The sequence below is a fragment of the Nomascus leucogenys genome, chromosome 12 (genome assembly GCF_006542625.1).
Source record: "Nomascus leucogenys isolate Asia chromosome 12, Asia_NLE_v1, whole genome shotgun sequence".
Lineage (NCBI taxonomy): Eukaryota > Metazoa > Chordata > Mammalia > Primates > Hylobatidae > Nomascus > Nomascus leucogenys.
Window position 1 is genome coordinate 98,715,622 of NC_044392.1, and position 72,089 is coordinate 98,787,710.

At 37.7% G+C, this 72,089-nt stretch overlaps 1 protein-coding gene and 1 long non-coding RNA gene across 3 annotated transcripts; one reads left to right on the forward strand and one right to left on the reverse strand.

The window, feature by feature from the left end:
- Window positions 1-4,511: 4,511 nt before the first annotated feature.
- On the reverse strand, window positions 4,512-37,291 carry LHX8 (LIM homeobox 8). Of its 2 annotated transcripts, XM_003260209.2 has the most exons (10): window positions 37,117-37,291; window positions 34,992-35,497; window positions 29,016-29,102; window positions 28,449-28,610; window positions 24,652-24,773; window positions 22,417-22,637; window positions 21,809-21,912; window positions 17,087-17,182; window positions 8,962-9,145; window positions 4,512-5,220 (listed from the first exon to the last, which is right to left on the reverse strand). In XM_003260209.2, the coding sequence occupies exons 2-10, from the start codon at window positions 35,007-35,009 to the stop codon at window positions 5,144-5,146; spliced, it is 1,071 nt and encodes a 356-aa protein (XP_003260257.1). In that variant the 5' UTR covers window positions 35,010-35,497; window positions 37,117-37,291; the 3' UTR covers window positions 4,512-5,143. The 2 variants fall into 2 exon arrangements, with proteins under 2 accessions (XP_003260257.1, XP_004090066.1); XM_004090018.2 differs by lacking the exons at window positions 34,992-35,497; window positions 37,117-37,291 and adding an exon at window positions 30,767-31,317 and having other exon boundaries at window positions 4,516-5,220.
- LOC105738394 lies at window positions 32,640-37,903 on the forward strand. The gene is made up of 2 exons (XR_001114196.1): window positions 32,640-32,885; window positions 37,482-37,903. It is a non-coding gene; the product is annotated as an uncharacterized LOC105738394 (long non-coding RNA).
- Window positions 37,904-72,089: the final 34,186 nt, after the last annotated feature.

Consider the following 72,089-nt stretch of genomic DNA (forward strand, 5'->3'; position numbering starts at 1 on the left):
TTATGTTTTTACTATGTCTTTTTTCCATTCATCTCACTTTTGCTTCATAAAATCTTTCTTTTTACTGTTGAGGAAATCAGCATGCAGGGAGGCTAAGTGTCCTTGGGATACAGTTAATTGGTGTCAGAGAAAGTGTCAAAATCCAGCTGTCTCACATTCCATGCTAAATGGTGTAAAAAGAATATAAATGGCCACAGGTATATAAGATATTTGCTAAAGGAAGGGTAGAATATTTTCCTTAAGGATTTGAGAAGATCTGTTTTGGAATTTGAAGTTATCCTAGGACGCTCAAACATAGAGCCTTATTCTGATTGTTTTTCTACCGCCCTCATTCAATCCCTGAGTGCTTACTTGGTGGCAGGAACTGTGGAATGTAATGGAAAGCAAGACAGATGTTGTTTCTACCTCCCCAGGACCCCTTCTATTCTTTATTTCTTAACATCTTTTTTTCTCCCATTGATACCCCCATACAAATGCCCATACACAGTCCATCCCTAAACTCCACTCTCAGCCCCCTAGCAAGTTCAGATCTATGGGGTAAGTACTGTACTTGATGACAATTTAGAAAAGGAGAAGCAGTTCCCTGCAGTGGTTTTCACATTCTCTAAGCCTGTGGCAGTCTATTTCTTATGAAACTCAAGGAACTGGGGGGAAATTTGTTAATTTATTCTCCTAAGATCTCTATACATTTATAAAAATAATCTGGTGCCCTGGAGAATTCTTGCATATTAAAACCAAAGGCCTAATTATGTTCATTGAAGCTTCCTAAATTTCAATTCCCTCATCTGTTGAATGAGAACATGATGATATACAGAAAAGCATTTAAAAAGTATGAAGGACCATGTAATAAAATTATCACCATAATCAGCAACAAAGAAAATAGAATATGATACAGTGCCAGGTACTAAAGTAAAACATTTGATATCAAGTGAATGAAACCTTAGCTGAAAAAATCCTAATGAATGCTCACTTTAGTCATATATGCAGAATAACTAAAGGGAAAAAAAAGTCACAAAAGTGGCAGCCTGTGCTTAAATTTAGCCCCTTTATAAGATACTAGTTTTTGGCTGGACATGGTGGCTCATGCCTATAATCTCAGCACTTTGGGAGGACAAGTGGGAGGATTGCTTGAACCCAGGAATTCGAGACCAGCCTGTGCATCATATTATGTAGCAAGACCTAGTCTCCACAAAAAAAATTTGTGTGGTGTGTGGTGGCATGCATCTGTAGTTCTGGCTACTTGGGAGGATCACTTGAGCCCAGTAGTTGGAACACAGCGAGGCTTTGCCTGAAACAAACAAACAAACAAAAAAAAGATGCTAGTTCTCCAAAATGCAAACTACAATTTTATATCAAGTAATAAATAAATATAGTTTTTTAAAATTGTATTTTTGAGTATAAGATTAAAAAATATTTAAGATATCAACTCCAATTTAGGCAGGATAGACGAGGGTTCCAAAAACACTTTTAAACACTGCTGGCGGAGATGTAATTTAGTGCAACATTTGGGGGGCAATCAATGCATTTCAAAAGCCTTTTAAACCTATGCATGCACATCCATTCCACTTTCAAGAATTCACACTGGGGAAATAAGAATATACATTAAAAGGTAGCAGGTAGCCACAAAGATGCCATCACAGTGTCATTTAAAATGGTAATAGTATAGCGTAATGGTTAAGATTATGGCATCTGGAATCACTGAGCTGCTAAATTCAAATACTGGCTTTCTTACTTGCCACCAAGATAGTGGACATATCAATTTTTTAATTTCTACGTTTGTAAAATAAGGGTGATAATAGAATCCATTTCATGAAGTTGCTGTGAATACATATCAAATTACCCCCGAGGCACTCAAACAGGACATCCTGAAAGTGCTCACAATGTTAGGCTCTATGCATCATAATAAAAAGTTAGATACAACCTATTTATCTAATAAAATTGTTTTATTCAAGCAACGTAATACTGTATGTTTTAGTCCATTCGGGCTGTTATAACAAAATATCAGAGTGGGTAATTTATGAACAACAGAAATGTATTGGTCACAGTTCTGGAGGCAGTGAACAAGATCGAGGCACCAGCAGATTCCGTCTGGTGAGGACCCGTTCCTCATAGATGGCACCTGCTGTGTGTCTTCACATGGCTGAAGGGCAAAGGGGCAAACAAGCCCCTTAGGTCTCTTTTATAAGGGCACTAATCCCATTTGCAAGGGTTCTTCCCTCATGACCTGGTTATCTCTCAAAAGCCCTACCTCTTAATACCACCACATTGAAGACTATGTTTTAATACAAGAAATTTGGGGGGACATAGTACCATATATCAATTAAAATGATACTGTAGGTAATATTTGACTTGGAAAGATATTTACTAAAGGGAAAATGTAAGCTACAAAATAGTACTTACTATCTGACTGAATCCAAGTAGATGTTTATGAGATGTCATCCAGTGTACCTGAACTAGTTTTGGACTCATATCCATCTAAATATTTAGTTGCATTTCAAAAGAGTAAAAATCATATAGTGCTAATGTCAGTTTCTTTACCTCCTCCGGTAGGAGCCATTGAGAATTTTTCCTACAGTAATATACTTTTGGTACTTAGTGTATTGCAATCTAAATTACTTCTGTTCTAAATAATAAAATAGAAACATTACTTTTGCTAACTGGTAAAGTCATCCATGCCATAACAAAAGTCCCAAGATGCCACCTAGTTTAATAATGCTACTAGAGTAATTATGCACATAATGTACCACATCGAGAAATACTACAACTATCAGCTTTCAGATGACTGTAACAAATTTTAAAAGCATGAGCTGTGATTCTATCTAACAATGTTTATTATGGGATATTCAAAACAGATGTACTTATAATTTACAATGAGTGATGTGGAATTTTAAAAATGACATTTGTCAAATGTAAAACTACTACTAAATACTACCTTGTCCAACTAAAAAGAATCACTTAAAGAGTATTGACTTAGTGTGACTTCCATTTCAATGTTTGAATAGGATTCTTGCTTTGAATTGCAAAAAAAAAAAAAAAGGTATCCTACCCTCTCACAGCTCATGAATGTCTTCACACCTAAGAGATAACTACTTGTTACCCCCGTCTTTGCTACTCCAACAATATAGAGTTTTCTTTTCCTAATCTTCACAAAAGCTGACCATACTCAATTTCAAGGAAGTATTGTGCTCACATACTTAAACACTGAATATTACTAGCATGGAAATACTTCAATTCTTTCCTAATTTTAGGTTTTAAAAATAAGATCTCTGGCTAGAGATAGCAAAGTCAGATGCTTCTATCACATATCATTTTTAGTACTTTCATTTCTATCTCTTTTTGTGATTAACAGTTTTATATGCAGGATATATAAATCTCATCTATTTTGATAGCTTTGAACCTCTTTGTTGTGAAGTTTTACTTCAACTTTGGGCATTCATCTTTGGAACTAAAAAGGATGGTGATAAATTTTGTAAAAACTCTCTGTACAGAGTCAGAGGATGATGAGCACAGGAAAAAGACAGCAAATAAAAATGAATACTCACAATCAGCCACCTCCCAAGCTAAGGGATGCCAATTATAGTCAGCTGGGAAATGCTGTAAATTGCTAACAGTGCAGACCTTGGCTATACTACAAAAGCTTTCCTTGACATCTGATAAAGGTAAAGCTGACCTCACCACTTCACGCCTGGGACAGGTAGACAAAAACCCACAGAGATTAGTATCAATCTCAAGATCGGATGGATTGACTTCTGGCTACAAAGGGATTTAAAATAGAGTAGCCGGTTTAAAAAAAAAAAAAATCCCTCTCCTTTCTCCCATAATGAAGCAGGTTTGTTGCTTCTGGTTTCAGGCGGGTAAGTTACTTATATCCATATGATTACTTTCTGGTTGTATTTATGATCACTAGAATAAAATTACAAATACTCTGCTATTATTTCCAGTCCTCAGCCTGAAGTAAATCTGCTCAGTTAAACAAAGACTCAAACCTAAGTTCCAAAAGTTTTTCTCATTACCTTTTTTCTTCCCCAACTGGCATATAAAAAGACAAAAAGTGAGTACTAAATTCTTTTCAAAAATTTGTAAGTCCACTGCCACATAAGATAAAGTCCTGAGGTTTAGATTTCAGCTCTCAGAATCACCATCCCTAAAGGGTATTTCGCCAAGAAGAAAATGAGAAGAGTTCTTGCTCTAGAAATGTTTAGTTCTCTTTTTTCACTCCTGAAGAAATATATTACGGCCCATATTTCATTTCTGGTTGTAATACCCTCCGAAGTCCATTCTGAAAAGTGTTCTGCCTTCTCTTTCACATTGATTTTATTAGCTGGCCTAAAAGACAATTTTTGCCAAATCAAATGTTTTACTGTGTTCTTTTTTTGAATAATATGATTCCTACTCAAATGTATTCATACAATGCAGCTCAAAACACCATACTTTTTAAACTTATTAGTTGTTAGATTTTAAAGAGACTAAAGTCAGCTTACTGCTGAAAACACACAAAAAGGACAAACTGGTTGAAATTTTCACAAGAATGGAAAATGTTTAATAAACTCAGAATGGTGGGCTTATTAAACTATAGTGTTATTTACAGCCATAATTCATCAACCACAAACACAATAATGTGTTTGCATGGCATGCTACAACAGAAGCTTTATTCAGTTCATTCAGAAAACATTGGCAAAATAAATTTCAGTTGCAAATTCACAGATACAAGCTTCAAAGTATAAAGTTGTATATAACAAAAAAATACAGGTAATATTTATAACAATAACTTACAGATACAAACTAATGAAACTACAATTTCACAAAAGGTTGTAAACATTTTGCACACTTGTCAGTCCTTTGTTTTAGGCAAAGTGCTCTTTTGATGACAAATAAATTAACAGATACACACTAGAGTGAACTATTTCCAGACAATACAAAAAATGTTTTGATTTCTTTTCTTCTTGTAAACATAAGTTTTACAAAAAATGAAGAATCAATAAAAGTGTCTTGCAGGCCAACTATAGATACATACCTGGGCAGCAAAGTGATGTTGGAAATGCTTTAGGTGTTAAATAAAAAATTAACAGTAATATCTTTTCAATATTATACATAATAAATGACAAATTTATATCCTTATTCAAGTCTATCCCTGAAAAAAGAATTAGGTATGACTTATTGGCAGTTGTGTCATTGAATGGGGTAACAAGGGCTGGAGTCCAAGAGTTGTTGGTGAATGAGCTACAAAATAGAAAGAAATTTGTGGATCAGTTTTGTAGGGTGCATAAAACTGATTTATAAACAAATAAAAACAATCCAAGGCAATGTTTTCATCACTCATTATAGCTGAGGGCACCAAGCTACACTCATTCCACTGACCTCAGCAGAAGCATTAACCTATTCAGCATAGTGAGAGTCCAGGAACAGTTTTACCCCCAAATCTTTATTTGGGGGCCACAAGATTTTGCCACTTTAATGTCCTCCATCCATACCCCATTCACTGCACTTTACCCTGAAGCTAGAAAGACATGGGTTCCTCTTCAGAGATGCTGCTAGCTTTCTCATGAAGGTGTTTGTATAGGATGATCTTCCCCAAGTTTCTTTTATTAATGTTGAATTACCTCCTCCCTAAGCATACATCAAAACACACTGGGCTCAGGCAACACTACTGTCTTTCATGTGAACACACACAATTTTAATGCTAGTATAAGTAAATGGGAACAATGGTACAGGCTCTGCTTTTTATTTAACCAAAACTTAAAATGAAGTTTCTGCTTTCAGCAAGGGCTATGTTGCTTCAAACCAAACCTTTCTCTGAGACCAACTAGGAAATCTGGACAAATTTTTAAAAATCTGTTTGAAGGCATCTGAAAGACACTTAAGTAATGAGGACTTACAAAGTCCCAGAGTGGAGGGAAAGAAAATGAGGATGCTTTTCCTCCCACAAGGATAGTGACAATTTAAAACAAAACAAATGTCTGATAGACCGAGAAGTTTAGCAGAGCATTCAGAAGTTAGACTTTGGCAGAGTGGTGAGAAACAAAAATTAAAGAGCAGAGCCACTGAAGAGGAGAAGCCCTAGTTAAAAACAACAACAGAAAACAAAACAAAACAAAACAGGGATTCATTTGTGAATCCAAAGGGCTAACTCCGAGAGTAGTAAAACAAAAATATACCAGCCCTCCTAAGGATTTGTGCCTGATTGGATTAAGTTGATTTCACCCTATCCTGACTACCTGGGGGGTAAAACTAATCTTCTCTAGTGGAAGATATCATCCAAAGCCTCAAATTATTTTTAGTTACACATACCCAACATCTGAAATGCAATACAAATAAGAAGACAAATAACAAGACATGACTTGAAAGAAAATAAAGAGGAAAATAAAGAAAACAGAATAGACCCACCAAAGATCCAGATATTGGAGTTATCACACATGAACTTTAGTATAACAATTTAAATAAGGATAAAGTGACAAAATGGATGATTTCAGCATATGAATGGAAATCTTAAAACTGAAAAACACAATAATGAAATTAAGAAGTCGGTGGATGATTTTTTTTTTTTACAGGATATTAGATATAGAGAGCATTAGTGAACTAGAAAAATAGTTCAGAAGAAAACATGAAAATTTTTTCATAGGAGTAAAAACAATATTTGAGGAGGCAAAAGCTGAGAATTTTCCATAACGAAAGACATCAAACTACATACTCAAGAAGCACACCTAGGCACAGTATGATAAAACTTTTTCAAGATAAAGACAAAGAAAAAAATTGAGGAAAAAAGACATTTATTTTCAAAGGAGCAAGAAGGTCAATAGCTGACTTTACCAATAAATGGGGCCAGGTTAATTAGCTATCCATATGCAAAACAAACAATGAAAATCAGAAGACAAGGTAATCATATCTTCAAAGTGCTGAAAGAAAATAACTACCAACCCAGATTTCTACTTACAGAGAAAATATCACTTACAACTGAATCAAAAGAAATACTTAGAGATAAACTTAACAGAAGATGTGCAAGATTACTAAACAGAAAACTCTAAATCATAAGCGATGATTTAAAGATGATCTAAATAAATGGAAAGACATACTAAAGTTCATGGTATGGAAGAAAATACTGTTAAGATGGCAGTTTCCTAAAATTGATCAATATATTTGCTGTAATAGATTGTATCAAAATCTTAATTGTTTTCCCTTTTGGGGTAGAAATTGACAAGTTGGTAAATTTTATGAAAACAAAGGGCCAAGAATGGGCAATACAAACTTGAATAACAACAAAATAGAAAGAAACGCATTATCAGATATTAAAAATTATAGACCTAACATGATTAGAATAAGTAGCAACACAAAAATAAATAGACCAATAAAACAGAACAGAAGGTACAGAAATTGACACAACATATGGACATTTGATTTATGGCGAATATGTCTCTACAGAGAAGCTGGAAATTTTCTATTTTCATCAACATAAGAAAAAAGCTTCACTTTCTACCTCACACCACACACAAAATTCAGTTCCAAATGAATTGTAAATCTACACATCAAAGGTCAAAGTTTCTAGATGATATCATAGAAGATATATCTTCATTATCTTTGAGTATAAACAATTTCTTGCACATCACCAAAAAAAGCATGGCTCATGAAGGAAAAATGATGAAATAAACTACATTAAAATTAGGAACTTGTGCTCAATGAGACATTCCATTAAGAGAGCAGAAAAAGCCAAGATACTGAGTAGGAGAAAATATTCTAAGCACACACAATTATCAAAAAGCTTTATATGCAGATTACACCAAGAACTTAAACAAACCCATTTAAATAAATAATAAAGACAAGCCAGTAGGCCAAAAGACAAAAAGACTTGTACAGCTCTTCACAAAAGAGAATATACAAATGCGTGATGAAAAAATGCTCAGTCATCCGAGAGAGGCAAATTAAAATAAGATTGCACTACACAATCATCAAATTTGCTAACATCAGGAAGTTACACCATACCAAGTGTTGGTGAGGATGTGAAGCACCTTGGACCTTGCCGCTGGTCAAGGTGTAAACTAGTTCAACCACTGTGAAAAACTGTTTGTCAGAATGACTGAAGTTGAGCATATGTGTAACCCATGACTCTGTCCCACTCCCAGGTACATATCTAGTAGAAATGTGAATTAATGTGCACAAAAAGCATGTACAATAAAGTCCATAGCAGCATATTCATAAAAGCACAAACTGGGAAAAAACACAAATATCTATTAACCAGGAAATGGATAAATTGTGGTACATTCCTACAGTGGATTTCTATATAACAATGAAAACAACTGATTCTCACAATAATATAGGTGAATCTCACAATGTAATTGAAAGAAGTGAGACACATAAACATTCTGTATGGTTCAAAAGGGGCAAAACTAAAGGGTGGTTTTAGAAATCAGGGCTATGTTACTTTGGGAGAAAAGGATAATAATTGGAAGGAGACATAAGATAGGCTTCTGAAATGCTAATTATGTCTGCTACTTTGGATCAGTATCTATATGGATACATTCGTTTTATTAATTCATCAAGCTGAATAGTTATTACGTATGCACTCTTCTAAATGTATGATTTGCTTCTATAAAAAACAATTCTTTAACCAAACTTATTAAACTCCCATCTAAAGATCTGAGTGAACACTTGCTCTGATCACAGGAAATAAAGTATTTAAACATTTACCGGTAAAAACAAACAAAAAAATTTCTAAGTAAAGATCAAGCAATGAGTCATTATTAATATTTGCATCTTAGCTGCAAAGTGAGTATTAAACTTCCTCCTTAAAATGTAATCACAGAAATAAAAATGTCTGGATAATTTTGCTCTCTACTGCACCTCCCCACAATATTTTTCAGCTACTACTGAGGTAATATTTCAAAATGTGAATTGTATCAATAATCTAATATTAGAAGTTACCAGTTGCTGATTGCCTGGGAGACAGCTATTAAATGTTGGGATACCTACCATCCATATAACTATGCAGCGCAGTTAACATCGTTCCATCTTGGGGCACGTAGGCAGAATAAGCCATTTCTTCTAACATGGGTGGAGACAGCCTGGAGGGTGGGACCGCTGTGACCGGGGTGGAGGACGAGTGATTAGGACTGACGTGTTTCTTGTGGCGTGCTCTACAATTCTGAAACCACACCTGAGCAGGGAGAAAAGCAACAGAAGTAGGTAGGTTACACACCAGCTTCTGAGCACGTTATCAACTCAGTTAAAAAATGAATGCAACCTCAATCACGCTACCACACAAGCACAGCATAAATGTAAATCAGCTTTTCTAAAAGTTCTATAGAAAGAAAAGAAACATTTTAGCCCAAATACCAGTGGTCATTTTTCTTGCTCAGTTGATCGCTCTCTGGTGATTTACCTAAAAGCCAATTCTATTTAAGTAGGAAAGGGGACCAATTGCTTTAGGGATTTTCATTTGTTGAATTTGAGTTGGTCAAACGTTAAGGTTACCCCTTGAATGCAATTATTAAACTCTATTGGATTTGACTGGGTGCTGTGGCTCATGTCTGTAATTCCAGCACTTTGGGAGGCTGAGGCAGGCAGATCACCTGAGGTGAGGGGTTCAATACCAGCCTGGCTAACATGGTAAAACCCCGTCTCTACTAAAAATACAGAAACTAGCTGGCCGTGGTGGTTGGTACCTGTAATCCTAGCTACTCGGAAGGCTGAGGCAGGAGAATCACTTGAGCCCAGGAGGCAGAGGTTGCAGTGAGCCGAGATCACGCCACTGCACTCCAGCCTGGGTGACACAGTGAGACTCTGTCTCAAAAAACAAAACAAAACAACAACAACAACGAAGCCAAAACAAAAATACCCCAAAAACTCTATTAGGTTTATTTAAAAAAAATAAAAATAAAAGCCAATTCTATGCTAAAACTGCATCTTCCCCAGAAAAGGTGGGGAAGGGCCCTCAAGAATTCCAGAGAACTCTCCTTGGTTTTACTACTGGCATTTAGGACAAAAAGAAAAGCACAAAAAGCTCTTTTAATCAGAACTTTAAATAAAAAAAAAAGACTACTAAATGTATTCTTAGGCACCTGCTGGACTTATTTCAAATCCTTGTTCAAATGACTAAAATCCCTACTGAGAACTTAAAGCTTTCTACAAACCTCTTGATTCAGTTATTCCAGTCAGATTTTAGCCTGCTGAGTTCAATTTCTCTTGGTGAATACATAGGCTATTCCCTAAGAAGCATGTTAAGGTCAGGTCTATAATAAGAAAAAACTCATAATATTTAAGTAGAATTAAATACAAACACATCCACTGGGGAGAGTTCACAAAATGTGAAGTGCTAATCACCCAGCTGTCCACTCTACTGCAGAAATAAAAGAAGCAAATTCAGGGCAAGTGGAGCTTTACATCCAGGTCAGGGCAAGTAAGTCTAGGCTGCCCAGAATGCTTCCAGTAGCTAATATGCCTGTGTTTGAATTCCCTGACAGGTGATAAAACTTGACCATAGAGAGTGTTTCTTCATTAAAATACTGTATCACTTTTTTTCCATCACTCCAAACAATTCTGTCATGAGAGGAAAGAGAGGTGAAGGGATAAAAACTTAGCATGAGAACATTTTGGGATCAGGGGATATGAGGCCAGGAAAACATCAGGAGCATAAGTCTGTTCAAGGCTGGTGGTAGGGCCTTGATGGCACAAGGCAATCAGGGCTGATTAATGTGGAATAAAAGGAAGCTGCGAAGAATTTGTAAGAAAAAGCTGGCCTTACTTCAGAACTACACCCTGCCCCTGGCATTCAAAAACAGAAGGTTGGCAAAGTATACTCTCAAGAGTGATTAAAACTAAAAGAATAAAAAATTAATAATCTAGTGGGGTATATAGCCTTGTGCAGGAGGCTGAAAAGTAGCAGCTAAGGAATGTTTCTGGGACAAGACTTAGGCATCCACCAGGAAGACAAGTGGGAAGTCACAGCCTCCTCCACATCCCTGTTCTCTGGGGTGTTAGTGAGACTCAGAGATACCTATAGACCACACCCCAAATCTCCACAGTTCTGCCCACAGGCTCTGGAACAATAGATGTCACTACTAACACTAGTCTCACCCAAACAGGATGACATTACTCAAACATTCTCGAACATGTAAGGGGGAACCGCTGCCACCGGCCTTTTTCCCTTATGGGACCCAGAAGACACATACGCCAGAGGACTACATATAACCTAAAACATGTTGCATTATGATTCCCAGAGTTTCTTCAAAGTATCTTTTTGTCTCCAATAAATTATATATTGAATGGAACCTATGCAGTTGTAAAACAAAAGAAACACCATCTTTTGATTGAAAAAAAAAACACCTCAAATTTCGTAAATAAACATGAAGAAGGTATAACATAAACAGCAGAATAACTATCTTGTTAAGCAGCTTCTTGGAAAGATCATCCACAGGTAATCAAGCAGAGGGAGGTTTGCAAACACAAAGTATCACGTAACTGGTAGAGCAAAATATAGTTTAAGATTCCAGACATCAGAAAATTCCTTCTGGCATGAATGCTACCCAGCTTCAGAATCAAATATAAGTCCTTTTGACTCTCCTCACTAACAAAATTTCCTCCTTCTTGTTTGCAAACCTCCAACAAGAGCTAACATTTTCTGAGTAACTACTTTAAAGTTTTTGAGTTCTAAACCATAAACTAAGCTAAAATCAGGCCATGTAGATATAATGGAAAAGCAGAATACTAATACTAATGCATAGAATGAAACCTTTAGAAAGCCCAGACAAAAAGTCAAATGTAATAATTTTGTATATGACAAAGATGAGATTTTATTTTATTGGGAAAGCATGTTTCACTGATTTAGGGAAAACTGATAGTTTATCATTTGAAAGAGAGAAAAAAATAGATAAAACCCTATCTCCTGTGAACCAAGCCAGATAAATTAAAGTTTAGGCGTAAATAATTGAAACAATAAAAGTTTAAGAAAACAAAAGGCAACATTGAAATACTCTCTAGATAGGGAAGCATAAGAAAGGCCAAAACTAGACTGGGCGCAGTGGCTCACACCTGTAGTCCCAGCACTTTGGGAGGCCGAGGTGGTAGATTACGAGGTCAGGAGTTCAAGACCAGCCTGGCCAACATGGTGAAACCCCATCTCTACTAAAAATACAAAAATTAGCCAGTCGTGGTGGCAGGTGCCTGTAGTTCCAGCTGCTTGAGAGGCTGAGGCAGGAGAATTGCTTGAGCCCAGGAGGCGGAGGTTGCAGTGAGCTGAGACTGCACCATTGCACTCCAGCCTGGGCAACAGAGCAAGACTCCATCTCAAAAAACAAAACAAAACAAAACAAAAAGGCCAGGCACGATGGCTCACGCCTGTAATCCCAGCACTTTGGGAGGCTGAGGCGGGTGGATCACGAGGTCAGGAGTTGAGACCAGCCTGGCCAATATGGTGAAACCCCGTCTCTACCAAAAAATACAAAAATTAGCTGAGTGTGGTAGCATGTGCCTGTAGTCCCAGCTACTCAGAAGGCTGAGGCAGGAGAATTGCTTGAGCCCGGAAGGCAGGGGTTGCAGTGAGCTGAGATTGCACCACTGCACTCCAGCCTAGGTGACAGAGTGAGACTCCATCTCAAAAAAAAAAAAAAAAAAAAAAAAAAAAAAAAAGAAAGAAAGGCCAAAACTATCAAAAGATTGGGAGATTTGAACATATAGAAATATAAATGTTCTGTATGGAAAAAATAAAAAGGAAATTGATGAACCGTGAAAGGTTAGCGTGACAGATAGGATTAATAAATATCAGTAAGTTATAGAGAAAATAACCCAACAGAAAAGTGAGCTAAAAACATAAGGTCTTAAAAATGAAAAAATAAACTAATGTGTCCAAGCTCATTGATAATATAATAGAAATAAAATCAATGAGATTCTCTATTAAATTGTAAAGGATGTAAAAGAATAACAGTATTCAGGATTCTTCTGAGTTGGGGAAAAGGAACACTCGTATGTAGTTCCTGGCAGAATAAAGTTGTATGAACTTTCTCGAAGGCAAAGAAATTTCATGTTTGTATAAAGGCCCTATGCATGTTTTATCTTTGGACTCAACAATCTCACTTCCAGAAATTTATCCTAAGGAAACTATTGAACAAGCACGCAAGGGAGATATACAATGTTGCTCATGGCAGCATTTTATAATAGTGAAAAATTGGAAACAAAATAAATTGTGCTATGCTCAATATATGTGGCAATAAATATGATGTTAATCTTAATATGGAAGGGTATTCCTAGTACACTGACTGGAAGAAATAGCAATAGTTTACTCTGTCTCTGCACAACCTAAAAGTCATAATTCACTTATCTGAAAGAGTATGTGAACAGTGATTGTATGCGGATGCAGTGTGTGGGGAAAAAAATCACTCATCTTTATTCTTTGACTTCAGTATAAGGACACTCTGCTTTATTACAAATGTCTTACTAAGCATATTTGTAACTAGGAAATGTGAAACTCTCCATGTATCAGACCAGTTTCCCCCTAATCTTTGGGTGACCTAGTTTGCATATTAGAAGAAGTCTAGTAATAAAAACTCTTTTTTCTTACCTTTCTAAAATATTGTGCCCAGTGCTAGGAAGGAGGCTGAGGGAAAGTATGATTACTATTTGAGATCACAGTAATTCTTACAAAATACTCTGAAGGGCTACAACATATAGTGAGTCTATGTATAGATACAAATAATAAATACATAAGCATGCTAGTACTCTTTCCTTTGGAATCATATAAAAAATATTTAATGTTCAACCTTAACATATTGAAAGCCAACATTCAAAATATATTCTCCAAATGGTAGGGCTTAGGACAAAGTTAACTTGCTCATAGTACTAGTAACCTAAATACCTGGAAATTACATGACAGATGTCTGCCTGTGTTCGTTAGTCCTTCAAATATGAAAAGCTCTAAGAAAACTCTCCTTCTTCTTTGCTTCCAACTTCAAAATGATGTAAGTCATGCATCTGACTTACCTGAAGCTATCATTGTTATGAATATACAGAGTCTTAAATTAGAAGGAACTTTTAGCCCATGGAGTCTGAACTACCTGCCAAAGAAAACTGTTCTCCCAGGCACAGGAAACTCACTACCTTCCTTGGTAGTCCATGCCATTTGTGTAGCCTTTCAATAATGAGAAAGTTCATTATGAGTAAACACCAGTGCCTTTTTCTACATTCCGTTGAAGGGAAGCCTTTCACAAATATTTAAAGACACCTACTCTGGATATTACTCTTTCCCTTACCATCTCCCGGCCTTATCTCCAGATAAATATCCCTGCTGCCTTTAATATTACGGCATGATCTAAATCTTTCACAACCCTGAGCCTTTAAGGTAGTATGTTTTTCAGATTGCTTATTAGACCCTTCTTAAAATTTGGCACTCTGAAATAAGCACAATAATCTGGATATCTGAAAAGTGCTGAAGTGGTAGAACTTGTCTCCTAAGACAGCCTCGCTACCTTGCAGTCAATTAAAACACTCGGAACCCTAGGTCTTTAGAGAAGCTGCAGTATCATCAGGTCTTTTCCATCTGCTTCTTCGTACAGGTGATTTGTTAATTATGAAAAATTTTAGGCTTACAGAAGAATAAGTACCCATGTATCAACCACCCAAATTAAGAAACAAAATATAATATGTGCGATGAAGACATTCACCTTTCCCCTCCCTAAGTTTCCTCTTGCCTTTTATGGTTACTTGCTTTCACTCCTTAAATTTTTTGAACTTCCAGTGTTATTTAAAATTATTTTCTGGCTAGGCATGGTGGCTCACCCCTGTAATCCCGTCACTTTGGAAGGCTGAGGCAGGTGGATCACAAGGTCAAGAGTTTGAGAACAGCCTGACCAACACGGTGAAACCCCGTCTCTACTAAAAATACAAAAATTAGCTAGGCACGGTGGCATGCATCTGTAATCCCAGCTACTCGGAAGGCTGAGGCAGGAGAATTGCTTGAACCCAGGAGGCAGAGGTTGCAGTGAGTCGAGATCGCGCCACTGCACTCCAGCCTTGGTGACAGAGACTCTGTCTCAGAAAAATAAATAAATAAATAAATAAAATTATTTTCCATTTCCCTGGTCTCTCTGATAATCTTGACACAGCTGGCCATCTGGTTCTTGAATTCACTCTTCTTCAGCCTCCATGCTGCTTCTCCAACCGACTCCTTCCTCAACTCTGGCTGTTACTACATCCCATTTAAATAGCACCTCTTACCCTGCTCTCTCTCTCTGAAACCCATTCTTCACCTTTTATACCCCATGATCTCTTTCTAAAGGATCTTATCCAATTTCATGGCATTAGATCTCTTTGCTTGAGTTCTGTTCATTCTTTCAAATACCTGTTTACATAGTTAACTGCCACCATCACTGCATAATTAGCACAGCTAAAAGGGTGTAACTTCCAATCCAGCTTTCTTTTGACTTTCACATTCCTGTCAATGGCACCATTCCCAAGATTACTTTGACTTGAAATTTATAAGTCACTGACTTTTTTGAGAGAGGATCTTACTCCATCACCAGGCTGGAATGCAGTGGTACTATCATGGCTGACTGCAGCTTCAACCTCCTGGACTTAGGTGACCCTCCCACCTCAGCCTCCCTAGTAGATGGGACTGCAGGTACACACTAGCATGCCTGGCTGTTTTTTTTCCTGTAGAGACGGGGTTTCACCATCTTGCCCAGACTGGTATCAAACTCCTGTACTCAAGTGACATATTTGCCTTGACCTCCCAAAATGCTGGGATTACAGGTGTGAGCAACCGAGCCTGGCAGAGTCATTTACTTTCTGACTCCTCTCTGCTTCCCCACTGCAGTTACCAAATCTTTCTTGTCTTTCTAGCATCCATCAACTGTCATCAGTTTTCAGTCAATAAAATGTTTCTCAGCTGGGCATGGTGGCTCATTGCCAATAATTCCAGCACTTTGGGAGGCCAAGGGAGGAGGATTACTTGAGTCTAGGAATTTGAGACCAGGCTGGGCAACATGGTGAGCCTCTGTTTCTACAAAAATTTAAAAATTAGCCAGGTGTGGTGGTGTGCAACTGTGGTCCCAGTTATTTGGGAGGCTGAGGTGGGAGGAACTCCTGAGCCCAGGAGGTCGCTGCAGTGAGCTGTGATTGCGCCAACTGCACTCCAGCCTAGGCCACCCATGACGCTGTTTCAAAAAGTTTCCCAAATGAATTCTAACCCAGTTAAGTGTCTCTTCAGAAACAAACAAAAAACAAATAACAATAAGAACAAAACCACACTACTTTGCTGGGCATTCTAGCTTTCCAACTAAGCTGCTTACCTCCATCTAGCCTCTCCCAACTCCAGTTCTTCCCACGTGCTGTGACTAGCCCTTTCTTCCTAAAATCTCATATCATGGCTTTTATCTGCTCATAAGAGAACTCTGCATTCACAGGCCTCTCCAACTTTAATTCCAACAATTTCATTTCCCACTATTTCCAAACATAAATTCTACATTCGAAAAAACTTGCCCTAATTCATCACTTTTCAGCTTTGTTCACACCAGTTCCTCTCCCTGGATCTTTGGCAAAGGCCATCAGCAGCCATCACACACACAATCATAGAAAAAGTAGGAAAAAACACTGACCTTAGAGCAAGATTTATCTTGGAACATTTTCAGCCTGAGGATCTTAGGGTTGCTGTGAGCACTGAATGAAGTAACGTGAGCAAAGACTCATTTTCCTGTAGAGATGGGGTTTCACCATCTTGCCCAGACTGGTATCAAACTCCTGTACTCAAGTGACATATCTGCCTTGAGGCAAGCCTAGCCCAAGCAGGATAATCATTACATTTTAAACATTTGATTTAGAATGTGAAGAGACTTAAAATGAGAAAGTAATGTTTTCACATTTCTTCACACACAAAAAAACTTCAATGCATACTTATAAATACCCAGAATTAGAACTTTTTGTTTCTTTTGATTGACCTTTAAGTTAATCACCTGTGGCCAGGTACAGTGGCTCATCCTGTAATCCCATTACTTTGGGAGGCTGAGGTGGGAGAATCACTTAAGCTCAAGAGTTCAAGATCAGTCTGGGCAACATAGGGAAACCCGGTATCTATTTTTAAAAACCTTAAAAAAAAAAAAGAAGTAATCACCTGTATCACACGTCTGCTCAAGCCTGTCCTTTCTGCCAATTTCTGGAGTGTCTGTGCATCTGGGTTGTTGTCCTGAGCAAACTGTGCTTGCATAACCTGTTGTTTAAAACATGTATGTAGTAAATAGCTAAAAACAAGAAGCTCAGTCTTCTTCCTGCATTTTTATCATAAGAGATAAGACATGCACAAGAACATGGGATACTTTTATTTTGTTACTTGAAAATCAGTATGGGGAAATATGTGTAAGTGAAAACGAATGCATATTTTGTAAATTGTACACAAGTTGCTATGCTGAGAACTTTAAATAATCCATTTCGACGTAAAACTCTCGCAACTATGCTGTTAAAAATAAGCTCACCTTTTCTTTTCTTTCAATCTTATAACCCACAAATCAAATAGCAAGAGTTTCATTTATTGTTTTTTTCCATTTTGTTAAAAATTGCCAGCATTTGAAACCTTAGTACAAAAATCATATCACATTTGTCTCCAACCTTTCCTGAGCTAAAGATGTTCAAAGCCCCTAATACCTAATAGTATACAGATCAACAGAAGGATTCCACTTAATTGTAACAACCCCATCATAGTTTTGAGCACTAGCTCTATGCAAAAAAAAAAAAAAGGTGTCTAAAAAGAGACATCACCAGTCCACTGAATAAGAATTTACCAGAGTCTAAACATGTATATATTTTAAAAGCTTACAGGTAATTCTGATGTAAGCCTTTGGATTGAAACCACTGTGCCAAGTGCTAAGAGATAGTGAAACATGAAACAAACTCTTTGGATTTAATTTCCTGGCAGAAAGATGCTGACATGCCAATGACTACCTACAATAAAAGGTAAAGGGAGAAGAGTAGTGTGGGAGAGAGTACCAGAATATAAGCACAAGCCAAAAACTTTGAATTCTTTCAGAAAAGAGAATCATTATGAGAATTAAATGAGATACTTGAATTTTATTACTAAAAGTCAGTCAACTGAGGGAAGCATTACAAAATGTAAAAAATGTATTATTATGAAGAATGAGAGAGAGGAGTTTGGCACCCAATGTGATTGTGCTTGTCTACAGGCCTAGGATGTGGGTAACCAGTCTATTAAAGACCTCAAGCACTGCTGGCCTTTACTCTTTCCAGCAGGCAAAATTAATTGCATTCTCCACTATGCTCCTCATATAATGCTATCTTCTGCCACTGCACTTGTCACAGGGTAGCTAAATCATTTATTTTCAAGTTTATCTCCATAGTGGAAAGTGAGTTCCTTGAGATCAAGGGAGAATGTCTTATTCTTCATATCCCTAGGAGTTAAACTCCCTTTCTGTCAGAGAGTATGTTAAGAGTTTGTGACAGAGTAAAACTTGGCAATGTAAGGAAAATCTGAAGATAGTGTAGAAAAAAAGGCCAATATTGTTCTGGGAAACCTTCTGAGGTTTACAAATTTACCCTTCTAGAATTAAGTATTCTTGGCTTCCTATCTAACTATATTGTATCTACAGACTCACTGTAAACAGAACATGGATTTTTGCTTTTAAAAAATGGCAGAATTGGCTTAAAAGTTTATTCTTGCTCAGTTCACTTTGCTCTTTCTTTCCTACTCCAAATGTGTTACTTTGATATCTTCCTGTGAAAAGATAGTTGTGTTTCTATGCAGTTGAACATGTAATAACCCCAAAGAGAAAAAGAACGAGCAAATTATGTCTTTTTTAATTTTTCAAATAGAAAAATGTTGAACAGATTTGGGGATTTTTTTGTAGCGTCATTATTAATAATTTACAAAACAGAAACTTCATGCTTTTCATAAATGCATTTTTAAATTCACAAATTTAACAATGCAACAAAATTATATTTAATTAAGTAATTTCTCATTAAAGAGTAAAGCAAAACAACTCTGATCATTTAGAACTGAAATATCCAAAGGAAAAGTAAAATGAGTTGATTGTTCTTCCTTTCAATAGTATCAATGATTAGTCTCACACACACAAAAAGAAAAAAGAGGTACTTTTAATTTCTACTTAGTTTCACTCTTCTCTAGGCACTAATGCTGCTGAAGCCTACTTCACTCCTTTTCCAAGTTCTTCTAACATGGACAAGGAGTGAGCCTCTGTAGACACTCATCATTTTTAGGCCAGGACATCTGCCAGAAAAGTCAGGAGGCTGCATAGCAGTAACTCGATCTGAAAACAGACTAAAGCAGGAGCTAACTTTGGCGTGTTTAATATTAATAATCACTAAGTGAGTGCTTCTAATTAGAATAAGCAAGTCATAATACTAGCAGGAAATTCTTAAATATCATTTCTACAAATGGGACGGTATTTGAAATATGTTTGCCAATACATCCTCTGAGTCAAACTATTTTTTCTCCCCATAAATTTCTATAGAATAATTTTGGAAAATTTTCTTATTTATCCCTTGCATTTTAACTCTCTTTTGTCCAAAGCAGGTACTGACTAGATAGTGTTGACTTACTCACTGGTCACATGTAATATTTTATTATCTTGCCAAATTCAAGCTCTACTTGAAAATATTCAGCATCCCTAAAGGTAGGACAGTTTGACAATAAGGATACTGATTTACTAGAGGGTCTGGCTAAAATAAATGATTCAAGGTTTTTTAAAATATCTATTTCAGATTCCTAAATTATAAAGAACCACTTTAGGACAAAGATTGTATCTCATTTGTTTCAGCCACCCCTTCCATAAGATAAATGCTAATAAATATTGAATGAGAATATACTTTGAAAGCATATTACCTGTGCTTTCATCGGTAATCTGAAAATGGTAACATGCTTTCATTTTTTAAAACCTATAATTCTGATATACAATTTCTAAAACTTATGATTTAGATCACATTTACATACCATAATGCATAGCTTAAATATTTTATGCATGTGTAACCATAAGGCTATCTACAAGATTCAAAATCTCACTCTTTTGTTTTAGCTGCTGCTGCTATTAAGTGGAGTTTTGATAAGACAGACTTCCATTCATGGTCTCCTGGAAGATCAAGCAAAATGAAGAGACCAGAGGTTTGAGGAGAAGGTTCCAAATCTCTTCTCAGCCATTCCCTTGGTGGTTTGCTTTGAGGAGTTCCTGCACTCTTGAATGAGGTTTGTTGTAAAAGTTAAAGGAGATAATGTGGATAAATGCCTGGTATAGGATTTGGCATAAAAAGACCTCCACAAATATCATTCCCATTTTATTTAATTAGTATTTATAATCATTTTCCCATAGAAAAGTGTCTACCTACAGTGGTTTCAAGTTTTCACAATTATAATTTTAATAATAAATTATTATATCAAGTAAAAGTGATCAACCTTGTAATTATTAAAATTACAGCTAGTCCTTCATGGGAACAGACCATTGTAAAAACAGATTTATATTAGAGATTCTATTTTAACTAGACAACTTCAGTGACTGAGTATTTTTCCAGGTCTCTCAGAAGTACTCATATCTTCTGACAGGGCATTGTGTGATCTTCATAATAATCCAATGAAGAACCCAGAAAACAAGGCTCCAACAGAGATATTTCTTTCAATTGGCTTATCTTTCATTTTTTACTTACTATGTACTTTATGCCTAAATTAAGGAATCTAATTTATGCCTTAATTAAGAAATCTAAAACAATCATCCATTTGGAAAATTCTTCTGAATGGATCTAAATTTTAATGCTAGAGTGCTTCCCACTGCCACGTTCCCTTGGAATATGTGTGTCACATCAAGGTTTCTTTCCTAAATCATTATCAAAATAAAAATTATCTCCTGAAACATTTGTATCCGTCTTAAATACTGGCAGGTCTTAGAATACTAAATGTGATTTTTGAAAAAGTTACTTTTTTCATTTGTTAACACTGCATAAATGTCCTTTAAAGTCTGAGCTAAGATGGATACTATGTATAAGGCACCCAGCAGTGTGGTAGGTGTTCAACAAATGTTACTTTTCCTTAACATGAAACAAATACCTCAGCCACATTAATCTTTCAGAAAATATGATTTCATTATCTGCAAAAATGCCAGAAGGAATCATTATATAGGTATATAAAGCAAAGAGTAATTTAATTATTTCGATAATTTGTATAAATCAAATTTATAACAATCATGTTTAGGGCAACTAAGCTAAAAAAAAATCCCTCCCTTTTCAGGGGACATAATAAACCTTTAACATCAAATTATAGAAGTACTCCCTTTACCACCTTCAGAAACATACAGGAATCTGCTCAATTGTAGTCAACCAGTAGTTTCCTGTTTACTTTAAGGCACTTTCAATTATTTCCTACTCAAAAACCATACAATTGTGTTCATTAAATGACTCATTGCAGTTTGTTAAAAAGACTAACACATTAGTGTCCCATAGACTCACATGGGACATGTATGTCTCTTTTCAGAGTCTCAAAATATTTCGTCTTCCATTGCAATTATGTGTAGTAATATAAATGCCTGGTTCAGAATGACGTAATCAGGAAGTCAGGACAAAATATTTTGTTTCCACTTTGATGTTGATACCAATAGACCCCAGGGAAACAAAACTTGAATGACTATTTCATATTATGATGCTAGAAATGCAAACACTTCAGGGCAATAAGTATGTTTTCATATATTCACCAAATTAGTTTTCATAAAACACATAGGCTAATTTTTTAGAAAACATAAAAATGATTTTGGGCAGCATGGAGATTGCTTTTTGTTTTTTTGGTTGGGAGGGGCTTCAAAAATCAAAAATTCGTTGTTATGCTTACCTGAAGCTGATCTGCTGTAAAGCTGGTCCGAGCTCTTTTTGCTGGTTTTGGATGGTTAACATCTTGCTCTGTGAGGAGGGCACCTTCCACACTAATCCCATTACCTGCATTTAAAAAACATACTATATATATGTTGGTAATTCAAATGGGTAAACCCATCTTGCAATAACAGGTTTCTTATATCTCTTGGCTTTTTGTGTAACTGTATATGTTTTCTAGACGGCAAAACGCCTTAAGTTTTAAAACATACTACAGACATACTGTACAAAAAATATTCCATTTGCAGACTTGTATATTTAGTGAAAAGTTCAAAAAGTTAGAAGTACATATCTAAGGCCCAGCAAATACAGGAAAACAACTGTTTACAAAAAGAAAAGCAAAACCCTAACTCAAAGCTGCTGCCTGAGAATATGGCACAGAATAAATACACCATGGCTTTCCTTGTAAATAAACAAATAGAGACCATCACAAACAGTAGACTACTTAATGAGTTTTACCACACTTATACATTGTACAAAATAATGCATTAAGATGACCTTAGGAAAAGTTATTTTTATTCCTGTATTCACTGTCTCTAAAGACTCAAAAGTATTTAAGTACATATTTACCATTTTCTACTTCTCTTTTTAAATTATCCAGCATGCAGTCATAATGCACTCTGCAGAGGACTTTCTCTTCCACCAAAGCAAACTCCTCTCCTGTGGAAAGTTGCCTTTTGCAGGAAAAGCAGGCAAAGCATGCCAAGTGATAAACATTCCCCTTGGCTCTCCGGACCCAGTCAGTAGAATGGATGTGTCTCCCACATCGAGAGCAGCGAGTTCCATACCTTCTACATTAAACAGAGGTGTGGACGGTAAATATTTTAATGCCTGGTGAGATATTCATCAGTCGAATATTAAACCAGCACATTATGTTACCCCACTGAAATAACCTAAGTACTTAAATATTGTGAGAATGAAATGAATCAATTATTTTTCTGAAAGTCAATATAATAAGCAATCAAGATGAGATAGGGTCACAACTCAAACCTGTTTATAAAAATAAGACCTTTTCTCTGTTCCTCTAAAAGAAGATTGAAGTTTTCTTTTAAAATGAGTTTTAAAATCCCTTTTGTTGTATCAAATATCAGTGCATTTATAAATTTACCTAAAGAATCAAGATAAACACACATACTCTCCAGACTGAAAATCTAAAAGTGCAAAAGTATGCTGAAGATATTTATACTGAAAAACTGAAGATATAAATAATGACTTCTTAAAACCAAGTTTAGATGATTAGAAAATGATTTGAATATCATTTTTAGGATGTTAAAATATGTAAATATTTAATGTTGAAATTATCAAAGAATGTATATAACAGAAATTCTTCACCCTGGTGGGTGAGAAAGGAAAAGTCAGAAATGTTTCCTTTGGTGAAAAAGCTATTGTATTGCTATCCATAGGAGGAAGGAAATATTTTCTAAATTTTCAGAGTCCTAACTGGACATTAAATGCAGGTCAATCTTAAAATACCAAAGCTATATGTAAATATTTCTTTTCGTCTTACAGCCTGAGTGACTGGAACTCTTTGTCATGTCTCCTATCACAATCACAGTCGTGGCCCTGCATGCCCAAATCACACTAGATTACTCAGTGTCTATTTATTGATAGAAACATCTTTAAAGCTATTACCACTTTGTTTTTTTAGTTACTCTGAAAAATAGAATCCTAAAGATAAATTTCAGAATATAATATAACATGAAGCAAGGAGTTAAAAAATCCTAAAGAACTAGACTTTCACTTGAATCTTTCAAAGCAAACCTTTCAAAGGGCTTTAAGTTACTACAAAAAATTAACATTAGCCTATCCCAAGTGAACGAGGAAGCAAATTATTAACACTATTGAAGTAATAAAAAGTAAACCTGCTGAGAAATATGCCTTTTTGGTAATTATAAAGTTCTGTGATTTTATAAAAGACTCTGGGTCTCATAAATTACCTTAAATTACCTAGCAATTTTTATTTAAATTAATCGCTAAACTCTTTAAAATCATTTTTTGAAATGGAGTATAAACATAATTAGTATTACAGCCTTTATTATATAGTATTAATTTCCCCATTTTACAATGAACATTTTTCTTCATTTAGAAAAGTAAATAAAGTATGTTGTAATTTTTAAAAGTCATTCTTGAGAATTATTTTAATTTCTACACAACTGTTCATACAGAATTACACCTTGGAAGAAACCTTAAATTTAAACTATACAGAGATCACACACAGAAAATGTGATATCTCATCTAATTTTAGAAACAGAAGATCAGACAAAAGAAATAGTTTGAGGCAGAATTAGATTTGGTGTATTTATAACAGAATGGTCAATTCTTCTGAATACCACGGTTTATCATGGTGTGCAAACCCTTAGAATTTTATAGGTTTATAAGTAGGAATCATTCTATGGTAAACTGGTAAAAGCATAACAAAATCTTGATTTTTCTCCCCCATAATGATTTTATTTCATCTAACCATTCTCACCAAACAGGGGCGTTGTCATAAGTCATCTTGTTTTTCATACTTTATACCTATGTACAGCAAAAAAGTTTTCCTGTTTGTAATACCTCAAACTTTCACTCCCCAAAGTGAAAGTATTATTTAAAATTAACTTTTGTCCACTGAATTCCCAAAAAGGATAAACATGCTTATTTATACACATTATATCTCAAACAGGAAAGCACCCTTATTTTGAAATCTCTGAAATAAGAAAAACTAGGCTTCATTAAATAAAACTGAACAAGAAAAAGCCAATTACAAAAGTCTCTTTGCATAATAATTTCTTCAAGTATCTACTAAGAAAAAGCTTCATAGCATACCTGAAATAATCAAGTTTGCAGAAAATGTCTTTGTCTTTAATATAACAGCTGGTGTGCCTTCCTAGGGAGGTTCTGCAAACACTGCAGGAGAGGCACCGGACATGCCAGCATAGGTCATTCACCTGTGAAGGGAAGAGAAGCCACTGTAATACCATATTTAAGAAAAGTATTCATTGGTTTTGTGTATTGGGCAATTTAAAAAACTGGCCCCTTTATATATTAACACATGCTCTGAATGTTTTCATCCAAAAGGCGTCATTTTTGTAAACATGTATCTGGATATATTATGTTTTAGACTTCAACCAAAAATTTATACTAACATATGCCACATTTTGTGTTTATAATATTTTCTATTCCTTTGAAGAATTCAGGTTGCTTTTTCTTTCTTTCTTAAATGGAACCCTTATGAACACAGGGAATAGTTTGGTTACTTTAAAGTCCTACATACAGGTTTTTTTGTTATATTTTACCAAGTTCTTCCCAGCATGAAACCTTGTGGTTAAAGAAGACAAAACACATACTCTCTCAACCTATTTTTTGGCTAAACAATTATAAACTGTATACCCCCTAAACAGAGCAATAAAGAAAGTGAAAATGCAGGTTTGTAAGATAGTTACCTATACAGGACAGAAATTGCTCAGATAAATTTAAATGTTGATGTAGCAGAAGCCCGGGCTCTCTTCTAATATTAAACAGCTGAACAGAAACAATAGCAATAAGTAGTAAAGTATACTGGTAAAACTGCTTACTGATTTGGCTACGGGAGAAAAAAATAAATCTAATCATAAGTGGTTCTAAAAAAGCACCCAAGCATTGTTTTCCACTTACACTTCAAGTAGTAAAACATAAGATGGTGTTTAATAAGGCCAGTATTTTATACTTTCTAAATAGGAACATGAAATATTGTCAATCCAGGGAACAAGTCATAATTACTCTCACTTTAAACTGTTGCCATTATATTATAAGCGCTACAACTTTAGCCCTGGAGTATGAAGATGTGTATTAGATAGAACTGGCTTGCATGCAATGCAGGCTCCCAAAGTTTGCTCTTGTTAAGTGGACACAAGAACCTGATTTATGCTTAATTGAATTTCATGTAAAAGAACAGTAACATACAAAAACACCAATTACACCCTAAAAATGGATCCAATGACTAAAATAGGAAAGTAAATGACTGTGAGATATGGCTTTTGCTCAACTATTCCATAATAAAGACTATGTGTCCATCAAATTAGAACTACTGTCCAACATGTTTTTCTGTGATATATGAAAGGTACTTCGAAGCTGAAAGTTTTACTGACTTCTAATTATAGTTATGTGTCTCTTTCCAAAGCATTAATGAGAGTGTCATTTTGATCACATTCAAAAAGTTTTGGTCTTTACAAGAACTTAGAACTTACATGCTTACTATAGACAATATTTAAAATAACAATGAAAACAGAAAGAAATCTGAGGAAATTAGAATAAATAATATTAACAATGTTTAATACTGTCTTGGAAATAAAAAAGCATTTTCCTTATATTTTTTTTCCTAAAATGGGACCAACCAGTATAAAGTTTAGAAGAACAGGCTTCCTCTAAAATTCCACTGTTTAGGGCCTTCTGTATTTCAATCTTACCCAGGATTTTGTTTTGTTTTGTTTTTAAAGCTAGGCTTTAGGGGAAGAGCCATGGCCTCTCTCTTACTCCCTCCTAAAGCCAGACCTGGTTGTCACCTTTTTTCAAAGTTCACTTCCCTCCTAAAACGTCTCTTTATCTTCCATTTCTTTGCCAGGGAGTAAAGTAAGGTGAAGAGAGATTTTGGAGACTATAAACCTGCTATTGATCTAATCTGTGTATGTCTAAACATATAACTTGGACCAAGCCAGAAAAACTACCCAAAGGACAGAGCACTGAAGTTATTGGACAAGGTAATCAATGCATCTAACTCCTGTCATTCTGTTCTAACTCCATTTTATTTGCCTCACAAAATAGTGTTTTTCTATATTAGTTACACCCTAAAATAATATTTCTATACTAGGTCTAACTTTTTTTTAAATCAGTGACTTAAGTTAAACTCAAACTTATCCGCAGGAAGTACTCAAAATGGAAAATAAAGGTTAATAATTCAGTTTTTGTCAATCATATAGTATCAAACTTTAGTCAGAACTTACACACTAAAGAATACAAGAAGCGGTACAATAATACTGTACATGGAAGACTTCATTGGGAGGACTCCTGCCCTATTACAAAGGAAAGCTTTATGTAACTCACTTAACTTAGATTTTTATGCAATACAAAGATATATAATATATAAATGTGTACAAGATTAACACTAGAAACTATTATCTATTTCAGAGGGTGTGTTAAATGTCACTTCATCATAACCCTTCTACATCATCTCTGTGAAGTGTTAGAGCCTTCATAGGTCTACTCAGAAACATTCTTAATGATTACGGTAATTACTGAGAGGGCTCATTAAAAATAAGATGCTAGTTTTAACCCAAAAGATGATTTTGCAATATCCAAAAGGCTGTTTTAGAAACACTGAAAGTGGAATCTTAAGAATGCAGATTTAAAGAGAAAGCCAATGTTAATTTGCCAGCTTTAAGAATCAACCACCAAGTAAGATTAATTTAGTCATTTTTAAATCTTTTTACCAAAACTTCTTTTGGCATTTTCTCTAGGTTTTATCTATAGGGTAGCATTCCCATTTTACAGATGAAGCTTTGTATGTTGAGGTAGAAACTGAAACCCACTAACACGAATTTTGAACACATACTCTCCATAATTAATCCTTTTGAAAACCTAAGCAGGGTGGGGAGAGAATAGAAAGTGAACTGGTTTGCTACTAATTCAGTGTAGGAGAGACCATTATTTTAAATAGTGGTTTTAAAAAGCTATTTAAGTTGAAACCCCATGATATTCTGATTAAGACACATGGGACCATGATCTGCACTGAGGTGGATAACTGTGGCCTGCCGAAATTTCTACAACAAAATTCCCCCACAATATTTTAGGAGAAAAGTAAAACAAATTAAGACAGTCAACTCTCAAACCACACTTGAAACACTTCTTCCCAGGCTGTGTGTGTCTAACTTTATATCAATTTCCATTTTCTCCCCAAGCACTCGAGATGACGTAACAACAGCATTGAGTGGCCTAGAAGTATTAAACCTTAATAAGAGCAGGAAGATATTGAAATGGTTTTTATTTAAATGCACCTATAAACTTTTACTTTGGAAGAGCCTCAGGTAACTGTAAAAAACATAGGACCGTATTTTTAAAATTTGTCCAGAAAAGATCCTTTAAGCTACTTTACAGTGGCTTTCACCAAAAGAGACGCTGCAAAGGGGAATCAGTTAATACATACCAACTTAAAATTCTTCTAAGCAGGCATGGGCGTGGGCGTCACTGGGGTGGAGAGACCACAGTCCGTTTAGAGGGAACAAAGATGTTTAAGAAAGGAATAATCCGGGGCTGGGTAAAAAATAACTAAGCAGGTTTCTATCTCAGAATGGATAAGGGTTTTTCCACTTCCCTTCCACCGACTCCAGGGCATCCACACACATCCGGCGCGTCCAGACCAGGGTGTGTCACACATTAGCTGTTTTGCAGCGACATAGAAGAGTCTGGGATTTCTTCTCACTTTATCCCACCGCATGAGTTGCCCTAAACTGGGCTGATTTTCTGCGAAAGCCTACAACCTCCATCCAGAACTTGAAAGGAAAGGTTGGTGGGAGCAACATTACTCTTTCCCCAGAGCTCCCACGCTACGCCCGCTCCCCTTGGGCCTCGCACCCGAGGCCCTATCCTACCTTGAGAAGGTATTTGTCCACGATCTCCAGGCCACAACTGTTGCACACACACTTGCCAGGAGGGCAGCCGGAGCCCGAGGCCATGGACCGGGGCGAGGACGACGGGGACAGCGGGGCCGAGGAGGAGCACGAGTCCTCGTCCCCCGCTCCCTCGGGGCTCACCTACAGGAAACCGCGAGGCGCAGGCGTTTCTAGACCCCTCCTCCCCTTCGCATCCCACCTACCCACAAGGGCGCCCCCACCGCCTCCCCTCCCTTCCCCCTGGCCACCCCACCCCCAGCTTCTTGAGGTCACCATTCTCGCCCTCTTCCCCGAGTCCAAGCTCTGGCCGCGCACCCGCCGGGGCTGCCGACCCCTGACCTATTCGGACCCCAGGAGTCTTGCCGCCCTGCCCTCCTCGCAGGCCAGCTAAGCTTTCCACCGCACCCAGACCCTCCCCGCCCCGTCCTCTGTCTGCTGCAGGAGGGGCCAGCTGGGCCCTGGAAGGAGCGCGGGGACAGCGGCCCTTCGTCCTGCGCCGCCTCCCCACGGCCAGTCTTGCCAACACGCGAGCCCCTCCGCACTCACCAGTCCCTCTTCCCCGGCGCCTTTCCGAGTCCTCCCGGCCGCCAGGGCTGTAGTCCGCCCGCACTCCTCTGACATGAGCCCCTGGCACTGCAGAGTAGGAGGGGGAGAAAGTATGGAGAAACAGAGCAGAAGTTCCGAGCGTGCTGCGCGCCCCAGCCTTGGCGCAGGGAGCGAGCTAATGAAGGCCCTCAGAGTGCGGGGCAGCGCGTGCAGCCGTCACGGCGCCTGAGCCCGGGCGCCGCGGGCGGGCGGGCGGGCGGGCGGGCTGGCGCGCAGCCTCCTTCGCCGGCCGCTGGCGGCCGCCACCCGAGCGCCGGTAGCTCGTCCCGCGCTCACCGGGCTCCGGGTCCCCGGCGCTCACCCGGGCACGTCGGTTCCCCGCCCCCCCGCCGGGGATAACAAGTTAATAACAATCATCCCCTCACAAAGCGCTTTCTTTCCAGACGTCAATCATAGCGGAGCGGGGAACACCGGGCTAAAGGGGGTGCGGGGCAGTGGGAGGTGGAGTGCGAGAGAAGAAAAGAGGATTGAGGAGGGGGTGGGAGAAGAAACTTGATTTCTTTAATAACCTCAATTAAAAGAGCAAGACACACATATATTTTTAAAAGGGGGCTTTTTGAATAGGATAGCCCGAAAGGTGAAGAGGTTTAATAGGATACTTGAAAGCTAATTACAGCGGGATTTAAGAAGCCTGGTGTTTGTTCCGATGACAATTTGAATGAAAATGCTTCAGATTAAACCGAGCCAGCAGCTCTTTCGTAAACTTACAGCAATTAGAGTCGCGAGTGATTTACACTCGTTTCTTTAAGGTGTAAATTGCCACTTATTGCTCAGTAAGTCAACATTTGAGCTACCAAAGGATTATTTTTAACCAGCGCAAAAAGCGGGTAGAATAATGGAAAATATCCAGCTGAATTTAATTTGTGCCATTAAAAGAACTCACCCAACCTCTGACAAAATGTTTTAAAGAAACAACGCGCGTTACCCAAGTGTTTCCAAGTATTTGCTGGAGTTTTGTTCTTAAACGAAAACGCAGCGTCTCTGGGCTTAGACCGCTTTCGTTTCCAAAAACTCTAGCTCGGGGGCGGGTGGGTCCCCCGAACTCGAGCGGCTCGCACTTCTGCATTTCTGACTGTTCGCCTCCCCTTCTCCCTCCCTGTGGAAGCACCAGGCAAGATACCAACCTGGGGGCCTCCCGGACCCTCGGCCGAGACCCTCCCTTTCTGGGGTGCGCTCCCTACGCGGGACCCAGAGTAGCTGCACTGAGGCCGCGTCCTCACACACAAAAGGAGTTTAAGTAGAACAGCTCCGCGTTCGCCTGGTGTCCCAAACCGGCTTCGGAGCAAAGAAATAGTCAGGGGCGCCCCGCGCGCGTCCTGCTGAGGCCCTCGGACAGGCTGCAGATGATTTCAAACTTAAAACACCAAATACCCACAGGTCCTGCCTCCCGAGTGAGGTGAGAGCTTGTCAGCTTCCCCAATCTACTCAGACAAACCGCGTGACTCGTTTTGTGCCCTGCGGTTTTCTTTTGGCATTTTAGGTAAAATGGCTCTCCCGGCAAGCCCTGGGATCCCGGAGGCCTTTCTGGAGCCCCGCAGAGGGAGGGGTGCCTCAGGGCAGGCAAGTGTCCGCGGGCAGCCGAGCGAAACGAGCCGGGTCTCCGGTTCCAGCCGACAGCCGCCCAGTCCTCCCGACCCACTCTCCCGGACCGCCACGATCACCACAGCAAATAGAACAAAAGCACAACTCACATGGACCTGAGAGCGCCTTAGGCTCGAGGCTTCATCTCCCAAATTACAGTCTCCATGTCTCAGGTTAAGTGAGCTTTTGGGGGGGAGTGCAATGATTACTGACTAACGCTACTACGTAATAAAAAAAAAAAATTGCCAGGTCTGAAGATGAGGCCGTTACAGGTAGTTTCTGAACCTTGTTTAGGAGCCCAAACAACTCGAGTTTCAAGGACACTGCGATTCAGCTGGTCTGGCCAGACGTCGGCTCGCTCACCTTCTCAGGGGGAACTGCCAGCTCCGGCACGTCCTTTGCTACTAGTTTACACACAAACATCCGATCGTTCTTCCAATACATGGCACTGCTAGGGCTGCTTATCACATACCAACTCCAGAGGGTCAGAGGCTGTCCGTGTCTGCCGATCTCCCCCCTCCCCCGCCCCGATCCACTAATAAAAGCTGATGCCGAGAAGGATAATGCTACAAGTGTGTCTTCGTCCAAAGAGGCCGCTGTGGCCTGACCACTTTCTGATGAACCGTTCTTAAAATTCCTTTCCCAGCTTCACTGAGCTCTGTCCCTCCAGGAAAAGAAAAAAAAAAAGTTTTGTTTTCCAGAGGGTGGAACCTAATATAAAGGAAGGGGGCGTGTGGGGGAAAGTCTTTTCCTGGAGAAATTGCTTCACCTCTTTCAGGAAAACCCGCCTTCTCTACATGTTAAAATCTTTATCAGAACACGCCAACTGACTTCAGGTTTAGTACTAAAGAGAAAAAATTGGGGGATGTCCTGTTAACTTGACTTTAAAAAATCTGCTGTCTGCATTTGCCATAACTTTTAAATTCTCGCTCCCCAACCCAAACCTAAACAAAGATTCAGGTTACATCTCTTTCTGCAGCAAGCAGAAGGGGAAGTGGAGGTCTGGGTGACTTGAAAGTTTTAGTCATTCTCTTGAAACTCGCAGCTCTCCGGTGTAGCCGAGGAATGCCACCGCTCCTGGCAGCCTGGGGGCTGACTTATCTAGCAGTTCGCGCTCCCTTTCAGAAAAGTTTTCTCATTAAGATAAAGAAGGAACATCTGAGCAACACAAAAGCTTATGATTTGCGACTAGATTTGAAATCAAGGCTACAAGAAAGACAAAAGTATGTTGCTAATGAGTATTGCTCTTTCATCTCCTAGACAAAATATAAGCCCGAGCAGCCTTGTCTGCTGCCTCAAGTTCTGACTGCGGGGCGGGGGAGCGGCGGAGGGAGGTACTCAGGGTACCATAGTTTTGATTAAGATTGGAAGGTGTGTTTGTTTAAACAGACTCTTTGTGGTATAAACTTTATTTCATTATTTAGTGTATAAAGACAAATTTGGTTAAAAGATTCTTTTTAATGATTTTTGTTTCCATTTAAAAAAACTAAGCAAACTTCTGAAACTAAGAAGATCTAGGAGTCTATTTCTTAAAGGCCTTTAACAGAATCTAGGATTTTGCTTTAATTAGATGGAAATATATATGTAAAACACACACACGCACACACACACACACGTATCTTATCTCCTTGCCTTATTTGTATAGAGGAAAAAGATCGAAATGATCTTGCCCAGACCCCAGCTCGGTCAGCAGCCGGCTAGCGGAGGAGATAGATAGCCTTTCCTGCGATGAAGTGAGCCTGTGTAAGAGTCTGGGACCGAGCTACCACTACAAATTTAGTTTTTCCTCCATTGCATTTTTCTCCCATAAACACTAGAGTCTTCAGAGCATTTTCCTATCGCCATTGTTTTTCTTTTCGCGCAGCTGCGCACAAGTAATATTAGCCATCCCCCTGCCGGTCCTCTCTGGGAGATCTCGTTTAAATTTACTGAGCGAAGGGAGGAGGACGCTATAATTAATCTGTGCCCTCTTAGAAAATTGAAAGATTGGGGTGGACTGACTTTTCAAAAAGCTAACTTGTGCGTGGGAACCAGAAAGACTTGTGTTTTTCATCAAATGCAGAAATCGGTATTGGGGGTGGTGGAGAAATTCACATAATGCATTTTCCATGAAATAGCATCGTTCTGGAGACCGCTCTTCCGAATGGAAAGTCAGAGTCGTGCAGAACATTGGCGCCATCAGCTCGTGTATAGAGCAGGATTTCGTTGAAAGTGGAATTAAACATAAAGGTCCAGTTTGGATATTTAATTACAGTTTGTGTGTGTGTGTGTGTGTGTGTGTGTGTGTGTGTGTGTGTGTGTGTTAGGGTTTAAAGTGAATCTGGGGTACTGTCTGGCTACTATCGAGGAGAATTTATCGCGCGGGTCATTTGGAGATCCAGAGAGAGCTAGAGCTGTGTTAGGGAAGCAGGGCGGGGGTGCGGGCATTTATGCGGTCTTTCCACCCACCCTCGCCTAATCAGGCGGCTCTCAATCAGGTTTTCAAAATACTAACCTTGATCTAAGAGCATCTATCTCTGCATAAGTGGAGAAAATGATTCATTTTTAGAGGTTTCTGGGCTTGGGGAAGAAGAACGGTCGTCAGACAGGAGCAGAAGACCTGAAAGATTGGTCTGGCCTGGCTTTACTGCAGGCGCCCTGTGGGATGCTGACCTGTCCCGGGGTGCAGCTGCGCGCACCCCTCCTTGAGCTGTAAGCCTCTGGGCGGTGAGTCCATTTCTATGTCCTAGGCGGTATAAGCCTTTGGCTGGGGGTCGAGTGTGCAAGAAGAGGGGAATGTGTTTGCTATGAATCCCAGGGCTGATCGTACTGTCGGTCTGGGGTCCAACGACCTTCTGACCTTTTGTCAGGGGTGGGCGTACGAAGGTATAGCTTCTTCATGGTGGCCCGGTTCCCTGGAGCTTGCGTCACGCCTCTTACCCACGCTCGTCCTCGGCTGGGGCAATGGAAAAGTTATCTTGCTACTTTACAAGGGTGCTTGCGCTAAAAATCAAAAGAGCTTTTTGTTTGTTTGTTTGTTTGGTCTTAGTAATGAGGGTTTTTAGCCCAAACTCCAATTGATTCCAATTTTGAACGAAGACTCTGATCAAAAAAACATCATCTTGTGTGTCCACAGGTGGAAAAGCAATCGCCTGCGTCGTGACAGTTCCTACCTACTAAATTGAAAATTTGAAAATCAGAGACCGCAGGCCCACCCAAGGTGTCTACCAACATCCGCGACCACAGGGCTTTTTGCAAGCCCATGGGAAAGACAGCCTGAGAGACTTCGGAGTGCGTCCTGTCCCAGGCTGTGCCTCTCCTGCTCAAGGGAAGCCTTGAGTGTATCTCCCTAAAAACCGATTTGGGCAGGGAAGGGGTCTGGATCCCGTGGAGCCAGGCCTTGATTGGAGGTCCGGGGCTGGAGAGAGGGAACACCAACCCGCCCTGACCCCCACAGCTTCCACTCACCCGAAGAGCTGCCTAATTGGGCTGCGAGCAGCTGCGAAATTTGTAATCGTCTAATAAGCCTTCTGCCTCGGTAATTCTTATCAAAAGGCATAAAATGGATATTTTCACACTCAGCTCGCACTGCAGGCGCCGTTTATAAACATCCTTCATCAGTGGGATGAAATTAAGCCTCCTTTGACAGAGGTCTCTGGAACTCGATATTTAAAAGCAATAGATCCGAATTAGCAAATTATAACTTTAAGTAGGGAAAGTCCCCACCAACTTGACTATTGAACACTTTGCCCCTGAGCTCCTCGGGGTGAGTAACCACACGTTTGTGAGAACTTAACCTGGAGGTTCTGCGGTGCTCAGGCAATCTCCGGAAACTCGGATTCCCGAAACTACGCTTGCTACGGCTCCTCCCGCCCACCTTCTAGGGACTCGCTTGGGTCAGACCTGTGGAGACCGGGGCGAGGCACAGTTGGAGCCTGGGAGAAAACGTGGTCAAAGGAGGCGCATCCAGGACTCCCGGGCGGCCTGCAGGGGCAGTAACAGAGCCCCGCTCTTGCGGACCCAAGATTTCCCCGGCCCGCCGTCCTCACCGCCCACATCCAGGGCACCAGCGCCAAGGGTACAGTGGGCCATAGGACTGTAGGAGGTGGTGGAGGATGGGGAGACTTTCGCGATCATAAGAAGGTGCAGATTCTGGCAGAATTCTGGTGGCGACTCCTTCGATCCCTGAAGGTGAAATCTCAGCTAAAACCACTCTGAAACTGCGGATGTCACACTTGGTTCAGGGTTAGGAGGCCGTGTCTTTGGATTTTTTCCCATCCTGTGTAACCATTATAAATATTAGTCTGGAAAAAGACTTTAGGAGATTGCTTCTAGAGGTTCTTTCCACAAGCTTGCGCTGCTCAGAATCTGCATAAACCCTCAGAGATAGCAGAGTGTATACGGGCTCACCTTGGGACTTACCGGTCCCAGACTCCGTTTTAGACCTTGCTACCCACAGTTTCTGAGGGTAAGAGAGGGGTGCGTTTATTCACGCCAGTGGAGGTCGCCAAAAGCGGGCGAGGGCCTCCGTTTGGGACTCACTGGTCTCTCTCCCACTGTGGGCCAAGACTGAGGTTTGATGGGCTTCCCAGCTGGGCAAGCCTGCTCCACGCGGGACACCGGGGAATCCACTGGCGGGCAAACCCGGCCTTCGCCACCCGCCCCGCGGCATTCCTCACTGCGGTCTGATGCGCCAGCTGGGGCCAGTTGTCTCAAGCGGTTCTGGAGGACCAATAGCGGAAAGCCAAGTTCTGCGACCAAGAGTCTGTACAAGTGACTGGGTGTTTCTTTTCAGCCGGTTCGCAGAGCGCCAGTAAGCTTTCCCGGTCCGCTACGGAAGAAATAGGTGAAGGGTTTCCAGTCTAAGAGAGAGGATGGGAGAGAGAAAGTTAGGAACCACACGGAGCCGGAAATTGAGCAGGGAAGCCTGGAAAGCTTCCCGCTAAACGCTGTGGCGCGAAACGCTAAAGTCCATTACACCATTTATTCATTGTGACATTTCCAAGCCGACAATCGCGCCTTAAGCACGCCTGTGGTTTGGAGGTGCCGGTTTTATATGCATTTTACTGTTCAGAATGATAAACAAATCAGGACCAATGGAAACCTGATTCTAACCTCTTTCTACAGAACTCTGCCTGCGTAATTCTGTAAAAGCCGAAATCCAAGGTGCCGAGAGAGAAAGAGAGAGAGAGAGAGAATCCAACTCTCTAACCGCCTCCCTTTACCGCGTTTCCCTACAAGTCCTAGGCAAACCGGGCAGATATAGCCTGGAGTTCGCTGATCAAGAAAGAGGATGGAACCGAGACCCTAGAGGCTTCTCCTTCCCTTCCACATCCCCGTTTTCCCACTTCCCCGGGGATGTCTGAAAGCCCAACTCGGCCAGTGTGGCAGCAAAGCCAAACTTTATCGAAGTGCAAAAACCAGATGTTTTCTCGGTTTCTGGGGATGGGTGAGAGGCAGAAGTGGGGCTGTGTGAGCCTCCTATTTGCAGGCTTGGATGAGATTTTGATAAGGGAACCCTCAGCTCCAGTTGTTAGCCAGGGTGAATGAGCCCCACATAAGCCTGTGCCGTCGGCCCACAACTTTGGTGTCTAAGGTTCTCCCCAGCAACACTTCCACCTCAGGTGTAACTCATAAAACTATGCTTTTACCAAAAAAGTTGGCCCAAGAATCTTGAGCCATGAATTTTAAAAACTTAAACAACTTCTATATGCATTTCTGCTACAGGTTCTTGTAACTGTGGCAAGGTTTTCTTCCTTTCCTTCCTGTCCTCCTCCTCTCCCTTCCTCCTTCCCTGCTTGCCTTCCTTCCTTCATGGGAGTTCAGGGTTTAAGAGGTAGGCAACGTGTTATTATAGTAAGAGCACAGGTTTGAAGTTAGGCAAATGTGTAATGGAATTTTGAGCAATTTAAATTTTTAACACTTGAGCTTCCTCATTTGTAAAATGAAGATGGCATCACTTGGAAATTGTCATAAAAAATCACAATGTTGAATTAAGTGTTCATCCACACAGGAGGTTCTCAGTGAATAGAATGTTTCTCCTACCACATCCTCCTTCACCTCTCTAGAGAGGTCTGGATGTTGAGGAGCCACCAAAGGCCCAATTTCCCCAGTGAAGAGTAGCTCAATGTTCTTTGGCGAGTTGACCATTTCTAGGGGTTCAGACGGTCACGAGGTTAGACGCACCTCCCTGGGCTGCAGAGGCTCCAGAGATGAGTGCAGCTGCCTGCAGCCACTTCTGTCGTGGCAACTAGGCCCAAGGATGCACAATGAACACCTTTTTTATCTCCTTTGTCGCTGGTTTATTTGAGAGTTACTCTAGCACATTTAAAAATGCTTGGCACCCTTCTGTCAGTTTGCACAACCTTCTGAATATTGTGAAAATGGCAGTAATCATAGCTGTTGATTATTATTTGTCAAACGCCCCCACTGACGTTATGGCACACAACCCTACTTTAATTTGTCCAAAGCCATATTTTACCAAGCCAGGGCAGAATTCAAACCCAGACGTCCGACGCGAATGCCTGACTTTTAACTACTTTGCGATGTTTGTCCTCTTTAGGGTGAGTTCAGAAATTGACACTTTCAGTAAATGGATTCATGATAGTTCTTTACCAATCCAGCACAAGCGGTCCAGCCGCTAGCCTCTTGCCTCTGCCCACTTCCGCTGAGCAGCTGGGGGGCGTCTGGTGTCCTGTGGGGAAGAGCGCCACCTTCCCACGCCTACTCTTGCTGAGGTTAAACAGCATTGAATGAACATGAAGTGCCGAATAAAACGGCCACGAAGCGGAAAAAGGAGAACGCTTAAATCTGCGGTAAAATCGTTCTCTCTCCTTTTCCTTGCAGATTACATAATTCGATGTCTAATCATCAGCAAGTGGACCAAAACCTGGATTGAATAGATGGTAACTCGATCTCCGTACAGACTGAGGTCCAAAGGTCTGTGCTCACTTCTGGAACTTTCCTTTTGGGCCTTGACCAAAACTCCTGTTATCGTGTGCAATAGCAGAGGCTGCACTGCCTGGTTCAGTTTGTGCAAAGGCTATTTATTGTTTCTCATTCACTGACCACTCGGGAGAAGTCTTTAGCAATAGTTTTTCCCGACACAAATGTGAATAAAGTCGACCACTGCAGTTCTTCCTGAGGCTCTGCAAGCTTCCTGGATGCAGGAACCATGTGCTGTTCCGACGACGCTCTGAAACCTAGTTCAGTGCCTGGCACTAGGCAATAAAAAATTGCTTTCTGAATGAAAGTACATGCTGGTAGGCGCAGGGGGTTTCATGTCTTTCTCTGCCTTCTTAATTCTAGTGCTTCCTACCTCTTTGCATAGGTACCTTCTTGCCCAATTCCTGCATCTTTCCCTCCCTTGAAGAGCTAGGTAAGAAAGGGCATGAAAATTCTGACATAATAATTAGCAAGTGGCTTGTTATTTGTCAAACGCCCCACTGATGTTGTGGCATATACAACCTCACTTCTTTGATTTGCCCAAAGTCATATTTTACCAAGCCAGGTCAGAATTCAAACCCAGACATCCGACACGGAGGCCTGACTTTTAATTACTTTGCTATTTTGTCTTATAACAGAGGCTTATAAGCTTATAACCTCCAAGGGATCCTCAGGCATTATGGTTCATTTGAGTTCTTCCCTCCTGCGAGTCCTTCAGACCTCAGCGTTTGCAATTAAATTGGGAAACCTACTCTGAGTGCATAAGAGACCAACTGAGTCAGAGCCTCTGTTTATACAGGAGGCTCTGGGGGGGGGGAGGGGGCGGCCAGTAGGAACGTGTTGGATAGGAGAAGCCACGCCTGGGGCAAGTCCCCATAGGCAGACTCTGGACGCACTTGGAAATGCTGTGTGTGATGGCCAGACATTGATGTAGGTTTTGACATGCTTCAGGGTAAAAAGAGGACCCAAGGTGGACAGTCAGAATGGGAGCTGAGGTCATCTGGAGCCAGGCGCTGCTGCACACCGTCCTCTCTGGCCTGGAAAGGAGATACACCTTCGTTTACAGTCCACAAAGAGGAGGAAGAACACGGAGGAGACGCGAGGGCAGTAGATGGAGTCTTCATTCTTGAGTACGACAGGTCCCGCTCTACAGAGGATCACAGTAGTGTGTCCTGGGTGCCTTGGTGGCTGGGCCTAGTCTCTCCCCAGTCACAGTCCATCCAAGCAGAAACAGGCCCTTGTCTAGGAATTGGCTGGGATTCCAAAGTCCTGAAAAAGAGCTGGAAGAGACCATGCAACCTGGAATGGTTTTACCAGCGCTTGCGATATTGAGATTACTCAGCGCTAAGTGAGAAACCACTAGGTTTCTTAAGACTTGGTGTGTCTTCTTGGCAGACACACCAAGAAGATTTGTGAACACAGCTATAGCTGCTGTAGGCTTAGAAACACGGCAAAAATTGTTTCACAAGTGGTTAATCCCACTTATTTCCCTCAAATACCACCGCCCTTCCTCAGAAGGGCCTCTGACAGGTGTTTATTATTATTAATTTTAAATGGAGTCTTTAGGTTGTTCCAACTCTCAGTAATAACATCCTGATCTGGCTAAGCTCTTTACAGTTTGCATCATTATTGTTTTTGCATCTCAAAGTTTTGGGAAGAAATAAATAGGCAGCAGTTTCTTTTGAAGATTTTAACACATACGATGCCTTTTTAAGGTTTCTTTCCCCTCCTCTCCTTCAGAATACTTCTGCCCTGCTTCGGTAGTTCCGGGGTATTGTGTGTGGGGAGGAAGCTCTTGCATTTAAAAAAATAACCTGGATTAATCCATGTAAATCTGTCTTTTAAAGGTCAGGATGCAGAAAAAAAGTAGGCAGTAAACTAAGCCAGAATTTCTGCTTCTCTCAACCACCCTTCCCCCCAGGCTGAGATAACTTTTTTCCTAAAAAGACTTTGTATTTTTAGAGATGAATTTGCATCCTTTTATAAGAAGTGCCATGTATTGTTTAGGTTTGCCCAGCTTTTACATATATTGTCATATGTATTCCTCACAATCTTCTGTGAAGTAGGTATTATTATGCCTGACTCACAGATGGGGAACCTGAAGCTCAGAGAGGTGTCCCACATTCTCACGACAAACTAGCGACAGAGGCTGAACCTAAACTCATTACAAGGTCTTAACCATTGTGCTACATGCAAAGAATATTTTGTGCCCTTGCAGGTTGGCTGTGTGGCTCCTCCCAGTCTCCTGAAGTATTATAATAGAAGTGAGAATTCTCTTAGAAGACCTTGAGGATGGCGGGACTGGGGGTGGGGTAGGAGCGGCGAGTCTTGAGGGACCTGAGCGCTGCGCCCGGTCTGTTAGGTGGAAATGGAGTTAGGCGGAAATGGAGTTAGGCACGTGTGGAGCCTGGGCCTGGGATGGGGCGGGGACGGGGGGTGGTTGGATGGGCTCCAGGATGGCAATCAGCCAGGGGAGGGAGATGGATCGCGTGATGGGCGAACACTTTCTCATCGCCTGCTGGTCAAAAATATTGTTGCTTTTCCTTGGTAACACCCCAACGCCGAGGCGAGGCGGAGACCCGCAGGGCGCGTCCACTGGGAGTTGAGGCCCTTTCTCTCTCCCGGAGGCCTGGGCTGGCGCCTGCCTTCGAAAGCGACCTCGAGAGAAACGCCCTGGAGTCAGGCAGGTCCCCACGGCTTTCAGGCCCCAGTTCTCCAGCCCCAGTGCAGGCTGGGAGCAGCCCTACCGCGCGGTGCACTCCGGGAGGTACTGAGGCATTTGGGCGCAGGGCTGGGCGACGAGAGCGGGTGCCCCGGAAACAAGCTCTGTTCAGAAAGCAGATGGAGGACCCTGTGTGATCCTCTCCCGCGCCCTTCCTCATCACTAATCCAAAGTCGGTGTGGGTGGCCGCGGCTCCGAGAACCTGGACGCCTACCCGAGGCCAGGCCCTGAGACAGGCTCCTCGCGTCGCCCTGGTGGGTTTGACCGCCGCCCTCCTCGCATCCTTTTCCGTGGGAAACCCCAGGGCAGAGGCTTGGGTTTCACATGGGGAACATTCTTCTCCTGGAATCAGATCGGTCTTCCGAGGATAAGACCTTTCTTTCCTGAGAAGGAGAGCCTGAAGGAGACTCAAGGCCCAAGCCCTCCTTCCCCTCAGCCGTATCTACTGGTAAATAGGTAGGTAATTCTTGCCCAACACTTCAAAAGCCCCGCTGTGCACATTCGAGCACCCCACAGAACGCTGTGAAAATAAGAGAAAAAACCACAACAGAAGCCAGCAACAAACAAGGCCACGGGGGCAAGGCTTCACTAGGTCAGAACAGACATGTGCCTGAGCTGTCCCGTGAGCTGGACAGGCTCCGGATGCCCGAGTGGGGAGGAAAGGCTGGAGGGAGCGATATGGCCGGGGGAGGCCGCTGTCGTTTCGGGGTGGCTTCGCCGCTTGCCTTCCTCGGGCGCGGCTTCTAGGCGGGCAGGCAGTAGCCCTGGAGGGCTAGGGCCCTTGGGCCTGACCGTCACCCCGGAGGCCCGCGATTTCAGCCTCTGGAAGGGCTTCCTTGGGGATTCGAGTTTCTTCTACTTGGCTTTAGTTCCTGTGCCAGCCATAGCCTTTGGTCCTTAGAACTTTTAATACTATGGTGTAATGCTTGGGCAAATACATGTAACTGACCACGCACGAGTATACAGCCCTTTTAAAAGGTAAAGGGGTGTGTGTGTGTGTGTGTGTGTGTGTGTGTGTGTGTGTCTACCTATGCGCGCGCCTGTGAAATTCTTCTGGGCTGAGAATGTTTTCCCTTCCAAATGTTGGATAGAAGGCCTTAGATCCTCTGAATTTCTTAGGTTAAATCAAGGACTTATTTCCTTTTCCTGTGATTAGTTTCTTTTAACATGTATTAATAATTATATCATTAATTTTGGCCACCCTCATGGAAGTTTAATGCCAAGTATAAGAGAATGCAAAAGGGAAAATATTTGTATGCCAAGTTTAGTCTGGAAAAATATCAGTAGCATTTCTTATTTGACAAAGACATGCATTTAAATTTTTTTTTCCCAGTTGGCAAGGGTATTGTTTTTAAATGTATATTCCATGATTATTGTTTCTGTTTGGTACTTTGGTCATTTGGAACACATCTGTTTCTGATATTGTTCCTGTGTTAAGCACACACTATTGTGTTAGCAAGATTTTACACCATCTGTTTAAGAAAATTCTTGCCAGTGCTATTTGATGCCCTGTTGAACTTTAGCCAACCTTCATTTTATAATGTTCTCTCAGTCCTGAGCATATATATTTTAATGAAATTACGCTTCTGTATTGACTGACAGACATCAGAAACACATTCACATAGGTCAAAAGCAGTTGAGCTAAGTGTTGGATGGGAGGAACTATTAAAATAGTACAGGAAAAGTATTTGGAAACGAAACAAAACTTTAAAATAAAATAACCCAAATAAACGATTCTCTCTCACGCGCATGCACACACACACACACACACACACACACACACACACACACACAGAGCTTGGATGTGGCTGTTGGGAGTTAACGTATAATTCTGATAATTTGTGTATTTCTTCATTATATTAAACTTGGAATTTATATTTTTGACATTATTCCAAAGGTGTAATAATTGACTTTTAAAATAATAAAATAGAATAACATTGTAATGGGATCATATTAAGTATATATTAAATGTAACACAGATAAGCATTGAGTCTACCTAAAGTGGTATTTTTTTTAATTTTGTGGCTACTCATAAGGGTTTTGCATTATATTATCAAAAGCTAACAAACATAAGGTCATTTGTGACAATTCAAAAAATATTCAAGCATCTATGCTTGATGGCTAAGCTTATATCTAACAGTGGAATAACTGCAAGGCAGGAATTGGCTTGAAAAAGCAAATATTGGCTGTGTATTTCAAATATCTTTTCTAGAATGGAACACTTTGGTTGATAGATTGACCTATTTTGTTTACATCCAATATGTGTACTCCAGTATAAAACTTTAAAAATGGCAATTTCTGGTGATATTTTAGTTATAAGTCTAGAAATATCAACCTTGACATTTGGTTTAATAAGCTTCTGCCACTTATTCCTAGATCAGTATTTTCCAATTGACAAATAAGTTTCCTTCGTGATCTACTGAAACCAGGTTGTCACATTCTTTTAGTTGTTACCTGGACAGACTGCTTTTATTGCTCATTAATCAGATGCTGTGGTTAAGGTGTGTCTATTAAATAACTACTTAGGGATGTATCGTCTTTCTGTTTGTTTGTTTAAGAAAACAAATTTTTGTTTTGGTGTAATTTCTAAATAAAATATATTCATGGTAATGTGGATAATTGACATTATTTATACAAATCATTTGGAATTGAGTACCTTGTTAACTGTGTAATAGGTATGGTTATAGAAAGAGAATGAGTATAATAACATTTTTGCCTATATATACTTTTAAATATTTATCAGGATCTACATTTTTCTTAAACGGTTAATTTGGATGTGTTGAAATGTAGCCTATAAATTTCTTTTTAAATAATTGTTACTAAAAAACCTTATGGATCTTCACATGTCTGGTTCCAATTAATCTGCTTAGACTAATGGATAAAATAACAAACTTGATTTAGTCAATCTGGACTTCTATACGAGTTTTCTGTGTGCCTCTTTAAGGTCTAATGCCTTCTCTTACACATATTTAGTTCTTAGTTATACTCTTATAAAACCTGGGATTGGAAGAATAATTAATTTGATTCATTTACTTAAAAAAGTTTTGCAGTTACATCAGTACAAAAAGGCATCTTCAAATGAGTGTCAATGATTATCAAAAGAAAACTATATACATCTTTGTGAATTTAATTAATCAAGTATGTATTGAGCACCTACTACATACCAGGAACTGGGGATACAAAGAATAAGACATGGGTGGTCCTTGTTCTCAGAAAATTCTCAATCTTTTAAGGAGACTGACAAAAATACAACTAGCTCATCCCTGTAATTCTTTAATGATTTGTATCTACCCCCTGGACTTTGAATTAGTAAAGTATCAGATGATCCCAATACTTCGTATATATTTTAAAAATATTAGAGGCATTAAAATAGTAAAGTATCAGATGATCACAATACTTTATATATGAATTAGTAGAGTATATATATCACAACACTTTGTAATGTATCACAATACTTTGTATATGAATTAGTAAAGTATCAGATGATCACAATACCTGGTGTATGTTATAAAAATCTTAAAGTTAAATCTTAAAGTCATTTGTGTGGAACGAAAGCAAATTACCCCCACAAGGCTATCGGGAATTAATTTATGGCTTTTGAGATAACCTATACCTTCTGTACTTTTTCAGGTATGAGGAGAGGATGGGTTTAACTTGGTGTTCCTAAAACATCTGCTGGATTGTTTTGAGTTTTGCATCATAATTATTCCTTTGGTCTGTTGTAGAATCTGTTGAAAGAGTAGTGATTGGGTACAGTATTGGGGCTAGTTTTCTAGTTTGTTGGATTTTAAAACCTGAACGGCTCTTTTCCTCTAACCTTTCCCTCTCACTTTCCTACATAATAATTTTATATTTTTATTATGGAAAACTTTTAGATAATTAGGGGAGGAAGGAGGATTCTGTAGATACTATCTTTCAAGGCAATATATTACTGAAGTCAGTATTTGCTGTTTTTCCACCATGTATTTGCTAGCTTTGGGGATTAATCATCCCCAAACTGCAAAGCTGAGTTTGTTTTTCATACAGACAAATTGGGGATAAACTGTTTAGCAGACTTTCTTGTTAAAAAGTTGAAAGTTTTTGTCTGTGGAAAGTTTTGGGAATTTAGAGTAAAAAATTTAGATGTTAAGATGTTTTAGCACTTATAAGAATTACCATAAAGTTAAATTTAGTTACTATCTCTAATAATTTTAGAGATCAAAGTATAATTTTCTTCCTTTATACATTGCTGGAAAATATCAGGAGAGAAAGGATAAATTATTTGATTGAATTAATTTAATGCTTTTTACCCCTGAGGAAACATTGCTGTTTTAATTGTTTTCTGTTTAATCTTGGGTTTTGGACTAAGTCTGTGTTGTGCTTTTCTTATAGAGAAGATTGCTCCTCATTTTGCCTCACCATAATCACAGACCTGTTTATATGAGCTATTGATTTCTACTGGCATTTGTCACATATTTTATTTCTGATTTCCTCAATTTTTCTCAACTTCTTGTTTCTTAGAAAGGCAGAATGCTGAAGTGAAAGGTCTTAGAGTTGGAATCTACTGACCTGTGTTTTCATTTCAGCCCCTTTGGTTTTTAGCTCTGTGACCGTGGGGAAATCACATAACTTTCTGAGCCTCAGTTTCCCCATCTTTTGGGGAGATAAGGGTCATAAAAGTAAAATATCATTACCCTTTGAAAATCTTTCTGGCTTTTAGGAGTAAACCTCTGTTGACAGATTTTCAAGAGTTTTTCTCAAGCCAGCTTTGAAATCTTAGTTCTGACAGACTTCCAGAGAAGTTTTTCTTCAGGTTATATTCCTGTTGGAGTACCATCATGTCATAGTTTATTTGTGAAAATGAAGTTGTAGCTGAATTCTGGTCTCTAGATTAGCAGGAGTTCCTTTTTCAAAGCTAATCAATATTGTCTTCTGAGAAGTTAACTGACTCCAGCTCAGAGTATGAATCCAAGTCTAACAAAATAAGACATATATTTAATGTTATTTTTCAAAGCTTGGAAAATAAGAGCAAAACAATGACACTCATCTCCTAAAGCAAAACTACTCCACAAAATTGTTGAAATTACAAAGATCAAGTGTTACTGTTTTAAATCTTCCAATTTTGAATTTTTCAAACATTTGTTAACAGTTGGCTAATTGCTACTATTGATAATCTGCTTACTCCAACCAATAAAAATATTTGCAAATTCCCAAACCTGTCTCCTTAATTCTTCTACTTATCTTCCTTCAACCTTTAAAGCCTACCTTCAGTGCTGCCTTCCATATGAGCATTTTCACTTAAGCTGGAGGTGATTTCCTTGAGAACTCATATTTACTGAATCGGGCAGTTACTTGGTGATTTAGTTCGTGCCCACTGCAGGACACACTGAATGTGATTCTTCTAATACCCTATCTCTGGGATCTTATTTTTAGTAATTTAGCCTTACAGTTTGGTGTTAAGTAAACCCCACTACTGATTCTGGTGAGGCAGAGCTAAAAACAAGTAATGTGATAGGTCATTTGTAAACATAATATACTCTATCTTTTATTTCAGAGACTTCTCACTATAAATATGACATGCATTTTTTTTTTCTGGTTGTTTTAATGGACTTAGACTGAAATGGCCATCCCCATTCAGGTCTCCTTAGTGGATATCTGCAGGACTAAATTCACAGATGAAGGCAGTGTCCATGGAAGAGACTAATGGGAACTAGGACATTCTGTAGTCTTGGTATGGAGTGTGATGATATTTTACTTTCCAAAAACATATTGTTATAAAAAAGTTTTTTAAACATATTTCCTGGTATTAATTATGGTGGCAAAAACATTGGCATGGCTAATTTTTGTTAGGTGGTTGGCATTTCAGTAGCCTCTGGGTAGCACAGAAGTCTCATCATGCTGAATGTGGCTGGGATCTGTGGCCCACTTTACAACTGCAAGGCATTACTTCCACTCTCCCCAAAGTATAGTTTATCTCCATAGAAAACACTTCTGTATGCATATCTTTTCACAACTCATATAGAGCTGTGTATGAATTAATCTAACTGATTATCAATACCCATCACCAAAATATTTATAGATAAGAGTAGTAAACATTGCTGTTGCCACATGAACATTCATTCTATTCTTTGCAGTATTGTGTAGTAGCCATGTGGTTTGACTGGGGTTGACTCTAATCCTAGGCCCAGGAGGTAAATCAATGGAGGTAAATCAATCCTGTCTCACTGATTGATTAACGAATGGTTACAAGAACTCAAGCTCCATAAGGATAGAGACTCTGTTTTGTTCATGTCTGTATTCCCAGTGCCAAAAATGTACTTGACACAGAGTAGGTGATCGATAATACTTGTTGAAAGAATGAATGAAGCAAGATTGTCTAGTCAAAATAATCCTTAGGAGTTTTGTTTGATTCTCAGGATGTTGGATAGTCCCTATTTTCCCTAGACATAAACTAGGGAGAACGTAGCAAATGTAGCCATCTTGTGTCCAGGAAGGATAGGCCCAAGGATAAAACTGACACATGGGGGAAAGGAGAGGGCAAAACTGAGAAAATGAATGAGAATCAGAGCCTCTGTGTTAAAACTATATCTCAACATTACTTCTATGATTTAAACTATCCTGAATTAGATTTTTTTTTGATTCAGCCAAAAGTATCTTAACTGATATACTGAGAACAGCTCAAGGTGTATAACAGAACAATTACCACCTTCATTACGTGTTCTTTTCCTATACATGCTGATTGGTGAGGCTAGGAGTTTAAAGACGAATACAAAACTAGTACAGTTTTGTTTTTGACAGTTTTGACAGTCTTGGACTGGATTAGGGTTTTTGTTAGAAACTCCGAGATGTCAAATCCAAACTTTTTTTTATGTTGTGGTTGAGCCAGAGCCCCTTTAACAAATCAACAAATAGTTAAAAAATATAATTCAGTTTTTTTATATTCAGAGGCTTAGTGAGTATTAGGCTATATATAGAAAACTTGATGTGTTCCCCTTGGGTACATTTTGGTTATGTGGCTTTTCACATTCACTGAGTTTGATACAATAAGACTATATATACTTAGAAACAGCGGTCCATGTGGTGTTAAAACATTTGAAGTGGCTATAATCTTGCTATAAAATAGAATATAATTTTCTTAGTTGATCAGAAATAAGGCATCTCTCTTGTCTACCTTTTTTGTTATATATTGAATATCTGTTTAAAAAATTTAAAATTTATGGTAGAATTATAGCCTTAAGGTTTCCTCCAAAACATAGTTACCAGTGCTTAACATGAATCTGCAATGAATTGAGATTAATCTGAAGTGAAATCTAAACTTATCATTCCGTATGATGGAATGTTAATAAGGACACGGAATTTAAATTTTGAAAGCTGCACTCTGGAATGCCATTTGAAAACCAAAGTGAGAGAGGTAATGGAGACATACTAGCCATATAGATTACCTTCCATGATCTGATCCTCACATACTGATTTAAATATTTGACCTTTATACTTGGCTGGCATTTTGTGTGTTCCTCTATTTGTTACCCTTTTTGTCCAAATGGGCTTATGTGATTCCCTTACTAGCCTAAAAACTTTGAGGTCAGTGAGTATGTCTTAGGAACTTAAGATTGATTCCTAGTGCCTCAGATAGTGACTAGAACTGTGTTTCGTGAACAAATGGATGGATGAATGAATGAATGACTGTTCTATTTGATGGGATTGCAGTGCAAACAATTTTAATGATCAGATAGTAATATGAATGTGGGAAGGGTCCAGTAAAATACCCTACGGTATGGGGGCCTATGACGTAGCTTGCTTACGCACATTTAAATTAATTTTGGTTTATAAAAGAACTGTGTTGAGACACTTAAGAAGGTTACTAGTTTGTGATTCGTACATTAAGTCATCTTTTTTAAAACATCTTAACTTAGAGATAAAAGACTCAGCTCTGATACTTACTAGACTTGTGACCTTTCTATGCCTACTTTTAATTTTGAAAACTGGGAAAATAACTTTTTTGACTAAGTACTGAGGTCATTGTGATGATCAAAGGAGATACTGTATCAAGATTTTTTAAAAATGTAGAGCAATAAGCAAATGTTAGGTAAGTTGTGAATCTCTAGCGAATGAATTGTGAAAGACATTCTAAATGCGAATAAACAAAGTCACAGTGATAAGGGCTCATTGGCGCTTAGGGACCACAATGAGGAAGTCTGGTAGTGGTTTCTATTGTAATTCCTATCTAAATTCAGGGGATTTGATTTTGGTAGATAGTGTGGAACCCAGGGATTGGAACTGTTTGGGACTTTCTAAAGACTTTATAAGGTCCCAAAAGACTTCCTACATAGAGAAAACACATTGGAAATTCCTGGTTGAATAACAAATGGGTCAGAGACTGCCTAACCTAGAAGGTTATGCACCTGCAGAGGTTAACTATATATCTCCCAATGAATTTGTGCTGATTCTTGGTCTTCCCTTCACACCAAGCCTTTACGAAAAGGAAGTTTAAAACCCTTCTGTGGGGAAAGATTTTTAGAGCTATGGCACTAAAGCTCTTTTTCCCCGAGGAGGGGGGTACATAGACAGAACTGTTTTTGTTGTTGTTGTTGTTGTTTGTTTGTTTTTTTTACACAGAAAGAGACAGACAACTTGAGTGATTAGCAGAGCAGCAGTAGACCCTTTCTTCTGATAGCAAGAGAATGGAAAAGATGGCCTATGGATATTCATTCAATGCATATTTATTGAGCACCTGCTATGTGCCAAGCACTGTGGCAAGCGCTCGGGAAACACTCTGATAAACAGAACAGACCAGTCCTGTCCTTCCTCATCCCTTGATGCTTACAGGCAGATGGCTGGCTGAGATAGACATTAAACAACTTACTCTACAACTGGTTTTTCCCACAGATGGGAATAGATGACAATATAAAAATATTTATGAAGCAATTATCTGATGTAGAATAATATCATTTTTCATCTTTTCTCTCCGAACTAATTTTATGCATTCTTTAAAAGAATTTTAAAATGCTTCTTTATTTCTATTTTTCAAGGTTACCGCTACAGCTGATTATTTAAGAGTGTATTATAGAATTTAATTCAACCCTGAAAATAGGGATAGGTAAATTCTCGAATATTTATTTACTTTGAGATCAAAGTAAATAAATAATAAAAAGCAAAAGAAATGAGAACAAAAGATCTGATAAATATTTCAACCATATATCTTTTTAAACCTTTTGAGATACACTTTAGTGATTTCTTATTAGGTGAAACCCTGTTAAAACATATTTCTTCTTACTTATCTCTTATTTTTCTTATCTCATTTGTTGTAGGTGCTCAATAAATATTTGTTCATAATTAAATAAATTCATGGTCAGATCTTGAAAGTAAAAATATAGTGATGGAACAAAGAGATTATACTTTCCTCCTATAGGCTATGACCCGATGGAACTGGTGACTGTAGTTTTAATTGAAACAAAAAAATAAAAAAATAAAAAGCCTGATAGTTTACAGGACAGAAAGAATTTAAAACCAAAACACCTCAAAGGAAAATAAACACTATTTAGAAGTTGCTAGCTTCAGAGTCAGTTGCACATCTCAGAATGCTTAATCTTAAGTATTTATTACCTATTTCAGTTTCAGCACAGATATGTTATTTAGAAAACTGTTTTATAAAGAAGTTTTCACATCTGTCAATTATTTCCAGCTAGTAGCTAATCTGGTAGTTTAGATCAGAGAAAAATAAATAAACTTACTTGCTTGTCATGATATAGTTGAAGCTTTCATGTATAGGCAAGTATTTTGTATTACTAAGTAACTATCAAATCACTAATTCTACCATTTCATATTCTTTCAAAATATTTTTGGGTAATTGAGTCTTTAATTCAGAGTGTCTGATAAAGGGCTTAGACGTTCTTTTTTGCTAAACTTTACACTGTCTTCTAAATATTTTTGAGAATTTGCTTTCTCAAAAAGGGTATTGCCTATTTTTCTCTATATTGAGTTACTATTCACTTGTTTTGCTTATAATATTTTCCGGTTTGTGGATTTACATGGGGCAAATACTCCTCATGGATTACTTTTCCATGGCTCTTAAGAAATAAAGTACTTAAAAGTAATGTTGACATATTGATAAATTTTGATATTGTAAAGAGAGAAAAAATTATGGAAATTTGGGTTTTAAAGTAAAGCATAGTTATCTCTTATTTCTGTGAAGTGTCTTAAAATGTTCATTTACCCTAACGATAACCAACAGGCAACTTAAAACTCCAACTTGAAAGCTATTGAAAATCATGAAATTCAGGGGATAACCATATACTGCAGCTATTTGCCAGCCAGAAATTCAGAACTAGTCATGTTTCAGCCTTGCTGGTTGAGACTTTCTAAGTCTTACGTATTCCATTCATCAAGATGTTGTTCACTATTTTAATTGTTGGTGGGAGGTGCATTTAAGAAACTATACAATAAATGTCATATCTTCAGGTGTTTGCTTCTCTTTGGCTTAGACACTGGTTTTGAAAAGTCTTCAATGGAGAGGTTAGGTGGGAAAGTCTATTTTCCTTTTTTTTTTATTATACTTTAGGTTTTAGGGTACATGTGCACAATGTGCAGGTTTGAATGAGCTCTCTAGGGCACACAGTTAGGGTAGAGATCTTTCCTGGACTTACATGGCACCTTTTTTCTGGGGCTCAGTTTCTTTTCACAGTTTGCTCATATAAAGCTTACCAGTTGGTATCCTCTTCTGATCAGGCTCTCTGATGGTCAGTTGTTGTGGCAATAGATAATTGACCAAAGGCGTATGTATTAGTGATTCTAGAGACTTTCCAGACTTTTAGAAATGGAATCTCACTGTGTTGCTCAGGCTGGACTTGAGCTCCTGGGCCCAGGTGATCCTCCTGAGTAGCTATGACTACAGGTGCATGTGTTACAGCACTGGCTTTGGTGGTTTTTAAAGTAAATTGTTACAGGCCAGTACATGCAGTTTTAAACATTTTCACTGCTGATCCTTTTAGGGTAGAGCTCTAGTATCTCTTTTTCCCTCTAAGTAAGTTTAAAATTTAAGCATAGGAAAATGCTTTATTTCAAATCAAGCAATTTACAAGTCAATATTGTATTTGATGTATTTAAAATACGCACAGGTAGCTACTTAAATATATATATATATATATATATATATTTTTTTTTTTTTTTTTTTTTTTTTTTTTTTTGAGACAGAGTCCACTCTGTCACCAGGCTGGAGTGCGATGGCGCAATCCCGGCTCTCTGCAACCTCCGCCTCCCGGGTTCAAGCAATTGCCCCGCCTCAGCCTCCCAAAGTGCTGGGATTATCATATCTTTAAAGTTTAAATAAAATGTAATGGGTCAAGCGCAATAAGTGCAATTATTATTTGTATTAGATCTTCTGTTAGATCTACCTGAGATATTACAGTGTAATCAGAATTTTATCTTTAGAAATGATTTCTAGAGATCTCAGGGTAAGGGGAAATAAAGTAAAACACCACACCCTTAATATTCAAGTCTAACTTTTTTTTGGCCGCTTTGCTATTATATCCATTGTTAAAGGGGCTTTTTTTTTTTTCTTTTGAGGACACCAAGCCAAAATCTCAGCAAGATTTAAATTACAAGTAAAACATCTTTAATTTTAGGACTTTTTTTTCCTCCTCTTTTCCCTGGAAAAAAAATTTTAAATAATATTGTTGATAAAATATCTTAAATTACCAAAGAGAAATGCTAAGTAGAGATTTATGAATGTCTAAAATTACAGTGAAAGTAACCAAAATTTCATTTATATTATATGAATGAAAGGTTGATAGTCATTCCATTTGGATTTAAAAAAAAAACTGTGTTGTGGAAAATGTTATTACAGTGTTTTGAGAAAATTGGTTAGCAATGTATCCTGAATTTATGAGTTGATAAAAGTAATTGATGAGGATTAGAGCATAAAGAAGATATATTTCAATAGTTTGTTCCCAGTACATTTTAATTTTTTATTTTTGACAAAAGATTTTTAAAGTGAGTCTTTATGCAGGGGAAAATAGCAAGTAGAGTCAGTGGTTTTGTTTTTTGCCAACATCTTAATTCTCCATGTCAAACTATTATGATAGAGAAAAATACAGTATTTAGGTAGTGAAGATTTACCTCTGTTACTGAGATAACAAAGTACATATTTTCTGGGGACAACAAAATAACCACTTTCTAAAAGTTGTGATTTTGGGGGTGATATTTTTATTGTGAAAATGAAATTTAAAAAATAATTAAAGACATAGAGACTTTGTCAATATTATGAGTTTATTTGTTTTGTGATAATTACATATAAAACAGTCTTGTATTAAGGAATTTATGTCTTTAAATTTAGGCTTTTTAAAAAGTAATAAAAATTGAAATGCTAGTTTATGTTTTAAAAGGCATTAGATTATAGTTTTATTCCTCATAACCAAATATGTATAAATAATCATAATTAAGTTTGATAATGTTATGCAGTAACATTATATAATATTGTATATAATATTTTATAATGTTTAACATGAGATAAATATAAATGTAGTTAGCATTTATAATTGTTTGCTAATTATACTTATGTCTGTCTAATAGGATATAATACTATAATATTATAATTAGTAAATAGAGTATTTATTAAGATTATGTTATTATAAACACCTGGGCATTAAAATTTAGAATTAGAGTCCAGGCATTAATTTGATATAAATTCCTCTGTGTGAACACAAATAAGAAAATGAACGTGTTCCAAGATGTTTAAAGCCAATGTCAAGACCCCCCACCCCAAAAAAAAACCTAAAAATCTTGAGAAAGGCATTTTGAAATAGTTGATGTGTTCAATGAAACTAAAAAGACACTACAATGAAGAGCATAGGCTATTTTGGGTTTTTTGTTTGTTTGTTTTTTGCACTTTATAAGCTATGCCAACACTAGATATATTTTCACATTTTATAATGTGAAATAATGAGCTATGTTTATACAAAGTAAAAGTGCATTCAGAGTTGGAAGCTTGAGTTTTATTTTCTTAGCTACATTCCATTTGGTTCATCAAAGACATGGTGCCAGTGCCAGCTGTTTCATGATGTCCATATCATTAGGCACAAAGCCTTTGTATGTGAATCAAGGTAGATTTGTTTTATGTTTGACTTACTTTGAATGGAGAAAAAACCAAGAATGATCATGAGCTACGTAGATGGTGCAGAAATGCTTGAAAAGAAAGCCATACATGGATTGCTAGTTATTACAATTGGTTTTTTTTTGTTTTTGTTTTTGTTTTTGTTTTGAGACGGAGTCTTGCTCTGTGGCGCGATCTCGGCTCACTGCAAGCTCCGCCCCCCAGGTTCACGCCATTCTCCTGCCTCAGCCTCCCAAATAGCCGGGACTACAGTCGCCGCCACCACGCCCGGCTAATTTTTTGTATTTTTAGTAGAGACAGGGTTTTACCATGTTAGCCAGGATGGTCTCGATCTCCTGACCTCGTGATCCACCCGCCTCGGCCTCCCAAAGTGCTGGGATTACAGGCGTGAGCCACAACGCCTGGCCTACATTGTTTAAAAAAGTATAATTTTGAGCCCAAAACAGTTGTTATATGTGAACTGTTTGATTTGATTAATTATAATAGTAGATATGATGACTTAAAGGCTTAATTTTTTGGACTACTAACTTTTTTTTTTTTTTTTTTTAATACCATGAAGACAAACTAGAAAAATGTTTTGGGGCCAATTAAAAATCATTCTGTGTCATTTGTTCTAACTATAAATATGGTATATATACTTACTAAAAGTTAAAATATTAAACATTCAAACAAAAACCACCCAAAATCTCACATGCAGGATGGGTTACATTTTTAAATGATAAAAGATTGTTTCTTCACTTTGTTGGATCCTGTAGAAAAAAAATGTAGATTTTTAAAATGAAGAAAACAACTAATTTTGTTTATTTTTTTGTGGAGATGAGGTCTTACTCTGTTGCCCAGGCTCGTCTCCAACTCCTGGACTCAAGTGATCCTCCAGCCTTGGCCTCCCAAAATGCTGGGATTACAGGCGTGAGCCACCATAACCAACCTGGATTTCTTAAATGAATGTTTTTACTCAGAATTTGTTAACCCCTCAAAGCATCAAAATATAAAGGCATGAATGATAATTGTATTAGCTTTCTATAACTTACAAAATAATTTAAAGCTATGTAATATAATTAAGTATTTAAAAGGCTTTGTGGAGCTAGAAAGACAATTCGTCATTTGAGTTTTGTTTAATCACGATAAATACATATATATATATATATATATATATATAGAGAGAGAGAGAGAGAGAGAGAGAGAGAGAGAGAGAGAGAGAGACAGAGTCTTGCTCTGTTGCCCAGGATGGAGTGCAGTGATGCAGTCTCGGCTCACTGCAACTTCTGATTCTGGGGCTCAAATGATCCTCCCAACTCAGCCTCAGCCACGCCCCCATCCTTCCAGTAGCCGGGACTACAGGTGCATGGTGCTATGCTGGGCTAATTTTTAGAAGAGATGGGGGTCTCACTTTGTTGCCAGTGCTGGTCTCCAACTCCTGGGCTCAAGCTATCTGCCTGCCTCAGGCATCCAAAGTGCTGGGATTACAGGCATGAGCCACTGCACCAGGCCCCTTTTATCATTTTGAGTGAATTAAAATGAAATAGTATTTTTTATGAAATCTATTTTCTATTATTAATGTAGTGAAAGGAAGAGTTTTTGCCATATTGGTTTAATTTTTTCCACTTTAAAAAATACGTTCATTATATTATCACTAGTTTGCTTATTGTACTTGTTCATAATTAATGATGTCGTAGGGGACCTGAAGTTGATTGTTTCTTATCTTCTGGAAATGTTTTTGTACTCAATAGGCTGCAAAACTAGAAATTCCTACAGGAGTGTCTGAATCTGGAAGATCTCTGCATGTGCACATGCTTTCCTATGTGGAAAAAAAATGTGAATGTCATTATCATTTTATAATCATCTCTAGTCTTTAAAGTGACAAAAGAGAGGTAATGTGTCTAATCTACCTTCAGAGAATCTTTATTAATTCAAACTCCACTAATTTAGAGTTGGTGATCATATAAATGGAGTCTTCCTTTCTTTAGAGAGAATACTCATGAATAATTTATGCAATATTATTTTAGTAACATTCAGAATATTTCAGGGACTTTTAATCTTTTATCTTTTATTTATTTATTTATTTATTTATTTATTTATTTATTTATTTTCAAGACAGGATCTCCCCCTGTTTCCCAGCCTGGAGTGCAGTGGCACAATCAGGGTTCACTGCAGCCTCAACCTCCCAGGCTCAAGCAATCCTCTCACCTCAGCCTTCGAGTCGCTCAGACTACAGGTGCATGCCATCATGCCTGGCTAATTTTTTTGTATTGTCTGTAGAGACAGAGTTTTGCCATGTAGTGCAGGCTGGTCTCAAACACCTGGGCTCAAGTCATCTGCCCACCCCAGCCTCCCAAAGTTTTGGGATTATTACAGATGTGAGCTACCATGCCCAGCCTCAGGGACTTTTTTGAGATAGCATTTCTGTATGAACTATGATTATGTTAAATAACATATCTTGTATATTTTACAAAATATGGTCTTGTGTATTATTTAAACAATAAATGTTCTAAGGTGTAATACATTTGCAGCAAATGTGACCAAGAATTGATAACCTTGTTGTATAAAATGTTCATACAAGTCATTAAGCAATAAGTCCCATAGATAAATGGACAAAAGATATGACCATTCTATAAAAGAAGAATTACAAATGGCTATGAAATATATATTAAAAAATTAACCTCATTGTATCTGGTAAAATACAAATAGTAGAGTAATTAAATTATCTTTTTCACAAATCAGATTAGCAAAGCCTAAAAGATAATGCTGGTGTTGGTGAAAGTAACTTACATTCTTGCTGGGAGTAAAAACTGGTATAGCTTAAAACAATATAGCAAAAAAACCTTTAAGAGGTTTATAATGCTGTATTCCCTTTTTAAGAAATATATGCAAAGAAAATAATATAAAATGCTTATTAAGATTTACACTCAAAGAGATTTGGCACAGCCGTATTTATAATAAGAAAAAATTGTAAACTGTCTAAATGCCTAGAGATGTGGTTGGGTAAATTATACTTTACTCAAGTGATGAAACCTAATGTAGTTATTAATAAGTCACTAAAACAACAATAAATACTATAAATAATTTTAATGTCATGAAAGTGCTTCAGATATGTTAGGCAAGAAAAGCTGGATACAAAATTCTGTATGCAAAATAATTTCAAATGTGTTAAAATGAAAGAAAAAAGACTGGAAGGAAATGCGACAATATAGTTGCACAAGAAGAAAGTCACGGGTATTTTCTTCTCTGCTGCTTTTTGTTCACTACTACTAACTACAGAGCATTAGTTTATTTTTAAATATGAAAGGAGGGAGCTTTAAAAAAGTTTGTGCTAGTTGCCTCTAATTTTGTGCAAAAGGAGTATGTACAGCTTTTTTGTTGTCATTAATAGGAAGTTATTTGTAGCAAGCAAGATATTCATATTAGGTACATGATTAAGATATAGTTCTAGGATAGAGTATTATATAGTTATAAAAATAATTTTTCTGAAGAGTGAGATAATTATGATATAATTAAAAACATGTCGGGAGGGTGGAGGGATAGCATTAGGAGATATACCTAATGTTAAATTACGAGTTAGTGGGTGCAGCAGACCAACATGGCACATGTATACATATGTAACAAACCTGCACATTGTGCACATGTACCCTAAAAAAGTATAATTAAAAAAAACAACATGTCATGTAAAGTATGATCTCAATATATGCAAAATAATATATGGAAAACAAGAATAGAATGAAATGTGTCAAAATGTTGGTGATCAGTGATTTTTATTTTCTTCTTTAAATGTTTTTGCATTTCACATTTTTTGTAATGCAACCCTAATTACTTTCATAATCAGAAAAACATAAGTGTTAAAATTTTAAATAAGCAAGTTTTCTAAAGATGTCTCCCAGGCAAAATGTATTAGTCCCAAAAGTATGACTTAAATAATAATATAGAATGTATATTACTTGTAATTTAAGTAATAATCTGAAAAATAATAACTTGAAAATGATAACAGCTTTTAAGTTTCAAATGAGACTTTTCCTAGTTTGTAATTACTCTTTTCTCTTAGCCTGAATTACAGCGATTTTACTGTAGAAGTATGTAATTTCATTAGTAATAAATAACTAATGGTTATTAGAATTTTGATACCTGAGTCACACTGTTCAATAGCATATTTAAAGAAAAACAGGAGACCAAATTAGGGTTGGTAATTGGGGCTGTTGATATGGTTTTATGCTTCTCACCTAATCAAAGTTCCAGAATATAATGGACAACTTTTAAAAATAGTCATGTCTATCACATATGAGTCTTATTTTACAGAAAACTGCATTGGAAGAAGGTTTTAATCTCATGGAGGCTGTAGAGAGTGAGTGTTTCACTATCCCGGAGTGAGATATGGAAGTATCAGTGAGGGTGCCTACTGAGGCATCAGACTAAGTGAGAAAAGGGGTACAGCAAAGCCTATTTTCAAATAATGCAGGATAATATAGGACCCACCCTGATAAACAGGGAGATAGACCCACCTGACTAGCTACCCTAGTTTGTAGCTAGCTATAGGATCAAAGAGTTATTTTCATCCATATAGCCTGCCAGGGATGGCTGGCAAGATCAGCCTTTCACAGCCTGTTCACAGCCTGTGCACATCCATATGGCTATAAATCACCAGATGTATTATCTTGGAATGTGAAGTACGCTTCGTTAATACACATGTACTTCAAGATAAATCAGCCCACTGACTCGGTGGTCATTATAAAGAGCTAAAACACTCACACTTTCTAAGAGGCAATTTAAAGGCAATTTGGACAAATGGAGAAAATAAAATAATTTAAAACACAAAATGAAGTTTATGTCTTCATTAAAAAATCCACTTTAGATAAAAATATAAACATAATATAATAATAAACACTAGATATCTCATGTAAGACAGCTTGAAATTACTAAAATTTCTATTTATTCTTTAATCACACTGTTTATACATGAATAAATCTATGCCATAAACGTGTTCATACTAAATATATATTCACATAAAATCAATTCAGCTAATCACAAACCATATATTTCTGTCTCATCTCAGAAACATATAGTAAGATATAAACTAATTAGAGTTGCCAAATCAACTTTTTTCTTTTCAAAGAAATAGCTGTGTTCTTCTCGATAAGGCACACGGTTTCTGATTGTAAGGAACCAAGGATATAAGAGTTCATAAATATATAATGGAAACTTGTAAAAGACATATCTTTTACATATCACAACATTTTTTAAAAATTTAGTTTCATTTTCTCTCACCCTACAAAAAAAGGTCTGAATCAACTTAAAAATCCCATCCAGAACTATACTCTCCTCCCCACAACCCCCCAACAAAAGCAAAAAACAAAAAACAATTTTGTTCATGTATCTCCCTTGAGGTCTTAATCGGTTTAGTCTGTAGAATTTCCTTTTTGGGTGACATTATCAGAAGAAATTACCCTGTATCATTACCTATGGTCAATGAACTTTGACAGGCTTTCCTTCTCGCTTGTCTGCATCTGAGTGGAGGTTGCAAGCAATTCTCTGAGACAGGAAGGTGTTGTCTAGACACGACCCTTTGAAGTTTCTTTTACTTCCATCTTCAGCTCACTGAAATTTCATTTTTGGGGGTCATCAACCTTAAGCACTCAGAGCTCAATGATGCTGCTTTAATTATTATAACCATTTACTGTACTACTCTGTACAAGAGGAAAAAAGTCCGACTGGCTATGAAATTTGCCTGGAATTCATTCAGTGTCAGCCTTGGGTGGCCCTTACCCAGGCAGTGGCTCCAGGCCAGGGAGAAAGACAGAGGGAAGCTGGGAAGAAGACTTTGCAAATCGGAAAAGTCCACATGAAGGGAGTTTATCTCAGTCAGGGGATAGAAATTTTTTGTTTGTTTTTCTGAGGAACAGAACATTACACTGCAAATTTGCAGTTTAAAATGGGTAATAATCAATAGTGACAGAAAAAAATGGTGCCCCAGCCATTTTCTTAACTAATTTTAAAAGCTTGCATTGTTTTAATTTTATTCTTTTTACGTTACCCTCATAAAGCAATGTAGTTAATTTTTTTTTGACACTACATTGGGCAGAGTTTCAAAAGAATGAGTATTTGTCCCTTTAAGAAAAATGTTCATCCCCCTCCATGTACCCTGTTTTCTCTAATGGATAGAGTAGATTGGGGATAAGGGTTTGATATTTCTGTCTTTAAGATAGTCCTTGGCTTATTCGTCTTAAGTGTAATGTTAAAGAAATGATAACTTTAATAGACTCTGAAATTCCTTCAGACTTTTCCATACAACACAAACAAAGAAACAAAAAACACTACAACATCCAGAAGTCAGTCTCACAGCCAAAGGGAGGAAGGGAAGGAGTAGGGGGTGGGAGTTATTTTATAGTAATTCTATATTTTTTTTCTTTTACGAATAAAAGGATAAACTTTCGAGTTCAATTTTACGTATCTCCACCTCCCTTTTTAATGTCAATAACTCCCCTTCACACATTCTTCTTGCTGTAGTAAAAAGGTTTATTCACTTCAAATTCACATCTGCTTTGTCTGAATTGATGTTTCAGGAAAAATGTGAAAGTGGTCAGTTTGCAAAGACCTTTTGTAAGCAGAAGTTTACTGTTTGTCTGCCACGGTCTTAATTCCCATGGGGAAATTTACTAATAAGTTAACTAACATTGTGGGAACTGGGATCTTCACCCCAAGAAATGCAGTAATATTTCTTAGGTAGTGCTCTAGGTCTCTTATGATCACATAATTGAATTAGCTCTAAGATTTAGGAGGCTAATTTTTGTATTAGTTCATTTCAAAGGGGGAGTGAAGATGAAAAAGAAGGTGCAGCATAAATATTGCCAGACCAGAGAAGATGGTTTTAAGAATAACATTTTCTTGTCTTATGGAGTGCACTACTGTTTAAAAAGGAATTTAACCTCTATATAATCTCTCTTTGATTTTGATCCTAAAAGCAATGCTTAAAGAGTGACCATCAAATAGCCATTACCAAATTTTCAATCTTCAAGGTATGGAAATGGAGGATTATGTTTAGCAAGATTCTTAACTTTGCATGGTTAGTAAGGGGCAAAGGATAAAAACCTAGGTCTTCTGATTGCAAGATCTTGCCATTATACCAAAATTTAATGAGGGTACCTTGGTGGGAGGGAATTATGGAGAAATTTGGCTCCTTGAACTTTGCTGAAGGCTTAACCTATATAAACATAATTAAGCTGAGAATAAATCAAATCTGCAAAGTGCAGGGCAAATATGCATTGCTTTAAACATCCACAAATTGATTTATAACCTTTTTACATTCTTTTACAAAGCATTTTACAGATGTTCAGTTTTAATTTCATAGACCCTGTATGTTTTCTGCTTGTGTATATAACCATTCTAAATGTCATAAGCATTGCCCCCAAATGATACCACATATATTTAGGAGGTAGTTTTCCAACTGTTTTTCAGAACAAGTTATATGGCATGTGGGATAAAGTAAGATTTTTAAAAATCTGATGTTTATCACTGAGGACTAAGGAAGGTAGATTCTTAAGACTCAGATGAAAAATTCCACCTCTTTGTATTATTTCTAAAAATATTAGAAAGGCCTATTAAGAGAATTTTATTTGTGATTCCCATAAGTAGGTTTGTTTTTATTGTTAGTTATAGAACTAAATTTTTTATTTCTGTTTTTTTATTCATTCAGGGGTGTCCAATCTTTTGGCTTCCGTGAGCCACATTGGAAAGGGAATTGTCTTGGGCCACACAAAATATACTAATGACAGCTGATATGCTAAAAAAAAATTTCAAAGAGATTTCATAAAAAGTGTTTTAAGAAAATTTACAAATTTGTGTTGGGCCACATTCAAAGTCGTCCAGGCTGTGGGTTGGACAAGCTTGCATTAGATCCTAGAAAAATTATTGTACATATACTCTTAAAAACCCATCTGTAAACTCAATAATAAATTTTTTAAAAGTAAAGTTTTATTATTTGTGGGTTAGAATGTTATATATGGATACTATATTTAATATTTAAATAAGAAAGTAACAAAACATTTTAAGAAAGGATGTAGTCAAATATTTTAATGGTGAGAGTGTGTGATTTTATTCTTTGAAGAGTCTGGTTTCTAATGTTTCAATAAAAAATTATGCATACTTTTTTATAATACATTTTTAAATTAAAAAAACTTAGGAAAATAATTTAAAAGCAGAGAATTTGTCATGAAATCATTTGCTTAATAACTTTTTTCCCAGTCACCATTATAATTTTTCCTGGCCCTTGGCAACTTATTTTCTATTTTCTGATTTTGAAAATTTTTAATGAGACTCTTTATTACTGCTGTATCATTTAGCAGAACCTAACAAATTTTCACAAAAAAATAGATCTCCCTGTGATTCTGAATCACTCCAGTAATTTTATTGGGCCTCAAAGTTTCTGAGCCTGAAGGAAATACTCTATGTAAAACTTGCAGCTTCATCTGGTAGTGATTTGTCATTTACCAGGTTTTGGGCTTGCAGCCAGGTCAGCTGCTGCCAAGAGAAGGCAGACAGGGGAATAAAATTATTATCAAGAAAAGACTTGGAAATGTACATAATGAAGCAAACTGAGACAAATGCAAACAAAATCTAGGGTGTAACGGACTCCTAGAAATAAAGGGGGCTAGAAAAAGAAGAAGATCCAATCCCTCTAGGCGAGGCTTTTGTTCTGCCCTTGGCATATCAAGTATTAGTCTTTAAATCTATTTAATTAATTGGACAGCTAGAAATAGATTTCCTGTAACATTTTAGTCCAGCTGATTCTATGACCTGGAAATCCACTCATGTAGTTACTCCTTCATCGCTATTTTAGTAGTTTTAAATATAATTTCTACCAGGTTTGTCTTATGAATTCAGTATTCCTCACTGAGTCAATAAAATATGTACATCTGTAATATAAATATATATTTTTTAAAGACATCATTTCAATCCAATATAAAACTATTGTGGGCTAAGAATTTCAAGTGTCCTTGGAAGTCAAATATATTTGAGTTCTGTAATTTTAATAGATTCTGAATAAAGATAAAAAGTCTATAGATAAATCTGTGCAATATCAACTCAAAAATATTTATAAGAGACTTGAAATTAAGGCTCAAACATTTTAGACATGTAGAAAATGCTTTAGGAGTTCACCAAACCTCATTAGTTCTTTTGGTACTTTTTAATTGAGGTAATTATAATAATCACTAATATTTGTGGAGCACTCTAAGTTGACACTGCTTACTAAAAAGCCAAAGATAGAATTTGTGCATTCATTTCATAAATTTCTATTGAATGCTTTTGTCTTATGGAAGCTGTTATTATAAAACATACAATATTGAGGATGACCAAGAAATAGCACACTTCTATAACTTGTTTATGTTGTTAGTTTCTGAAATGTAGAAAACTTCTAAGGAGATAAAACAACTTATATATATGCCCAAGCAACCAATAAAATAGTTTTGAACATCAGATTTATTTATATGTCTAAATTCAATGGTAGTTTGTATCAAATTTGTTACTTTCTGAGAGAATCATTTATTTAAATTTGAGTAAGAGAGTACTATAGATTGTAAGTAAAAAGAATACTGATTTGGCATCAGAGAGACCTGGGCTGGAATCCAAACTCTATGACCTTTGGTGAGTTACTTAAATAGTTTCTTTAGGTATAAAGGGGAGAGGGTTTGTAATAATATCTTCCTCATAGAATTATTATTGATAATGTAGTTATAGTGGTTAGAATGATAAAAAACAGATGTAGGAATTCAATGAATGGTGGCCACCATTGTTACTATAACGTCATTTCTAATGGTCTTATAACATTTCTAATAATTAAGCATTTTAATTTTTGATATTTCATAATTAAAAAGTATCAGCTCCTCATGCTTTATTTCTGACATGTAGTTCTAGGCTTGTTTCTTGATCATGCTATGTTGACTTCAGTCATCTTGAGATAGGTTGGTGCATGGCTTTGGGTAAATGAACAGACCTGAAGCTGGAGATTGCTGTACTCAAGCTTACCATACTGGCTTTCTGGGCTACTATCCTGCTGAAACCAGATTTATAGCTCAGAACGACTGTTTCTGGGCCACAAGACAGGCAAAAGTCTACTAGAAAAGGAAAAGAAGAAAGGGCAGTGTATTAGTTAGGGTTCTCCAAAGGGACAGAACTAATAGAATGTATGCATGTATGAAAGGGAGTTTATTAAGGAGAATTGACTCACATGATCACAAGGTGAAGTCCTACAATAGGCCTTCTGCAAATTGAGGAGCAAGATGCCAGTAGTGGCTCAGTCCAAGTCCCAAAGCCTCAAAAGTAGGGAAGCCAACAGTGCAGCCTTCAGTCTGTGGCTGAAGGTGAGAGTCCCTGGCTAACACTATTGTTAAGTCCAAGAATCCAGAAGCTGAAGAACCCAGAGTCTGAAGTTCAAGGGCAGGAAGCAACCAGCACAGGAGAAAGGTGAAAGCCAGAAAACTCAGCAAGCCAGCTTATTCCACCTTCTTTTGCCTGCTTTTTCTAGCTGCACTGGCAGCCGATTGCATGATGCCCACCCACATTGAGGGTGGATCTTCCTCTCCCAGTCCACTGACTCAAATGTTAATCTTCTCTTGCAACACCTTCACTGACACACCCAGAAACAATACTTTGCATTCTTGATCCAATCGAGTTGACACTTAATATTAACCATCAGAGGCAGCTCAAGATTCCATCCACTATTCCAAGGGTTGGTACCATTATTGTAACCACTACAAACTGTGGGGCCAGCATCTTTCCTGTTAGAAGGTGTTTTGTCATAGGTCCAATTAGTTCCATCACTTGAGAAAGAAAAGTAGTTGCTAAGTTTGGTTGTTACATTTGTAATTTTTATATCAACAAAATATTTTACAAAGCTATTTTGGGACAATCTTTTAAGATTCATATTAGATCTTTCTGATTATTGACTTTTTAAATGTTCAGTAGAGTCAAAGATTTGTCTTTCATTGCTTTGCATTCCACATGGTACCCAAGATCAGGTTTTGAATATAATACATTTTTAAATAAAAGTTAATTGATTTAAACATTCTTATTGTCCCTGATGACCTATTCATGATTCTTTTGAGAAATATAGCAATATGAATTATCCCCAAGCTTTTCTACCCTAACCCCTGTGCTTTTAGCTATCCAGAAATATTGCAGACAAAACAAATTTTCATCTCGGGATGAAAGCTTTCCATCCCAAGAAATTATTAAAATTGGCATCATACACACTTATTAAACATGAATTTGGTATAAGAGCTCTAACTAAGCAGTATGCATCGACCCAAAGAACTCTCTGTTCCCAGATGAGGCCGTAGCAATCAGAGATTTATTTTCCTCAAAACTAGGCTCAGCAGTGACAATGACTGTCTTCCAAAATATTGACTTTATGGTCATCAAATTTTTAAAATTATTGTTTTATTGAAATCACAAACAATGCATTTTTATTTTAGAATGTTTGGAAAATACAGACATTGCGTGTGTTAATTTGTTATTGAATGGTTCTCAATGAACCATACCTACCAGAATTCATATCCTTGAGTAGGCCTCTCTCACAGTGAATCTGATTTGCTTTCTAATGAAATGTGGTGAAAGTAGAATTGTGCAAGTTCTAGATATAGTCTTTAGGCAGCCTGCAGCTTTTTCTTTGCCCTGTGTCATGATATAAAGAAGCCTGAGGTAATTTATTTGAGAGTGATGTCTTGTGGAAAGATAGGCCTTGTTGCAGAAAGACTACAAGGAGAGAGAGAGAGACTGCTAAATCCCATCCGTTCCAGATGTACCAGCCTGGGAACTTGACACAGGATGAAACCATCTTGGATTCTTCAGCTCCAGTCAAGCCACAAGCTGACTTCAAATTCACAAGTGAGCCCCATTAATACCACATGGTAAGCTACCCATGTGGTATTAATGGGGCTCACTTGTGAATTTGAAGTCAGCTTGTGATAAGCTGCCCAACTCGATGCAGTCCATATTGCATAACTGTTAGCAAATAAATGGTTGTGTTGTTTTAAGCACTGAATTTGGGCATAGTTTGTTATGTGGGAGTAATTAACTGTTTCATTATGCATAGATGTAAATTAACCTTTTGGAATAATTCATATTTTTAGAGAGTTTGTAACTTGCTTTTTTCATTAGACACTAACATGAATATTTTCTCATGTAATTGATCTTCAAAAATATTTAGATTTTATTAATAAAAAGACAAAAAATAAAATCAACAACCAAAACAACAATGCTATACCATAGACTTTAAAAAGTGAGCAATATATGTTTCCCTTTATAAGTAATGATAGCATAAATATATGTGAGGTTAGGAGTATGCTGTATATGAGTTATCTTTTGATGTAAAACAGATTCCACCAAAACTTATTTGCTTAAAATAACAATAAACATTTATTATCTTTCAGAGTTTCTCTCAGACAAGAATTCAGGAGTGGTTTAACATGGTGGTTCTGCCTCAGGCTCTATCATGAGTTTGTAGTCAAGATATTGGTTGGGCTGTAGTCATTTGAAGGCTTGCCTGTGGCTGGCATATTCACTTCTCACAAGAGACGGGCACATTAGTCTGTGCTAGTCATGTTATTGATGGGAGGCCTTGGTTCCTCACATCCTAGGACTCTCCAAAGAGATGACTGAATGTTCTTGTGACATGCTTGTCTGGCTTTCCCCAGAGCAACTGATCCAATAACTCAAGGTAGAAACTGCAATGCCTTTTATGACCTAGACTTTAAAGTTACATATTGTCACTACTGAAACTTCATGTTGATCACCTAGGTCAGCCCTATTTAGTGATATAAGTCACCTTTGTTGAAAATATAGAACAACAGAAATGACCATTAGAAATATATTGAAAATAATGGAATCTGACAAGATATTGAACCCAAAATTCCATAGCCTGAAAGTAGTGTCCCTGAAATATAACCTTAGGATTTGAGACATAAGGATGATGTAGCTGTGGAGAATGGGGTTTATACATTCTTTTCAGAATTTTCAGAAATATATTTATTACTAAAAAATCATAGATGGTGAAGAATAGGTCAATTTTAAATGAAGAAAATAGATTAAATTGGACTTTAGTTTGTTCATGTAATGGTATGCTAAGAAAAGTTATCTACCCTTGAGTGAAAATTTTGTGTTCAGGGTTAATTTATGCAGAAAACACAACCTGAAAAGCAATTTGAAACTATTAAAAATGTTAAGGCTAAGTTAATGCACATTGTATGAACCTACACAAAGTGAAGTAGAGTTAAGATACTTTCTGATAAATGAGAGGGGGTTTATAACCTAAATAAACTGTCTGGAAACTGCAGATATTACCAAAAAGGTTATTTTTCTTAGTAACTGTTTTCTTTTGCTGATTTATTAAAAAACAAAACAAAACAAAAAAATAAACTAAACAGATTCGTGGGATCCTAGCATATTAAAATTACAAACAGAAGACACATTGGCAATCAGCAAGATAGTCTTCCATGCAATACAGTAATTTGTTCTGTAGTATTTGTGATTGATACTTATTTTGTTCTTGGATATCTCTGATGTTGAGTAATTCTAGTTTTTTACAGTTTTAAAAAATTTTAAGTCAAAATGTAACATTTTGTAATCCATGTCTTTCTGCCTTTAGAGTAACAAATAATCTACTCCTGCTTCCACCTCTGCCTTTAGAGTAACAAATAATCTGCTCCTGCTTCTACCTAACAATCCTTCAAATATCTACCTTCATTTTATCTTCTTTATATCATGTATACCAAGATCTAGGCTATCCACAGTATTCACTGTTACTGTCTACAAGAAGTAGATAGTACTGTCACTGTTACTGTCTACGACTTCAATTTGCCTCATTGTCCTAACGTAAAACTGATATAGGCAGGAGACAGAAAAAGGCCTAGGCAGATAGGGAATGCCCCCACCCTCCCTCCATGCCCCCCAGTGAAACCTCACCTTCAAGCCTAAAACAGCCTGAAGGCTGAAAGACCCGATTGCTGGTCCAGGATGAAACCTGAAAACCAGAGGGAGAACTTCTGCCCCTGTTTGCCCAGCCTTTCCTGATTGATTCTTTCTGAATAATGCCTTTTAACCAATAGAATGTTGCCTTTTCTGATACTACCTATGGCTTGCCTGGGCACGCCCACTTACACACAGGGGGACTGGGGTGGAGCCAGCAGGATTTCTTGCCTTATGCAAGGGAGGAGTCTGGCCTCTTCAGCTCAGGTGTGGTGGACCTGGTATTTAATTTGTGAGGTGGAAGTCTGCATGCAGGAACCCTCTGTTTGCTGAGAGCTTTCCTTTCGTTTAATAAATTCTGCCCTCCTCATCCTTCCATGCGTCTGCGTGCCTAAATTTTTCCTGGTCGTAAGAAAAGAACCTGGACTTAGCTGAACTAAAGAGCAAAAATCCTGAGTCAAAAGCATTCTCAGAACATGACTAGGAACATTGATCAGAACATTGATCTGATGGAATTTGAATTTACTACTAGACTGTAAACTCCATGAAGGCAGGGGCTATGTATTTTTTTTCTCAGCATTGTATTCTTAGTACCTGGCAAAATGCCCATCACCCTATAAATATTCGTGGAATGAATGAGTGAATGTGCGAATGAGTATGGTTCAACTCAGCATGCATGTCTTTTTGCTAGACGCTGGATTTGTTCCTTTCTTAGCGTTTCAGAGTTATGATTACCACTGGAAAATAATACTTTGTATTTTTTAAAGTTAATGCCAGTATTTCAAAATATTTTGCAATTAGTGAACCAGTCCTATATCATTAGACAATGACTGCCTTTTATTGAACTAGCACCACCCTAATGCCCTAAAGGCATTTTTAAAACCATGTAAAGGAAAAGCATATTACATCCAGGGAAAAGAAGCAAGAATAATTGTGTGAACTGAGAAAATACCACATGATAAGGATAGCCTGCTTATTCTTATAATAGTCAACAATAGGATTTTGTAATTTTTTTTGAATAAACAGAGAAAAGAAACTAAAATACTTCCTTTTTTTTTTTCACTTGGTAATCATTGGATTTAGATCTGGTTCAGGATGAGGACTCCTTACTGCATCATTTATACACTTTCTGAGATTGACTAAACCTGTTTGTTTGAAGTATAGATTCAGTCTTTTTTAAAAAAATTATTAAGCTTGCAGTAATTGACAGAATCATTGTCAAAGGTAAAGGATTTACTTTACATTAAAGCTATTTATTGTAATTAGCTGGGGTGATCTTAGCTGTCATGTCAATTCTAAGTAGTATCTACTCACTTGCACCAGTCACTCAAGATATATTATTAAAGCTGCCAAAATACTGGCATTAGAAAACCCCAATTCAGTTATTTGATTGCAACCCAACTAATCATGTTATAGACCATACATTGGAGCAAAGTGAGGAGTCCCTAAAACTTGGAAGTAAGACTACTTTCTAAATGTAAGGCAAGTAAGAATCATCAGATTTTAGATGATATTAACCATGTGTATAAACTTAATATGTGTGTGAGGTTGTGCATGGCTCATATAAATTTACTATTTCAAACTCAATTTGCTTAGATTCCTTGCTAACGATGCTACTTTCTGATAAATAAATTAGCCCTCTGAGCATTTTGATCTGAAGAAGGGGATTCCCTGAATAATGACAGACCTATTCTCATGATCACTGAAGAAAACCGTATTCCTCATTGTAAATGAACATGTTGCTTCATGAATCAGAACTCCGATGAGTTTAGCTAGCCTAAATCAGTCTTCAGGAGCTTATTCAATTCTGGGTACACTGAAAACAACAAAAAACAATAACTTCTCTGGGCATAAAGATATAGCTATGATATTATTAGCACTCTTTAAATCTGTGTGGACAGCTAGCACTTCTTTTTATCCATAATCTCTCATTGAAATTTATTCTAAACATTTAAAAGCATTACACTATAGTTGTCAATATAGTAAGCTGATGTTAGCATCACCATTATTTGATGAAATTCTAATTTAGGCACATAATTTTGGTAATTTGCAAAGTACCAATTGCTTCAGCTTATTATATTTTTCTGAGATATAAGCCAAATTTGACAAAGGAGAAAGGGCTGACTTGTCAAATATTTTATTTGTCTAGTAATTTGGCACTATCAGTTCAACTACAATTATGCAACAATGCAGTTTATGGTATCTAAAGAAAATATTTCAGAATTGCACAAAATTAGTTCAGAATGTTTATAGGAGGTTCACTATATAAAGGTGAAACATGTTCCTTAAGAGTTGTCATTGAATTTGGACTTAGATTTAGAATAAAAAATTCTGGTGTCTTAAGTAAGGAATCTTTCCTGTTTCAAGAGAGTTCCTAAAAGTATTGTAATCTATTTACAGAACCATGAAAACTGAGAATAATATAAATATTTATTCAGATAATATAATAACAGTAAGATATAATATGTGGGTGTAGCAGGCAAAAAAAGGGCACCTCTAAAGATATATTTACTTCCTAATCCCAAGAGCCTGGGAATATTACATAATAGAGCCAAAGATGCAATTACATTCAAGATCTTGAGAGAAGGAATTTATCCAGAATTGTTTGGTGGGCCCTAAATGTAATCACATATTATTATAAGGGTGAGACAGAGGGAAATTAGACATGTGGAAGAGAAGATACACTGAAGACAAGACAATGTAAAGGCAGAGCAGATAGAGATATGGCCACAAGTCGAGGAAGGCCAACGGCCACCAGAAGCTGGAGGAGGCAAGGAATGGATTCTTTCAAGAGCTTCTGGAGACAGTGTGGTCCTCTGACACCTTGATGTTTGACTTCTGACCTCCAGAACTCTAAGAGAATAAATTTCTGTTGTTTTAAGCCATCAAGTTTGTGATAATTTGTTATAGCAGCCACAGGTAACTAATACAGTTGAGTATAGGCTTACAGAAGTTTTGTTTCTCTCTTAACTTAAAAATCATGCTACTTCTTTTAATATTGGGTTACAGGTAGAAAGTACACAGTTGTACCTTGATGAAATACGTTGCAAGTTTATATAATATTTTGCCCATCAAAATGTTCTCTATTTTTAATAAAATTCTGATATACTCCTGGCATCAAAAACATTTGGCTAGATTGTTAGGGGATCAGGATGATTAAAAGTTAGGTTGTAGTTTAATTTATGTTTGTCATGATTTTTAAAAATAAATGAATAAAAACAGTAACAACATATAATGCTCATTTTTCTTTTTTCTCTGACTTTGCAGGTTTAACACGTTCTACAGCCAAAGAAAGGAGCACTTCTCTCAGATTCTATGCTTGAGTTTTGCATTTATTGATACTACTTGTAGAGAATTATTTATTTCCTTTCTCTCCCCTCACCTCTCAAATGCTTACTTTGTGGCTCTTATGTGTCATGGGTTGTTCAAAATGCTGGGAACATATCATAAAGCTGATATGGTCCTTATCTACAGGGTCACCACTAGCCCCTTAGTGCCTTTGCACAAATTAGTAAAGGCACCTCCATTCAGCAGTCACATCCTGAGGATATGGGTTTTGTCCAACTATGTAAAAGCCCAGATTTTAGCCACACTTGCTCCCTTGGCTTAGTACTTATGTGCAGAACACAACCTGCACAGCTATAGGCAGAAGCCCTGCATTGTCTCAAGAAGCTTGTTATGCAGCCAAGGCAGATGTTTTTTCAGTTAGTATCTCTAGCACCTTTTTATTTGAAAAAGAGACAAAAATTGTTTCCAGGTTAGATTAGTCTCCCCTTACCTGCTCCGGATATGTTCCAAGACTCCCTGAAACCATCAATAACACTGAACTGTATGTATACTATGATTTTTTTCTTGCACATACTGCTGATAAGGTTTCATTTAGAAATTAGGCACAGTAAGAGATTAACAACAATACCTAATAATAAAATAGAATAATTATAATAATATGCTGTAACAAAAGTTATGTGAATGAGAGCTCCTTTTTTCTCTCTCTCTCTCTCTCAAAATACTGTAAGATTTTTGGATGGCAGTTGACTGCAGGTAACTGAAACCACAGAAAGTGAAATGATAGATGAAAGAGAATTTCTCTTCTGAATAGAGCAGGCTCCATTTCCGAAGAAGGTTGTGTACACCAGGGAATAGAGCAGGCTCCATTTCCGAAGAAGGTTGTGTACACCAGGGAATAGAGCAGGCTCCATTTCCGAAGAAGGTTGTGTACACCAGGGAATAGAGAAGCTGAGAAGGTGAATATTGAAACTTTCCACTGTTGTGTGCTTTCTCCCGTAGAAGTTGGTGAATTTATCTTGACAAATTTTTGTGACCCTCGTTCTTGCCCCACAGGCCAGAAAATTTGTACTATTCTGTGTTTTTCAGGAGATGGAATGCTGAAGAACAAACCTTGTATACATTGGGTATGAAACCAACTACTGTGATACTTGGGAATATTTTGTGGGCTGTGGGCTGCTAAGATTTGTAGAGAGGTGCTAATAGACTGTGAGAAACTATTTGGAAAGATGATATATCAAATGAAAAATATAAGAATACATTTATCCAGAGCTGAAACACACATGTGTTTAGTGAAAATGCCATTTTTTCTGGGACTATTCAGAATGGTCACATGACAAGGATGGAGAAAGTTCTTAAATTCTTAGTATATTTTGTTGTCTTTTCACCTGCATCAGAAATACATGTGGATAAATTCTTCATTTGTCTTCCCGAAGTGAACATATATTTGTATTGCTTGAAAAAAGAA

Coding starts and splice junctions, on each gene's coding strand:
- LHX8 (XM_003260209.2), bottom strand. Junction 28,611..29,015: donor GCGCCGGGGAAGAGGGACTG/GTGAGTGCGGAG, acceptor GGTTTCCTGTAG/GTGAGCCCCGAGGGAGCGGG. Junction 22,638..24,651: donor TGCAAACTTGATTATTTCAG/GTATGCTATGAA, acceptor TGTTTAATGTAG/AAGGTATGGAACTCGCTGCT.